Below are 69,862 nucleotides of genomic sequence, written 5' to 3'. Positions count from 1 at the left end.
GGACTGGCCTGGCCTGGTTGGTGAGTGGGTTTTGTGGCAGGGGGGTGGGGGGGTTAAGAATTTGGCCATCCTCAAGTCTTTTCATGGCAGACAACTCAAGAGGCTTTGTTTGGGGAACAAGCGGCCATTTGTGACTGGGGCCGGTGGAAAGTGGAACAGGCCGGTGCATTTTGGGACGGCTTCAGCAGCAGCCAGAAGGCCATCTGGGGCTCAAACGGTGGAGGCAGGCCACACACTCCAACTGTTCCAAACACACTCACAGACTTCAGACTCAAAGAGTCAATACTGCCTGAGCTGCTTTCTTTCTGTCGCTTTCTATCTGTACCTCTTTCTCTCTGATTGTATGCCTCTCTGTTTCTCTGCTGGTCTTTCTTTCTCTTTTTGTCTGTCAGGCTGTCTGCTTCTCTTTGTTCCTCTGTATTTGTTTATATCTCTTTTTCTTTCTCTCTGTCTCTCTCTTTCCCTCTGTCTCTTTCTTCTCTTTATATCTCCATTTCTTTCTGTCTGTCTCTTCCAGACTTTCTCTTTGTCTGTCTTTCTGCACATCTGTCCCTCTCCTCGATTTGTCTCTCTATCACTCTCTCCCTCTCCTTCTGTCACTCTATCCCTATCTGTTTCTCCTTCTCGCTGTTAGTTTCTTTCTCTCTCTTTCAGTTCTGTTCAGAATAACAGAATAACTGTTCAGAATTAGCATGACTGTATGATGTGCAGTATTGCCAAAGCATTATAACAGTAGTAATAACAATGAAAATGGCATTAAAAACTATAACAAATAATAACAATATAAATGACTATAAAATGATTATTAATTATAGCAATATCACACACATGCAAATAGATATAGAATACGCTCGAAAAGGAATTTAATTGATAGAAATCAGTGAAAAAAACTTGTGTTGTATTAAAACAGTGTTTGTGTCTCCATTTGTGTTTTTCTCTGCCTCCACCCGTCTCTCCTTCTCTGTTAGTGTTTCTTTCTTTTCTGTCTCATTTTGTCTCTCACTTTCTCTCACTATTTGTGTGTCTTTCTTTTTCTTCTGTAATGAAATACACATAACACTAGAAAAGAAGTTTATTGTTGGATACAAATCAATAGAAAAAACCGATGGAATTCTCTGTCTGTTCGTCTGTCAGTCTCTCTCTCTTTCTCTCTTGTTATCTGCCTTAGCTGAGGCTGTTTGGCTGTCGGCTGAGTTTTCTAAACTAGTTTGGATTCAGTGAAGGTCGTGGCCAGCCGTGCACTCAAGCTTGAAGATTTTAACTGCGGCTCTGCAGTGTTGACGGGAACAACTTCAAAGTTGCTGTCCACAGGGAGGGCAGAGCCAAACTTCTTTTGTGGTCAGCTTTAGGGCAGATGAGTTACCGCTGACTTTACTGTATAAATGTCAATTTAACAAAGCTTTCAGTAGAGCATCAAAGCACCAGCAATCTCTATCACACAACACATCCAGAAAGTGTGGCTTTACTTGTACTTTCAAAAGCTGTGCAATTAAATGGTATTATCTCTCGTCTGTCGTACTCACAATAGTAAAACGCTTCACTTTTTAGTCATCCATAAACTGACATTTTATCTTCTCTCAGTAAGAGTGATGGCAAACAAAAATAAGCTATTCTTCAGCATGTACTTATGACTCAGCAAACTATTAGGCACACTCACAGCAATGAAGAAAAACCCTAAATTCCTCAGAGCTCCTCTGAGATCCTTCTCAGCTTTAAACTGAACCAGATATTGCAGCCTTTGGCTCGAGGGTGAAAAGTGTCCACAAGGGGGCCCACACACACACCCACACACACCCTCACACACACACACACACACACACACACACACACCCACACACACACACACACACTCTCTGACAGAGAACTTGGAGTCACTCAGAGATAATTGATCCCAGATTTAACTGAAAGCATACCACTCAGTTCCCTCATATGCTGCAGAAATATGCTGAGCGGGCCACAGTTAAAAAAGCAGTGAGCTCACCTCCTCCTCTAGTTTGACTACTTTAGCCTGAGCATTTTTCAGTGCCTGGTCACGGATCTCGATGTGCCTGCGCTGGTCCTCGTTGGTGGAGCGCAGCGTGTTCAGCTCCATCTCAAGTTTCTCCTTTTCCCGCTGAGTCTCTTTGTCTGTGGAATGGCCCAACAGTGAAAGACAATCAGCTCAGTTCAGGTGGCTGAAAACAAACCACTGAGCTAGGGCTGTTGTGATTACTCAATTAAACTTGAGTCACTGAATTCAGTCATGATAATGCATGCTTTAGGCTGGCTTTACACAGTGAAACTTTCATGCACTTGGCTACATGCTGCAAGTTGCATACAAATTAATTTCTGTACAACCTGACAGTTACACAAGGCAATTCAACGTTGCATGCAACAGATTCAGTTACAGATAGTTTGTCAAATTAGCAGCCTGTATTTTTGATACACTGTATTATTCTTGCTATATAAAGTCTATGCTCTTTTTCAGGCTGTTTGGAGAAAATTCTGGAAGGAGAACTCACTCTGAGCCAGAAGCTGCGAGATGGTTTTGCGGTTGTCCTCTGTGCCCTCGCACTCTTTGGCTGCTAGCTGCTTGTTGGCTGTCTCCATACGTTCTATAATGGGACAAGATAAGGAAATGCTTCATGAAATAACTTTGCACTCTTCTCAACACTAATAATGATTAAGAAGTTGTAATGAAGTTCTTACATGTATTGGGAACTTTCTGTTATATCAAATGCAAATTAAGAACCGGTGCACAACCAGGTTATATTAAAAGCATATACATGTACAGAAGGTGATGACATTTCACTTCAATCGTGAAATCCTTTGTCACTATATTAATCATTATTATTACTATTATTTAAAAAACAGAGCTAGGCATAGTATATCCACAAATTATTACCAGCAGTAAAAATGCACTGAAAAAAGCAATGTATTGGATTTTGGAGTTTCAAATGAGTACATCATTTCCACATGAATAAAATATATTATATTGAGACAGTTACTTTTGCCAAAAGTAAATAAACTGAAAGACAAAACTGTGTTGATGTACTGAATTCACATGAAAATAATGTACACATTTCAGTCATGTAAATTCCATGCACTATTTCTTCAGTATGAACATATTTTTAAGCTGTTATAAAGTTCAGTGCTTCTTTGGCAGATTTCTCTAGACATCCACGCACACATAAAACGGCACTAGGGCTGGTTGCTCAGCAAAATGGAAAACAAAAATAAAACAAAACTTTACTTGAGTCTGATTCCCATAGAGCAGACCAAGTCATAATTCTCCAAATGCTGTTAAGTTAAAAAAAAAAAACTGCCTCAACAAAAGAGCTATTATACGCGGGGGTTGCTGTTTTTTTTCACAAGAGCAAAATGTTCATCAAGAAAGCAGGCCAAACGTTAAAACAATATTTCCCCATGTTAAGTCAACTAGGTTCTGTGACGAGTATTCCAGAACCAAATGCCTCGCTTCTTAACATCCCAGTTCCTTAATATGCAATGGAAATTTAGATTTGGTGTTCTGAAAATAAGTGTTTTTTTCCTTGTGTGTTGGGCTGCAGACCAGAAAGAATGAGAAACATAGGGAGTAAGAATGGAGGGCAAGAGAGAGGGAGAAGGAAAGGGGGTGGAGCCTCGGCGATTTTGCTGTAAAACTCTCGGGGCTCCCTGTGGATTTGGAGTCTGGGATCATTGCCATAAATCAAGGATTTCTCTGTTCTCTGCTGCTCCAAAGAACAACCATGAGGCAGAATGGTAGAGGTGGATATGCTCAGCCTGTTCACAGGCACTGAGCTAGCAAACAGTGGAGCCTTTGCTTTGGGTTAAGTGAACAAAAAACTTTTTTTGGAAAAGAAACTAGAGGAACTGAGCTGAAGAGAACTATTCAGCTGGGCTCCAAAGGTAGCTTATGACAAAAATAAATGTTCACTCAGCTTAGTCAAGACCAAATTTCATTATTCTAGGCTCTTCCTCTATTGTGCTATACCATCATTAATTAATCATGATGGCAAAGATCCATGAAGCCTCCTGCTGCAATTCATGCAAAAACAGACAATAACAAACTTTAACATAAGATTAATTTTCAGTTATTAATTAAGAGTTATTATAATGAGGTACTTATTATTTGGTAACTACTCTGAAACTAGTAAGCTATGTATTTTGTGACAGTGAGAACTGAAGTATGGACCCATATAGTCGCTCATGGTTCCAGGAGTTAAAACAGGTCTGTAATATTTCTTAGGGGGTATCTCTCTAGAGCCAGAGAGACCACAATGTTTATTAAAAAAATCTAAAAACTTGTTTATCACAAGTTGTGGTGAGAAGGATGAAGCACCACAAGGGAACATATTTTGGGAGAAGGTAACAGTGCAGCCACTCTGTGCTTTCTTATCAGACTTTGAAATCTCTGACAGTGGTGTAGTGTAGTTCTCCAAGCTGCCCTGTGAGATCAAGACCCCGCAGTGCCCTCTCAAACCCAGATTCAAACTCAGCTCACCTCTCAGATCCCTGTTGAAGTCGTGCAGCCTGCGCACCTCTAGCTCTAGCTTGTCCCTCATGGTTTTTTCCAGGGCCTCTCTCTTAGACGACGACTTAGCCAGGTTCTCATATGCCTCCGACACCCGCTGGATTTCAGACTCCATCTGCGGAGGAAAAGATGTTAGAAGTTACCTCCAATAGGTCTTACTCGCTTGTTCATTTAACCTTTATAACTCATAGCCTGCAATAACAAAAAGCATGTTGTTACATGAATTATTTATCATTAGTAGCTTGTTGAAACAAGCAGAAAAGAATCTCTCAAAAGTGTTTGAGTAGAAGAGAAGATTAATTTTGTTTTGAACCATCCTACAATCTTTAAGCTCAAGAAGGAAAAAATACCATTCTTTACATTTTTGCCATTATTTTCTAAACATTTGGAAAAAAACAGAAATAGAGACAGAACGTAAATCACATGTAATACATTGAATTAATTATACAACTATTTAATTATATGACCTTGCAACTACATTGAAATAGTATAGAAAATTATATAAATTCCTGTTTTTGAAGTATGAGCGATTTTTCACATATTTATGTGGGTTTTTTTGGCTGGAAACCATCACAGCAGTAGGAGCAGAACATAAGTGCGGAGGAATTATTCTTTCAGCATTTGAAATAGCGAACTGCAAATAAATAACAAGCTGCAAACATAGAAAACACTTTCATCAAAATAATAATGTATGCACTTGCATTTTGAAAACATGCATCCCTGTTAGTAATAACACAACAAAAATGTTTCCAGAGGCAATGGAGCCATTCAGACTTTAAATAGTCTAAACATTTACCAGTAAATATGAGTTAACTGTAATTGAAAAGATTACTAATGTCAGTGTATCATAATGACAATGTACAGCTTTATTGTATAAATGTAAAAGTCAAAATAACAATACCAGATGTAACTTATAACTACTGTAGTACAGCTATAACATATCAGAGAGCTAACTAGCCAGCACAGTTATCCATAAACTTTCTGGAATGTAAGTTTCTGTGGTCTTATCAACTTCTGATCAGTAATTATCCTTCACAGATATTTCATCCCCTCTGACAGTCTTCCAGAAACATTGCTGTTGTGTTGTGGATCATTTCCTTTGTGTTGTGATTGGCTATGGGACATTTCTGAAGTTGCATGTGTGTTCTGTATGTATAGCATTACAATGTCTGTGAAATGTAGTTCAAGTGCAGAAATGCCTATTGAAAGTGTTTTCTGTGTTTGCATCGCATTTAAGATTTTGCAATGCATTTTTAATTGTACTGTCTATAGGGTCTTGTCAGGCACTGTATTCTTTGCTTATTTTTGTACTTCACAGAACTGTTCTATGCAAACAGTAGAACACTTCAGATTATATTCTCCTGAATAACAACACAGCTGTGATGATCTGTGGCATGAGCTGGCGCAGCCGTGATGTTAACCATGATAACAACCTCCTTCTCTTGTTAATAACATTATAATAATGCTAGTCTTCAATGGATTAAAGTTGATGTAAATTGGGTAGAATCGACGTTAAAGGTCTTAAATTTTCTTACCTTGTGCAGCTTGGACACCTTCTCTCCACACACCTCCATCTCCTGCTTGAGGTGTCGGTTCTCCTCTGTAAGCATGTCTACCATCTGTTGGGCGCGGGCCAGCATGGCATAGGGGTCACCCTGGATGGAATGAGGGTGAGGGTAGTGCTGCCCAGGTCCCTGCTGCTGCTGCTGCTGTTGCTGCTGGGGCCCTTGTGGGTGAAACTGGTGCTGGTGCATATGGAGGCCCCTGGGGGCTGAGCCATAGGGATCATGTGGGAAGCCATGGCCACGCTGGTGTTGTGGGGGGTGACCTGGGCCGTAAGGATCTCCCTGGTGTGAGCCCGGTCCTTGTGGGCTCCGTGGACCCATAGGGAAGGGCAGCTCCCCCTGGTGGGTCATGGGTGGGGGAGGATGGGAGGAGGCCAAGATACTGCTGAGGGTGGAGGACTGGGCACGGGACAGCGAGCCCACTGAGGTGACAGAAGAGGTTGGGCTGTGGTGATGGATGGGCCTCTGAGAGTGGCCTGAGCTTTCCTTACTGGAGCTGAGGAGAACAGAGCAGCCAATTGGAAATAGGTTTGATTAACACATGCCCACTAAAGGTCACTATCCATGTGCCACAATAATAAAAGAGTACCATAGCATTCTGTGACTGACACAATACTGAAGAATGCATCAAGTTTCAGCTGACATATACATATGACAGGATTTACTGACTGTAGCAAGTGCAGGATAAATAACTGGCTGAAAACTGTGTGACCTATACCACACATATGACATTGCAGGTGTTTTGCAAAAAAAAAAAAAATTCACGTCACCATTCCTGTTTCTATGGAACACAATAGGGAAATAGTCATGCCATAACTTGTAGTGGTTGATTACTAAAATTCGGACTGCATTCTTCTGCAGTGTGCCACGCTTGTTGTGAGGTTAATGAATTAAAGGAAAACAGGCAAAACTGGCTCTTCCTATAACGCCTGACAACATGTTCCAGCATTTCAGGGAAAGGCCACTCAAAGGGGAATTTAATCTTTTCCCATCTACCGCCTGTACGTAGCACTTACCTGGTGATTTGTAGGTAATTCAGGTAATAATGCTTTTTCTCCAGTTCTCCAGAAGTACATTCTTTATTGTTTTTGACATTTTTTCATTTCTGACTACTCAAAATAAGCTCTTCATAAGTGAAATGGGTTTGTAAGATGTGGAGTACAATACAGGGACGGTAAAACAGTGGCTGAAAACAGTGGCTGAAAACAGTGTTTTCAGTTCCAGACCTGGGGAACCACTGAACTGTGTAGTTTCAACAATTCCCTACCTCTGCACACCTGATCCAGCTCATCACGTAGTTCTCAAGTCCAATATAATCTGGGTCAGGTGTGTTGGTGGAACATAATGGCTGAAAATATGCAAGGCAGTACAACCCAAGGACTGGAGTTAAAACCACTTAACCATCTAGCCTAAAATGTAACCAGAAATGAGTGAGGAAACAGAAATGCATTTTAAAAGGAATTTCCCTTTAAATCCCCTTCCTCAGCCAAGGTTTTTAATGACTGTATACTCCACTAATGATATGAAAATGCACTTTTGGGGAGCTTTACATTAGTCTGATTTTCCTTCTCATATCTCACTCATCTATCCCATATAACTACTGAGCAGTACTCAACCCATCCATGCTCCACTTACAAATACATCCTTGCCGTAAACTTTCAGCTTATCCTAATGCATATTATCTCAAATGAATGACACACTCTACATACACATACATCACACATATTCTTTTGCTAAATATACCTCTATGTTACAGATTCTCATTAGGTTGAATAAGAAGGTTGTCCAATTTCTCAACAGTAACTACAAAAGTTGATTTGTAGATGGGGCATGGACAAGCCAATTGGTTAACCCTATTGAATGGAGCATCTCACTGGAAATCCATTCTGAGAATTTGGTCAATGGCCCTTTAACTCATTTTACTCTGCTACCAGAGAAGTTATAGTGTGTGCATATCCAACTTGGCTACAGTGAAATGTGTCAGTGTGTAGTTTCAGTACTTTCTATGTGGTATTGTGTTCACTATCACTATGTAAGAGATGTATAAGACTTGAATGCACTGTGATTTTTTCCAAAAACGTGCACAAGCTCATTCAGCGCACAGTTCAGATTGGTAAGCGCTTATTGTTGTTTTGTTTATTAAGGGTAACATTAAAACGTCACTGGTGTGTGACATATTCCTATTCATGTGTTTTCTTGTTCAAAAAGGTAATTTGTGAGAAAACAACATAAAAATCTACACATATTTCTGCTTTGTTAGATCGGATTCCACATATCAAATAAATACACAACATCCTAGATAAAAGAGTTTTGTGTCTTGCTTTAAAGGGTTAATTCAAATTTTCCTTACTCCACTATAAGATACTCACCGGAAGGAGCCATACTCTGGTGGTGGCTGATATCGAACATGGGGCACCTCTGCTCTTCCCTGCTGGCCTGCAGCCCGATGCTCTGTGAAGTAGTGTCCCAGCTCCTGGTGCTGTGGTTGGTGGTGGTGGTGCTGCTGCTGTTTTTGTGGTGAGGGAATGCCCTTAAAAGGGTAGTCCGGTGGCGGGCCCCTGTGCTGTGGTCCTGCAGGCTTGTAGTAGTCTCCCGGGGGGCCAGGCGGGGGCAGCTGAGGTGAGAGTGGGGCACTGGTGACCGGTGCATGGGCTTTGACACCACTGGTGGCCAATGAGAGCTGCATGAGCCTCTCGCTTAGTGAGCGCACATGGCCCTGCTTCAGGTCTTTAAGCCCATCATCCTGATGCACCTTGCCTGCACTAACCCGCTGCACTGCAGGCCGGCCCTCCGGAGGCCGCACCTTTGGGTTAGAGACACCGGTCACATAGAAGGCAGCACCAAGCTGTGGCTGCTGTGGCTGTGGTGGCTGGTGGCCACGGAAATACTGTGACTGCACTTTGGCCTCTTCATAGGATGGCAGATCCTCAGGGTTTAGCCCTTGGCCGGTGATGCAGCCGCCACCTGATGTCCCACCACTACCTCCTCCAGCACGTGGGTTGAGCTGCTTCTCCATGCCACTGTCCGCCTGCAGTTCCTGGCCCTGCGGCTCCTGCCGTGCAATGTGGGGGACCATGGAGTGCTCGTCCCCTGGGCCTCCAGGACCTGGGTATCCACTCAAAGGACCTTGCTGCTGCTGCTGTTGTTGCTGCTGCTGTTGTTGTTGCTGCTGTTGTTGCAAGGCGAGGTAGTTCCGGCTTTCGCCATACCGCATCTGCTCCTGCAAGAGACGTTGCAGGACAGTGTGGCCTCCACCGCTGCCACCACTGGCCGAGGTATCTTCGGAAAAGGAGGCTGCCGCCCTCATCTCCGGCTCTCGCGCGCCACCCACCTCATGGAAAGAGGAGCTTCGCCCCCGGTCCACGCTCCCTAATGGCGCCAAAAGCAAAATATTGAATTGTCACTAAAGACCAAGTCAAAAGGAAAGGTACAGCAGCAAGACGGCAGCATGACGACAGTTTATGTTACATCTAGCCAACAATGATTGGAAATGAAAATGTAATAAATAGAATCAGAGGGTGTGCATTAATCCTGCGCCTTGACGAGTCTAATGCCCCACCAATAAATTCAAAACCCCACTGCCCCAAACTCCTAATGCATTGACCAGCTGGGTAATACCACGGTTTTAATTAATATGAATTCAGAGGCTGAAAGAAGACTCTATTCCTCATGGCTGGAATCAGTTCATGCAGTTTCTCTTTTGTAAATGACCTTAGTCATTGTGTAATCGGATTTCATTGTTCCTGATTGGACGTGATTATACCCAGAGCCAAGGCATGTCCACCCAGCAGGACCTTTATCCACCAAAACAACAAAGCAACTGTTTATTCTTTAAACATGCAGTGCAGATAGTTGATCATCAACATTGCCTCCAAATTCAAAGCTCTAAACTGGCCTAACCTTTAATTAGTGAGCTCAGGACAACAAAGACATAATTCCACATTGCATTTTGCCATTTAAAATTGTGATGAAGTGTTAAAGCATACAAAGCCATTAGGAGGAAACCCTTCTATCAGACTACATAGTGCCATCTCACTATTTAAAACTACTACTACTACTACTACTACTACTACATTAACTCAGACTATATCACAGCTAAGTAAAAATGAAGTAAAATATTAGACTACAAATGGTGCACTTCTGTATCTGTTTATGTTGTTGGTTAGGACAGAATGGTTTCATCTACTGGCCTTGCATACAGTTTGCAGTCTAGCGGTTAATGAGCCATCTATAAAGTAGTGAAAGGGAACTTATTACATCTATTGCTTTCTGAAATTCTCCGCATTCTCAAGGAGGATGAGGCTTTTTTCCGAAACATCTGTGGTAAATAAATAAATAAATGTACAGAAAGTCAGGAATGGGGGCCAACAGTGTACTGCTGTTTTCCAATAAGACAGGGAGAGAGAGGAAGGGAGGGAGAGAGTGACAGAAAGAGAAGAACAAAATGCAATTCACAATGAAGTACTCTGCCTCTGCCCCACCAACCCTTCAAAAAAAAAAAAAAAAAAAAAAAAACAACATACTGTAACTTCCACTTCCTGTTGCTCTTCCCACAACTCTTCACTCTCCCTCACTGCCTCCCCCTCCACAGAACCAACTACAGAGATGGCAACAGACAAAAGATGATGACAATGAAAAAGGTTAAAAGAACTGGTTAAAACAGAGACATTGATGACAATCTGTGATGGATATCTGGTATTATTAAAGAGCATGAATATGAAGATAAGCTGAATATGAAGACTGTAATGACTGTCAAACAGCTGGCCAACTGCCTCGTAAAGCAGCAAGAACACAACTGCACTGTAATACAAAACAATGGTTAGCAGATTCGTTAGTTACATTTGCGTAACAAAAACATGAGTGTTTGTTACATGCATTACAATGAGGTTAAAACCTCTGATTGGCTTACTGTACATTTATAGTACTGCTGTCTGTTTATAATCTCTTACTAGTGTAATTATTTACTGCAGTCTACACCTAGCTAGAACATATTGTTATAAATAGAGATAGCACCAATTTAATACTCAGTGTCAGCATTAAGCCGATACCAATAGAAAACCAAAGGAAAAAAATGATCAAAACCGCTGTAGTGTAATAAAGTAGCCACATGTAGTCCAATGTTAACATTGATGGAGCATACTCTGATGTACTAATGTATAAGCCAATAGGAAAAGAGCAGAAGCATATCGCTGTTGTCAATTCACATTCAGAGCTGTAAAATCCAGCTACAGACACAGTAGTGTAGCGACTGGCGTGATTTAAATTCATAGGTCTTTGCTTCCTTTTATTAAAAAGAGCAATGGTTTTTCCTTACAAGCTTTCATGTTTGAATAAGTTTCCCACTTGCATTGATCTCCACCCACAAAAACACACTCACAACAAAACAGAAATGCGGATTTTTAATTACATCAAAATTTCTTGTGAACGTTATCTTCACATTCCCTTCATGTTACATATCCCAGTTTTCACACATTTGCACTGTGAATTTTTTTTGTTTCCCAAAAAAAAAAGAAAAAAAAAGGTATATTCTTGAGCGTAAAAAAGAACAAGGAGACTCATGTCATCTTATAAGTGTTGACTTGTTACTGCGTCTAAAAGGAGCTGCTTTTCAACTCACCTAAAGACTAATGTGAAAACATGTGGCATACTGCAATGACACTTTGGACATTTTTTAATGCTCATTATACATAGTTGGATTTCTGAATCAGTCAGATGCTCTGACAAATGCACTTGTTGTATTTTTTACCATTAGCCAATCTAACAGCTGTTCTTCTACTTCACCACCTAGTTCACGTATCCCAAAGTGCTCCAATCTAGCGTCCCTAACCAAGTTACCTACCTGTGTAGCTGCTGTAGTTGGTGTCTCGGCTCACTGTAGGCCGCTCATGGTGCTGGCATTGGCCTGGCTCGCTTTCCAGAACCTCTTCGAGGCGCTCCAAAATGCACAGGCGATCCGTGAGCTCCTGAACGCCCAGCCACTCTACAACAGGAAGGCACTCTCACCAGCTAGAACAATGGGGGTGGGGACCACAGACAACCAGAGGGGCTTTTTCGAGAATATTGAAGCGGGTGGGGGGTCAGGAATGTGAAATACAAGGGGGTTACGTATGTTTCCTGGCCGTGACAAAACTGAAAAAGAAAATGCCCTTGTTTTTTACCCCCTTCATGGTCATGAGAGACCCCTGCAGCTGTGTGGTCAGGCCATGGCGGGACAGCACCCTCAACTTCTGAACTGAAGTCAGTCAGAGGAGTTAAGAGTTATTGTGGGTTAAGAATAAAGCATGACTTAGAAAGCCTGGTTCCAGATCAGTGGGTATGGGGGGGTGGTAGAGCCAGTGGGAGAAAGGGCTAAATTCAAACACAGGATGTGAGGATGTGCATAGTTTTAAAGGGGGATTACTCAAGGGGATTCAAACTGCTCTAAGCTAAATAATACAATCACTATGGGAACAGTGTTCTACTCAAGCTGGCGTCTAAAATTGTACAGGCATTTTAGCAGGAATCAGTGGAACAAAAGTCTTTTTGAAAGCATTTGGGCCACTGATATTTCACACATTAGGGAGAATTTGCTTCTCTCCATAAAACACAATTATTCCAGCAGATACATTGACATTCCGAGGGCAAGCCAACTCAGTGCCTGCCCCTAAACAAATAAACTCATTTTCTTTTAAAGACTTAGGACCACATGTGGAGAACGATCCAAGCTGTCTTGATTGTTTCCACCATTAACAAGCTCCTACAGTAAATCTCAGATGACATGGTGAAAGTACACAACTCTGTGTCGCCGTTCAACATCAACAGAAACAGATCCCTGAGCCTTTGAGACCTAACCACACAATCAGCTGGAGTGGGACAAGACAGCCCTCCCTTACTCAAGCACCACAACAGCTTGTTTAACTGCTTGCACAGACATACACATGCAAGTTTGTTTCTATACCTTGACAGGACATAGAGTCAGACATATATAGCACACATATTTTATACATGTGCGATAACATCAGAATCATATGAGCCTTGGTTGATCTTTGCTTAAAAAAAAATTGGCATCAGACAGATGTTTAGGGCGACTGACATTACTAACCATTATTTGATGTAGGTGGGCTACTGTGACTGCATTTTTGTCATTTACATTCTAAAATGTTAATACAGGTAGATTTACTCAGAATATATCCATTTTACAAATGTTTACGTATGGGCACCTGCAAGTATGTTCATGAAAATTAACAGATATCAGCACTGGCTCAGTTTCAAAATATGTTCTATGCCTACCCTTAGCTTAACCTCAGTAACCAAAAACAAATCCTTTCAGATTTACAAGAATGAAGTATGTAGCTTTTGTAAACAGCACTTCACAATATAAGCATCGTTTTATTAGTCCTGACATTGTAGGTTGGCCCTGTTTTTCTCTGTTTTTCCTACAAAGTGAGGACGTTAACACACACAAGAATGATTCAGGCAGTGTCACAACAACTAATCATCCACCAAAACTGATGAAAAATGACACCCAGATGGCTCATATCCCCACACCCCCGACGGCTGACGCTGGAACTCTAAGTTCCTTGACTGTTTCAGATAAACTGTTTATTCCGCAGCCAGAGCAGCCTGGAGTGAATTCATGGAATCCAGCATTCCGTGGAGTCCACAGATAGGTCTCCGTACGCACACTCCTGAAGTCTCTGACCCCGTAGTCTCATCACGGTTATGTCAGTGACACACTGCACTGACAGTTTAAGTACAGGCTGAGGCATGGAGTGTGTCAGGCCCAGCAGTGAGGACGACAAAAATGGGAGAATGTTTACCTTTCTGCCCGCTGGCTGTTTAGACAGAAACCCCACCAATCCACTGCCCATGGACGGGGAGATTTATTCCAGCGTTTTTACGCAGTTTTGAAATGTGTTTGCACAAGCCGTTTCGGTACCAGGATCAAAAGACTGCTATATGAGAATTTACAGTATAACTGCCACAGGCTTTGGTAAATCAGGGCTACGACATGTTTATGAAGCAAATCCTTGCTATATTTAGCCTTTTCCGCATTTCAGGTCAATTAACTTGGCTTAAGTGTTATTGAGAGGCATTCTTTCATCCTTTAACCACAAAGCAAATCACAAAGCAAAAAAAAAAAAAAAAAACACAAAAAGCCAGAAGCCAAACAGAGATATCACTCACAAATTCTCAATATTCCTCTTCCAAAGATGCTTTAAATCCTTAAGAACTCCACTTAGCAGTCAGACGTGTGCTTCACTCTTCCTTTCACACAGATGGGACTGCCGTTTGCTGCTCTACCTGCCACATTCCTCCAGGTGTGGCTGTGAGGACAGGTGAGCCTGGAGCGGAGCCAAGAACCTCTCCACGCCCTCATACCAACCTGCCACTGTAACTGCTGCTGCCGAAAAGTTCCTCAATCAATCCTCATTACGTATCGGGTGTGAAGTACGTATCTGAGATATGACCAATTTATGGCTTAAGATTTTCATCACCAAAAGGAGAAATACCGAAAGTGAACAACTGAGGTGTATTTAAAATAATTAGCAGGGCTATGAGAAGTAGGTTGTAACATACACAAAACTTTCACCCGCACAAAGTCTGCATCTAGTTTGTTGACACACACCAGATGTAAAAAGCAGCTCAAACACAATCCAATTAACTTTCTGCTGAAAAATAGATCTACGCCAAACACGTTTAAGTACTTTAGTCACCCTCTTTGTGATCCCAAGAAAATCTGTTTCCCCACCAAAGCTTTTACCATCATTTTGGTGTAGAATAGTCCTCCTGTTTAGGTTTGACTTTGACTCTCTAGTGTACTGATAAACGAGAACAAACAAGGGCTTAGGGAAATAAAATATAGGGAAAATATCTAATTGCAGCTTTCTGACCAATAATGTGACTGCAATTTAAATTAATTTCAATACAATAAAGTTTATTTTCCAAGAATGCCTGAATATCTTCTAGAGGCTTGAACGATATGTACTGTGCCAAACAGCCAGTTATTTATGGTTGTGTTGCCATGTAAAGTGCACAAGGGTGTTTGACTGCTTCTTATTGGTCTAATCCTTCTACAATCAGTTCACAAGCTCTGTGATATCAGGTTTAATTTCCCCACTGCAGTCATTTTTACTTTCAATTTATAATACATGTGATTTACATTACATTACATTATTATATTATATATATATTAAGTGTAACTACATACCTGCATAATTAATGGAATAGTTATAAAACATAGTATAAATCACAAGTAATTAATTAAGAATGTAAAGACTATTTGTCCTCCTACAAAACAAGACTGTACACACAGCAGTAGCTTATTATCCAAACTTCAAATGATAATCTACATAAATAAAATCTGCACTTCAGACTAAATTCCCCTGCTTATTTTAATGAGTTACAAGTGAGAAATAATTAATATAAGCAACATTCTTTTGGTATCTATGGGGATAATTGTTATGGTCATTATGCTGAGGCCATTATAGGCGATTATTGTAATGCTGGTGTATCTGAGACAAGACTTAAAACAGACAAGTCATGTTGCCCTGAACATATTGCCTTCCACCTGCTCTGAACGGTAAAGCAATCTGACGGCAGGTGACAGAGATACAGTTCTCAGATATGGGGTCCAAGCACCTGGCCTGCTTTTCAAACACCCAGTAGTCACTCCAGCTTCGTTTTCTCACTAATCGCCTTTGGTCTCTTGCAACAAAGAACCGCTGAAGGGAGTCAAGAACAACATGGGTGCTGGGCACAGGTGTAGACCAGCACTGGCCTCTGCTCAAGCTATCAAAAAGAGGAAGAATGAAAGAAAGAAGGAGAGAGAGGACAGAGAAGAAGGGCCACACAGGCCGAGAGAGTGACACCGAGCCAACAGCTCCGGAGGGATGCCAAAAAAGCCCAGGCTGCACTCTGCCAGACAAGTTCAAAAGGCGAAAAGAACAGAGGCAGAGCTACTTCCTCTGGAAATCCCATGACTTTAAAAGCAATAAATCAGCCTTGACAAGAGTTTTAAACACTTTTAGGCCGTAAAGAAAGAGTCTTTCTGTTTAAGTTAGATTGTGGCTCTATAATGTACTGATAACTGAGAACAAACAAGGACTATTCAAGCACTTCAGCATAGTCTGATATGAATTATGATAAAGGGTAATGATAATTACTCAGCAATGATCAGACTCTTCTACTTCGTATGGGCCTATTAATGTATTATGGCCACTTCAGAGCCAGGTATATGATTACTTCCTTGACATCAATAAAGCAGTCTAGCTATTTTAATTTCTAAGAGCACAACCTCAACTGTACACTCTAATTGCCTGGACTATAACCTGGATTTAGAGAATGTCCGGTACATTCTGAATGGAGCCCGAAGTTGTGTAAATATTTACCCTCCATGCACAAGTTTCCCAGGGCCCCCACGCAGACAGTGTTTATTCTAGTAATACAGCAGGAATGCAGCCCAGTGTAGGCTCAGCACAGTTTTGCAGCTGGCACTAAGTCAAACGGACCCTGAGTAACATCACCTGACAGTACAGTTCCCTCCTGACCTAATCACTTGAAGACAGTTCAGCTTCTCCATGTTTCAGTGATGCCGACTCCACTTCCTCAGCCATAATCAGAAGGCTTTCAGAAGGTTTTCTCCAACTGTGGCATAACATCAAATTTAAGGCTTCAAAACAGTGATGCAGCACTGCTCCTTCTCCACCAAATTCCATGGATACTGTTATCATGATGACACTGCAGCTGACTGTAAGCACATCACATGTTTGATTGGTCATTGAAACCACTTCCAAAAATATTCAACCTTACACTACATTCCACTGACTTTAATGTGGTTTTGCAATGTCTCGGCAGCTGATTGTTGTATGAGTCAACTTACTGAATACAAACAATGCTTTTGTGCACAAGGAAGAACTCAAAGGCCTGTTGTAAACAGCACTATAACAGCGGTTTTATACATTTACTGTAAATCGCACTGCATGAGATGCTTCACATAAAATCTTGGCCAAATTCTGCAGCAGGCAGTTATGCTCAAGAAAGCTGCAATTCAGATTATAAGTCTACTGGCAACAGGTCTATGATACAAGAAACTGATGACATTCTGTTTGGGTCATCCATTGTTACAGCCCTTAACATAATACTGGAAATCAAATTATGGCTAAAAGGGCAAGTTTTTGCAATCACTAATGACATCTATTTAAAATTTTCATGAGAACTGTGTCTAAATCCATATACAGATTTTTACTGATTACTGTTTAGACTTGCATCCCAGCAGCAACTACACTCCAAAACTTTGCTGTCAGGACTTTTTGTGTTTAACGTCTTTAGTCACAAAGACCTCTTATGTTAAGACACAAAGAAAGTGATGAGTTGCGATTTACTTACAGAGAAATATTCTAGAGTGTAAACATGTCTTTAAACTTGAAATACAACACACTTGCAATTAAATCACAATGGTTAGTGTTGACATTAAATATATGTTGTTCTTTTGTATACCTACTTTAACTGTCTCTAGATGTATTTGCTGTATTCCTGCCAAAAGACCAGGATTTGGTAAGAATCAACGTCCAACTGAGGCGTTGCCATCTTCTAAAGCAAACAACCAATGCCTATTGTCCCAAAAACTTTCCACTCATTCTGCACACGTAACTCAATGAGGGAGGTTTCAAGAACTCATCCCCCTAGTTCTATTTATCTCATTTTTCACTAGGATTTTCCGCTCCATTGTCCTGTTTCACCCGTTTTGCTTAACTGTAAAGTGCAACGATGCATCTTGCCTGGGGCACCAACGGTAAAAATGCCTAATGTTAACCAGCAGTAGGGGCGCATTCCAGAAGGCTTTGACTTCTGACATAGCAGCATAATTCTGAAACCGGAACACAAGGGGAAACGACTGGAAGACAAGTGTGACCTCACAGAGCCTCTGCTGAGGTGGAGAGAAACTTTCTGATAGATGAAACGCCACCCCCACCTTTCACAGGCACTGTTTACATAACAGTGGAGCTTCAGTGGGGCCTTCCAAATGTTTAATGAACTCCAGAGGGCTCTCTTACACATTCAGAATACTTTTATGATTTTTCTGGGGCATAATTACACTGACAATGTTGCTATGGGAGAGTTATGACAGATGTGTTGCAAAGGAGGGAAAGAAACTTAAGACTTAGTTATGCCAAAGAAGAAGAACCACTTTTTGGTCCCTAAATGACCTTTCAGATGTTGGTAGTTTTGAAAAACTCACTTGAAAACACTCAACTGAGAGATTCCTTATGGAACCAAAAGTGGTTCTTTTATGGCATCGCTCCAAAGAACTGTTCTGCCTCTCTTAATTTTAAGAGTATAATGTTTGAAAGATAGAAAAAGCAAAAGTGAGCAAAGAAAGAAAATAAACTGAAGTATGGCTTGAGAAAGCAGAAGCATAAAAAGAGAAAGAAAGAAAAATCTCTCATTAAAGTTTAGAATAACAGTGCGAGTGCTGGAGAAGGAAAGAGATGGGGATAGATAGTGGGGATAGAAGGGGAAACTGAGAAACACATGGCAGGAACAAAGCAGGAAATGCAGCATTCCGATCTGGAAAGGTCTGGCGCTGGGAGCGTGGAGAAAGTGTAAAGCACAGAATCCCTCGGTGTCCATTACGCCCAGCTCAGCTCAGGGAGATTCTCACACTGCCAGACTGGAAAAGAAGTAGGCCAAGAAAGTTTGACACATCTGCTCTCTCTCCTTCTCTCTTTCTCTCTCTCCATTTCCATGTTCATTGCTCTATGTCTTCTCCACCATAATCCACCTTCCAGCATTCGCCATGATTGATTTCAGGGGATTGTGTTCCATTAAACATGCAAAGGACTTGATGGAAAGTCTTTACTGGGAAAGAGCAGAGGACAACATTTGGGGCAGGAATACTTCAGCTAGCACTTGATTTAATGCCATGGCTTCAGTTACTTTGGGGCTGAATCTCCTATATTTATATGATGTGCTTCACATTCTTTGGTTGAGGTCAATCTCACACATACATCAACAGAGACATAATCTGCAATTATTTTTCAGTAAAATAATTCAACGGTCACTTTAAAGCTCTGAAATGTCGAGAAAAGGTTAAAAAAAATCAAAGACAAAGTATATAAGAGACGTAGCTCTATTAAAGAACTTTGGAATAATAAACTTCTAGAACCTGTGCGCGATTATGGTGGAGAGAAAAATCCAGCATGAGTAACCAAATGACTCCCTCTATTTCTCTTCTCCCTTCATTCCCTAACTCCAACAAACTCTCTATAATGTGGTTTTCTCCCCCCACAAGTCCCTGATACAAGCCCAAGTATTCGGAAACACGGCATTTTCCCCCCTCGCTGCCTCTCAGCCCCCCTCTCCTCCTCCTCCCACCCACTCCCACCATCCAAAGCCTTAATGGAAAGCATGTGGTGGAGAGATGAGATTGCTGCTTCATCTCTGTCACTGAAGCTGTGCGCCAATTTCTCTCTTTCTCTCAGCTCAGACCCTTTTCCCTCTTGCGTATTGCCAGAAAAAAAAAAAAAACTACGAAAGCAGAATTTACGACTAAAATGACAATTGACACAGTGATGACTGTGTATGACACAGATGCGCAATACAGTCATGGAGAAAAATGCTTCAGAACCCAAAGTGTTTACAGTGAGGCCTTGTTGATGTACTCAGCTTCACAATTGCACACTCCCACTCCAAGAACTACTCAAAACCACAAACAAGGAAAGGGGCAACTGAAACTGCTTTTGGATCACTCTGACAATGGGGAAGGTATGCTGTTTGACAAGATCTAGCCAATCTTAACTATGAAAAACAGTAGAAAAACATCACACATCTTCTACACAGTTTATGTTTTGGCTAGAGCTAGGAAGTATCACTGTAATTTAATTCCACGATATTTCCAAATACATCACACTGTTTAATAAACTCATGCTTCCTGAGTTCTTTGACTGTCTTCAGAAATGTCATACAACCCTCACATAGATTGTTTGGTTGACTGTTTCTCAAAATTAAATACTTAAGTAAAATTTACGTATTGAAAATGTTAACCACACAGAAATGACAATGGATATTTCATTTACATTTGATGTACTTTGAACTGTTCTTTTACAACGATCTGAAGTGCCCAACATATAACATACACTGCAGTTAAGTTTTTGTTATCCATCAGTGGCGGTAGGACTATGAAGAAAATAGTCTAAGTGGTGATTTAACTAAGACCTGCATGCTGTCCTGTTGTGTACCAAACTGACCCGTCTCTTGTTGAATGAATATGTGGAATATGTGGCTTACCTTATACAAAAAACTCAAAGAACCTGGTAAGTTAAGCTTAGTCCAAGACCACAGCACACTGACTTCCAGTTTTTAAAAAAAACTATGTAATCCACTATTAGGCTTAGTCTGTGTCTTGGAATCCTCCCCGTAGTGACACATCTCAGCCGAGACGTGATTAATGCTTTAGTGGAGCTACGTGAAAGATGCTGAACCTCGCCCGTGTGATTGTGTCTGAAACACGGTGACACATTCCACCACAGATGTGTCTGTCTGCGCTGTCCAGGGTTGAGCGGGTGCGTGCTGAGCCACATGGCTCTTCGGGAGGCGTTGGGTTACTCAAGCTCTTGGGCAAGTAGTGAGCACTCTATATAGTTCCTTTCTTTTTCACAAAACAATGCTTTTTGTCGGAAGACCACAACAAAGACTCGCCAAAGCTTACAGTATACGGGTGATTTCACTGTCAGCTAAGGCGCTAAGGTCAAAGAGGTCATCCTGGAAAGATTCAGAAGGACCAAGCCTCTGATTCTGTGGGCCTTAGTCAAGTAGATATGAGTAATGCATATTGGAAGAATGTGGCGTTATGTGTATGCAGGTCTACTTAGACAGATTCTCATTCAAACACTTTTAATTGGCTTTGACTATGGTCTACAGCTCTTCTCCCCTAGAACACAGGCTCATTGTAAAACTTCAATAGAGGGAGTACAGGCTTTTTGGAGTTGCAAAAGCTCAGTGGAAAAAAAAAGGCATTCGGGTGATTTCTAGGCTGAGTCAGCAGGCAGAACTTTGGCCTCGCGCAAGAGAGGGAGAGGGAGAGAGAGAGGGAGGGAGCAAAGGAAGAGAGATGGAAAGAGAGATGGGGAGAGAGATGGGGGGAGATGGGGAGAGAGAGAGAGAGAGAGAGAGAGAGAGAGAGAGAGAGAGAGAGAGAGAGAGAGAGAGCGCTGACATTCCTGCACTGTGAGTCAACGCCGCTAGGCACTTTTCTGGCGGACACTCACTACCTCTACAACTAAACAAAGCCCTAACTCACTTGGTGCACTGTTCCGACGACAGGAAGAAGGAAAAGAGCGTCCGGCTGCACCGTGTCCAGATTATAAAGCTGTGGGTTAACTTCTCATTGTGCCTCGAGCATTACTTTAAATGACGTCCATGGCAACCACACTGTTAAAAATAACAGGGCCAAACAAGGGTTCTTTGCAGCGATGGCACAGAAGTCTTCAATGGACGGTTCTCAGGAACTGACCTGTTATGTGATGTATGGACGGGAGTTCTAAAAAAAAAAAAAAAAACCTTGATTTGGTGTAAAAGCTTTAGATTAGATAGTTGAACATTTTAAAAGGGTCATCACACTTTAACATCTCACTTAAAGAACCACCCACTGAGTTTTCTCTATGGCACTGAATCCTATTTTTAAGACTACATGGAAACCGTTTAGAAAATCAAGTCAACAAAGCTTGTCGTTGATACGAAATGCAGCCATTAAACCCATCATAAAAGCAGCAGCAAGGCTTCACTGCTTGGAGCAGTTAAGAGGGCCCATTACTTTCACCTAATAAAGAGAAGCACCCAGGCCTGCTGCACATTCCTCATAACTTAATCTCTTGCTTTGATTTCCAATAACACATGACTGCATTCCTGCCCTATGTAACGGTGCGTATCTGTCTGCTTTGCCTTACACCCCCACCCACCCCAACAGCATTCCTCAGAGAGCATGGTGACATCCGTCAGAAGTAACTCCGCTGATTCCCTCTGCAGCCTGGTTAATTATTTAACAGTAATCCCTTCATCTGAGAAAGCAAACTGAGAACCTTCCATTAAACTGCTTATACAGTCTAACTCAGTCGCACTGATACAAGCTTAACAATCCATGGCTCAGCCACTTCCCCTATGAGGTACTGCTCTGAGCATCACTGTCAGAAGAGAAGAACCTCTGAGAAACTCATTCAGTGCTGTGCAGCAAGCTGGCTTCCAGATGCATAGCAAGTTCACTGAAAAGCAGCAAATCCACTCAAATCTTTTGTATGGTGCTGATCACACTAGTGATGGGCTACAGCAGCCTTGAAATGCTGTTGGTAGAATACAAGGAGTTAACATACTACCAAAGCAGTCAACTGAAGATGCTCAACCTAGTAACACCAGTATCACATTCATTCATAAGATTTAGGCTGGGATTTGTTGCGACCACTTTCAGGCCAAACAGTGGTCTCTTGAGGATAAGTTGGTCCAATATTAGCACAAAGTCAGTCCTGCACTGTTATTACAAGTTTTCGTTGGTGAAAGCCTTAAACATCAAGTCCACCATTTACATTAGTCTCAATCTTTCTAAACACGTTCTATTAAGAGATTCGTGTACACGACCTCGCAGCCATTTACCTTCTTCATACAGCCCAGCTCCTCTGCAGGCTCCTGTAGACTTCCATAGACTTGGACTTCATTAAAAGTCTATTCGTGTTGATCCCTATTGCTTAACTTTAAAGCAAAGTTAGGATAGAGACGCGAGCGAGATCGCCGGCAACGTGGGCAACTTTTCTGTCTTCTTTCAGCCAACATTTCATGCTCTGCTCGTCTAAAAACGACTTGTTTTCGCTCTAGAAAGCACCATGAGAGGAAATGCATGGAAGATTAGCCCGGGCATCTAGTTCTAGTAGGAGGCCCAGCCCCTTTCTCAGAAGCCGGGGATGTTCAGGGGGCTGGGAGAGAAATCCCTCCTCTCTTTTCCTCTGCTCTCCTCCTCCTGTGTGAGAGAGAGCGAGCGCCGCGTCTCCGTTTGGCTCCTGGCGACGTCGCTCAAGCGATAAATAGCAAAAGCGACAAAAGGCTTTTGTGTGTTTGAAGCAGGGCGCTCGCGCTGCTTTACTCCTCACACACACTCGCATAAAGAGCCCTGAGAGAGAGAGAGTGTGTGTGTGTACTCCCACCCGAGCTAAACCGGCAGGACTCCTGCTCACTCAGCGAACCCGTAGCCACAGCATTCCTCACAGAGCTGAACACTAACGCTTCTGGAGAAAGCAAACTAATAACATGACAGGGAGGTTCAGTCTACAGCCTGAAAACGTGACACAAAATCAGACAGGCTTTAAATTGAGGTTGGCATATTAATGTTAATAGCACTGCTGTTAAAAGACAGAGATGCCCACAAGTCATTTCATTTCCAGTTAAAACGGTCACTAAGTACAAGTTATTCATTTTTAGCAATGACAAAGCCTCAAGAACTACATTGTATTTAGTGCGTCCACTCAGCCTTTATTAGTCTTCATTGTCCTAAAAAATCTGCAGGGATGTTTTATACACCTCCTTTAGTCTTAGAGTTTGGTTGTATTTTCTGCTTCACAGCTACTCATCCTTGCACACCTGCAGCGTCGTCTTTGCACAGGGAAAGGATGGAGAAAAACACCTGTGGATTTCTTCCAGATCAGAAGTGAGAGTGGAGCTTGATTTTCTCCTCTCTCATCTCCTTAAAGATGAAAGCTTTGAATAATGTTTATCGGATTGTGATAGCTTTGGTGTTCTACCAGGCCTTGCATAGTTGTTGAGTCCCATTTTCTCTTTGTTTTAACTGTTTATTTTGAAACTCTTGCTTCCTTTTTACTTATTTTTCTCTGATTTTACTTTCCTTATGCAAGTGCTTATCCTATATCTAATCTCTTTGGAAATATCTCCTGACAAGCAGACCTTGTACCTAATGGCCTTTTGACTGTAAATTAATAAATGGTCTCTGACTTTTGCACAGCACTATATAAAATGTTTTTACATTAAATAATACTGATATTAACTAAGACACAGCTTTCCTAATACTGAGATAATACAGGTATAATCTAAGTATATTATCTAAGGCAGGAAAGATGCCCTGACATTTGTATATATACACTGTATGTTAAACAGCATTAATATTAACATGTTTATTCACAGACATATTCCTATTGCTGTCATGCAATAGTTGATCCAGGCCTCTTGTATTTGGGTCTTTAGGCTTTTTAAAGGCTTGTTCATGATTCCTCTGATCGTCTCCATCCATCGTACTGCGATGTAACCAACTGTTACAAACATCAAGTCTTCTCTAATGAACTGGTTCTTCCTATGGGTGGGTGATATGACGATATTTTATCATCATGCATCAACTTACAGTATGCTTTTCTGAGCATAGCATGGATATCGTCAGCACTTAAAGAACGTTGACCACCATCGTGTTTTATTTCAAAGACAGCTTAAGTTGTCTTGTTTAACTGGGAAACATTGAATAACAGTTAATGTGACTACATAAATATTAGAGTGTTCTTAGATAACTCTAATGCCTGTTATTTTGAACATGTAATATTAACAACAGAGCACTTCTACTGCCTTAGATCATATTTTTCTAAAGCAGGAAGGTTTACCCTACGTCATATATTCATATGAACTTGCACTGACTTTGCTAATATCACAATATGACAAGAGTTTATTCATCAAGCCTTTTCTGAGAGCCTATGACCTGCCCAAGGAAGTACAGTATGATATTATCTGTGCTCAGTGGACAATTTTTCTCTAATCTGCTGACGTCTGCAGTCTTGAAACACAACAGCACATGACTGCATTTCTGAAAAATATGATACTGACATTAAATCAATAGTATGTGCTCATAAAATGACTCTCCCCTCCTCCCTCTGTGTGAACATTACTGAGACACAAACATGAAAGGTTTAGTCTTCAAGCCAGGCCAGCAGCTTTAAGCACAACTGTTATGACTGTCAATGGCAGTATAATAAAACCAAAACCACACAAGAAGATAAAAAGCAGAGCAGTGACAACCTTACAAATATATCTTTAGAAAAGACAAGCACTAAAGGCCGTTCTGTAAAGAAAGGCAGTGGCCCGGATGAGCAGCCATACAGTGGTCCCAAAGAGTATTTGCACACTTTAACACTTGGTCCATTGGCCAACTTTAAGATCTTAAGGTCAACAAAATGTTATTACTTTCAGAGAAAAAGACTTTTAGCATCAAAGTGATGGAAGAGAAAGCCTGGAGGAGATTTCTAACCAGACCGAACTGTAAAGCACCAAGGTCAAGTGTCAAGGACTGGGGCTTTTACAGGTTTACATTACATTACTATTACAGGTCTGACTTATAGTTTACTGACACAATGAGATTAAAGCATTTTGAATATGGCACATATGTAACTACCAAAAAGCTCAAGAGCTAAAAGCATAAACCAAGTCTTCTCAGCCTGTTTTGAATCCTTGGTGGATAGATGTACAAACTACATATCACATAAAACTTTTATACAACGAAAAAAAAAAATCACCTAAGAGTGAATCAGTGATTTCCAAAAGCTCCAGTCCAGAAACTCCATTTTCTGTGAAGAAAGAAAAGGACAGATTTTAGAGTCATCTTGCACAATGTAGACCACTCACACTGTTACTGTTCGTGTTGTGCTTAGGTACAGTGGTCGAGAGCCCCCTTGTGTTTAAAGGTGGAACACTTGGAAGCACTTTTGTCAGTAAAACAGTCGAAACCACTGCGTGTTCATTCGCTACTACTGTTTCTGCTTCACAGAAAAGTCACCAAACTTTACCTAAAAAGCTCTGCGCGTAATGAGGAAAGCCAATCTTCTTCATCCACGCAGAAACCTGGTCTGGTTTCCAGTCCTCGACTGAAATCATGGCTTCATTCGCGACCTCGCTCTCTCGACATCCCTTTTCTTAGAGACAAAAACAAGATCCTTTTTTCAGTTTGTCGCGTTTGCAGCCACATTTCATTCAAAGCTCACATCAAACACACACCCACTCCAAGTATGGTGGCCGAAAACAGCCACCCTCGGCTCTCCTGTGAGATTTCACTGAACGTGGCTCGTGTTTCTCGACACAGCGGCACAGTGAGCGGACGCTGCCGAGCCCAGCACAACACAGAAACCCTGGGCGACTCGCTCACACCGCGGCGCCTCGGCAGACACGAACAGCCAGGGTTTGCTTTCCACACTAATGTGCCCTTCTTAACCCCAACTAAAGACACCACGGAGAGAAAAACACCCCTCTATCCCTCTTTCTCTCTGCCGGCGCTTATTCAGCACAGCACGAGCCTTTCGTGGCACGCGCCCGGTGGTTCTCTCGATAAAAGGAAACTCAATTCAGAAAGTTTAGAAATGAAGGACTTACACGTTTTACACTTTACAGGCCTGTTATTATCATCTTTATTTCAGTCGTATTTCAGTACGCAGCTTACCTTTCTCCTTTTTTTCTGCGAAAACCCGCCTTCTTTTCTCTTCCCCAGCTGTTTAGTGTGTACTGGCGTCACAGCAGCTCACCTCAGCAGGTGAGGGCGGACCTTACCGGCGAGTGTTGCATTATTGGACATGTAGTCCGGTGAAAAGAACATTCGACGAAAGGCATCAGCCAACATCCCACAGGGAGAATGAATGACTGGAGGCTGTGAATTTAAACTCTATTACTGACTGACAAACAGTCACCAGTGCTGAGGACTAACAGGTGTTTTCCCCTCCTCTGTTGTCTGTTGATTATTGATTGTGTGTTTTTTTGTAGTTTGTCTGTATTATTTGTATTTATTGTTCATCTGTAATGATGCCGATACTTTGTGTTAAAAGTGAACTCCACTGATTTTTCCAAAGTTCTGCATGCGTTTAGTAGTTAGGACTTAGTCATTCAGTGTTTTGGTGTAAAATGCTCTGTTCTAGAGAAACTTACTGAGTTAGAACTGTTCAAAGTGGTGGTGATAGGAGCCAGATGTCTTAAGTTTAATGCTTCTATAAGTTCCCTCATAGTTTTTTTTCATGTAAAAACATTACAAATGCATTACCTGAGGCCAGGGATGTTTTTATGTTTGGTTTGAGCCAAGTTATTTTTAAATACATGCAAAGCAGTATAAGGCAATATATTACACAAAAACATCTTTTCAGATTTTTCGCTGGTCATTCTGGAGAGGAAGAGATATAAAACACATGTATGCACGCACACACACACACACACACACACACACACACACACTTGACAATGCCTGATGTCCTTTATATTATGTGCAGGTTTCATAGTGAATGGACCAAAAGAAATGGCTCGAAATTACTTGTGGGTGTGGCGGTGTGGCGTTATATCAGCTGTACAAGATGAACATATCCAAGCATGACAGTTTTTTTTTTTCCACTCCTTTATTTGTATTCCATGACAGACTACCTGGGTCTTCTGGTCAGTCCATCTGTATGACCCCACTGGTGAACAATCTACCATACAAGCCATAGGATCAGGATGACAAGTGCAATATGAGGGGAGGAAAGTGTCTACAGTTTTCATGTAGTTTAAACATCTGCGAAGAGGCGACAAATATAAAATATAAACTCTATGGTAACATCACACGCACCACATTTACATCTTAATACACTATTCTGTATATACTTTTACTAGTAATACAAGGATGATGCACACAGACAAAAACTAATATTTCAGCAGGTGAAACAAAGCAGAAGGACCCAGTATGCTGTTGCTGTCTGCATGAGTGAGGCCTCCCTTTAGGCAATACGGTAATAACACAAATGGTGGAGTAACTGAAGGTAGTGGAGAACCAGTGAGAGAATCCAGCGCAGAACACTGCTGGCCGTTGATGCAGCAGAGAGATGGGGGATCGCCATTTGCGGCCCTGAAAGGTGATCGCGTCGAACAAGTGCTGAGTGAGTGAATAAGAGCAGCAGCCTCTTCAGGGTAGAGCACCCCAACATCGGCAGACGACGTGCCACAGGCTTATACGCTGCTGAGGGCATCGACACCAGGCAACACTTTACCTGTGAATGGTCACAACAAATGTTATTATTATTAACAACTATTCAATTGTTATTAGTATCTTAATAGCAACAGCTAGGGTGCCAAAGTACAGCTGTACCACATGTGTCTGAGCTCATTTCTGGAATAGTTTTTGGATAAGTATGAGTAATGCTTTTGTTTCTGTACAGACTCCTGGGCACACAGCCTTTACCCATGGAGTTAAATATCAAGCTACATGTGGTTTCATTTTTTCCATATAGTAGAGGTGGTGAAGACATTTCTACAAGCTGGTGTGTATGATATTTAATAATTATAATATTTCTATATAATTATGTTAGAAAAGAAAAACAGAGGAACATGAAATCACGAAGAGAGCTGTTTAAAGAACCTAGCATTTAAAAAGAAACCACATACTGCTGAGTATATGAGGAAATGCACACAAATACAGGAAAGCAGCACACTTGATCTGTTTAACTCTAAACTAGGGATGCACCGACAAGGGAACTGTAGGATAAAGCTGATATCTGTAATAAACGTGGGGTAGGAAATCTTCTGTAGATCAGTCTGAAGAGGCCACACACTCGAGTGGATCCACATTTATGGCAAAATCACCATAAACAATGAGGTCTACTCATTCAGGGTTTTTTTTTCTTCTCTTCAACTGATTTCAGTCTACAGCATACAATGCATGCCAAAAATGCAGCCAATGCACGGAGATGCAGTGTAGTCTTTAATACTGGGTGTGCAAGGCAAGCAGTACAAGAAGCATTTTTTTTTTTTTTTTTTACATGCGAGTGAGGTGACAAGGAGGATCTTGCTTATTTCAGCAAAACAGCCCCGTATCAGTCAAAGCTGACTCCAATTATCACAACGCTTCCTTCTCAGGCACCAACTCATGAGACAGTACAGGCAGCAAGGAATAGAGAAAGTCATCTTCAGTTTTGGACACAGCTTAAATAAATCTCCCGCCCTAAAATCCTCCAAAACAGGAAATTAAATAATGCTCACCCTCTAGAAGCTCCAGACTGGCTCCACCTCCTGTGCTCACGTGGCTGACCTTGTCCTCAGTGTCCCACTTGGCACAGCAGGTAGCCGTGTCTCCGCCACCTGAAAACATCAGCCACAGAGAGAAGAGAGATTACCTCCACATCCAGAACAACGTTGAACAAGAGCGTGGAATAATGAAGAAAAACGTTTAGTATAGACATAATGAGAAGTTACTCTTTGAAGCAAAAAAGAATGTTTGTCAGTTATGTTTCTCATAATGAACATAATGACAGCCATCAATTAATATTATGCAAAAGACCGCCTGCTAAAGGGAGTACAACCTTCCATTGTTAGCAATATTTACCATGTTTGGTTAAGCAGTTCCTTTAAAAACTCTAGTAGGTAATGATACTCTGGTGCCACCTAGTGGTTACCATGACACAACACATCAGTCAAAATCGAAGGCAATAGCATGACATTAGTACGTCACATTACTTTCAATTGCATTACGTTTTTTAAAAGTATATTTTGAAGCTTATTTGAGGTACTTGTAACCTCCATAAGGAGCATCTTGACTCTTGCTGCACTTACCGATGATGGTGATGCAGCCATTTTTGGTCACTTCCACAACTTTGTCCATCAGATTTTTGGTTCCCTTGGCAAAATTGTCCCACTCAAACACACCAACAGGTCCATTCCACACAATCTGCTTGGCTCTGCTCACAGCCTCTGCATAGAGCTTAGAGCTCTCCGGTCCACAGTCCAGACCCTGGACACAAAGAGAAAGGGAGAGTAAATTTAAAAACAGTATGAACATTTGTGGTACCGTGCACCGGGTAGTCTGGAGGTACCTCATAAAATAGCAGCTTTTTACCTGAAAAAGCACATCCACCAACAGGTAAGAGCTCAAACCCTTTTTTTAAAAAAAATAATAAATAGTACGTATGGTGTAACTTGAAAACAAAAAAACATATATAGACAGATAATCTCACGCTGAATTTTAAAGTGATAAATATCTACCACCCTTTAGGCTTGGAGGTTCTCTCAACCTCAGTCCCCAACAGTCATGTAGTGTGTTGCCGTTCAGTCAACGCAACATTGATGTCTACCTCTGTTCAGCCTCCCCTTGAAAATAAAAAACTGCCCCTTTTATACCCACTCACTAACATGGACTGCACCACCTGGGCATCCCCATAATTTAGGGTGAATTCAAAACAAACATACACACAACATTACATACATAACCGGTTTGTTTAAAACATACTCTGCAGCTTTACATCAAGTAAATATTATTTGTTATTTATATACTAAAGAGATATACATCTTTCGCCACAGATAAACTGGATCCCCCTGCACCAGCAATTTCCCCCAGTCCACTGAAGGATTTAAAAGCTGGGTGACCTGCACGCTGCCACTCCCAAGAGATACAAGTAAGTGCCCAGTCTATCTGTGAAGGTCTCTGTTAAAATTGCCCTTGCATTAAGCCTGGTGATAGGTAAGGGTGACTTACCTTATCACAACATTAAAAGCGTATTGGTCAATAAATCACATATTTAGTACCTGCCTGTTCTTTTCTAAGTACAGTGAAAGATGTTCAAATTATCGTCCATGATAAATCAACCCTGTGCTACAGATGCGGCAGACAGAGATTCTGTCAAAAAACATTTGAGTATTATTCAGTCCGATAAAGACTGCGTTGAACAAACTGGTCATCCTACCATCCAGTCTGCTGGAATGCCAGCTTCCACTGTAGCTGTGCCTGTCGCAGCTTTCTCATCAAACTTGTCTGCAATGACAAAGTCGACAGGGAGAGAGATCTTGACACCATTCTTCTCTGCCTTGGCCATCAGGTCCTTTACAATTTTGGATCCCTCCTCATCAAACAGTGAAGTGCCGATCTGTCCCAATACACAAAAGAAGAGCATTCACAGCTGTGTATACAATTAATGTTAAATTAATAGTTATAATAAATGTATTTTATTAGTTATTAAATGTATTAAATGTTAAAAAATAAATAAATAAATATACAAATTACAACTGATTCACAAACTCAAAACATTGCATTGTGTCAGTTGTGGGGGAAAAAAAGAAATGAAAAAGATACATTAGGAGATTATATGCAGTCTAAACTTTTTTTTTCAAATTTTTTGTAACAATTATCAATATTTATATTAAAAAATGAATGCACACATTTTTGAGTGCTTATCAGTATTTTCGGAGTCTCATGCATTCTTTACTGTTGTCCGCAGACCATTCATAGCGACTAGACTTTTGTTCTGTGCACATATTTCCCAGTGTCCTCAATTACACTGAGGAGTTCTCATTGTAATTTAAATCTGGTAAATTTGCTGGCTTATCATCCGACTTTCCTCCTTAAACTCCTTTTTTATGGTTTCCCTCTTTTAAATGAACAGAAGGGATATATAACTGTAAATTGTAAAAGGAATAAGCAGAATTTGTGCACCTCTGTTCAGCTTCTGCACATTTTAAAGTGCCATTTAACATATTAAGAAAAGATAAAACGATGTGTCTGGCATTATTTATGGCACTTTTTTTCTTCCAATATGCAAACAAATAGAAACTGTGCATTAACATTTGCAGAAAAGGGGCATATTTTAATTGTATTCTATGTAGAGGATGTTTAACTTTTCACTTAGAAAACCAAAAAAATACATAATTTTTGTATTTGGGTGTTCAAACGCTTGCAGAAGACCGCAGCTGCATGTTTTTGACTGCCAGTGTATATTTATCTCTGTATGTTTCATCCCAACAGCGAGCCACTCACCTCCATGTTCTTGAGGACCTTGAGGAAGGTGAATGCCATGCCGCCCCCAATGATCATCTCATCTACTTTGTCCAGCATGTTGTTGATCAGCTGGATCTTATCTTTGACTTTGGCCCTACAATAAGCAAAGAAGCACTTAGGAAAACAGGCAAAAATCCACTCATATTAGTACCATAATTTACTAGTTACTACAGTCTATTGGGACTAGGATGGGTGTGAAAATCAAAATAAACAGTTTTAAGAATTCTGCAGCACCTGGAGAAACTTTAGTTATTTACATTGTTTGCACAACTTATCAATAGGCCATTCCTATCAGTGAACTCTGTCACTGATGAGACAGATATACAAAATACTTCCATTATCATCACCAATGAGCATGCAGGGACGTTTGCCTCAAAATGAGTATCTAGTTGGAAAGTAAGTCCCTTGCACAACTATCTAAGATTCCTAGATGCTATGCCCCATCCTCCTGTAGCCCCACAGTTTAAAATAAAAAACACAATTAGGCATTAAAATGTGATCCACTTAAACATGGAGCATTCATTGAGATAGTAATGAAGTCAAATACATACAAATTCATTTATAAGGTGCTTACTATTAGGCATGGTCTATTAGGAATGTTGTATATATTATAGATTTTTATATAAGGAATATTTCAAAGTGTTTTTTAAAAGATCTTTGATTTCTTTTAAAGTTTTTTGTCACTACCAAAACATTCATACTGAGTCATATGGTTAAGTTTCAGAGACATTATCGGTAGCAACAAAATGGGAAACTCAGTCCTTTATTTTAATAAAATTAACATAATTAAGGTATAGGATCACTATTTTAGTCTACATCTGTTAAAAGTCAGACTTTGAACCAGTTCAGTAGAATGATCCATATAGAAGTGCATGTGTGGTCCAATCACACATACCTTTATGTAAATATAAAACCACAATAATATAAAACTATTCTTTCAGAAAATCTGCTCTTGCTATGAGATTTGCATGATTAACACTCAAATGGTTCAGTGAAAAATTAACTGACTACCCAAACAGCCTTATTCATCACTTCTTGATCCAAGGTTGGCAGGTTCAGGTTAAAAATCAGAATCTTTGTGTTAAAGGGTAATTGCACAATAGACTAGCATTGTTCTAGACTTTGACCTGTGCATGAAGCCAGAGTGTCTGACACGCTAAGTAGGGCACTGTCACATACGTGTCTATATTGCATAAGAACATAAACCTGTGTGTTGCTGGATTGCCATTGATGCTCCTTTAAGTTTAAGCGGGGGCAGGAGGTGCAGAGAACATTTATCCACGTAAACCCATTATTATAGGGCTTATATCACAGAAAACTAAAATAATGCCACTTTTTAATAAGAAGATTGATGTAATATGTAAACACTGCTAAAGTTTTAAGTCCTGTCACTCACTCTCCACTCCATACAGTTCATATATGGAAACTAAACCCATTTTGAATTCATTGTGTTTGTGATGTTAAACATCGGTCAACAGTTAAGCCCCGCCCATTCACACTGAGGTTATAATGAGTGCTTCTACCCCAGACTGATTTTTTGAATGAACAACGATATAGCACAGCCAATCATCTCTTTGAGACACTAAAGCACAGCTGGCATTTTCAAATTCTGTAAAATGAAGATACAACATTCTGTTCTGACCATCAAAACCAAAAACACCCCATACACAAAACTGCGGAACCACTTGGTTTATCTGAATAAATTCCCCCACATGTTTCCTAACCCTCACCCTCCAAGGATGGCCAAGAAAGGTCTCTGTGGTTTCTCCAAAGCCATGGCAAAGTAGTCCAGCTCCTTCTTCATCAGGAAGCCTGCAGCCTTCTGAGGCAGATCTACTCCCACCATGGAGCTGAAAGAAAGGGGACAGTTAGTTTAGCAGAGGAAACTCTTTTGAAGATCCTTCCAGTTAAAGGAACTGCTCAACCAAACCAACCTAACAAATCACAAAACGAAGTTAGTTGCCTCAAATTACCACAATATCATTAGCATACTGCCACTTCCTTGCTAACAGTTAGCTACTTTAGCATTCGGGGCTGAACTATTTTATTTAAATCTCATGTGTCACAGCATGTTTTTGCTTATCATCACATTTACTGTGCTACTCGTATCCGTCAGGATACACTCTTGGGAAACGTAGGATGCCATTCAAGATGGAAGAGTGGCTATGTTGAAACAATTTAAAGCGAGCTGAAGGTATACCTGTGGGCTCTGTGTGCTGTTCCGAAGGCATCATTAACGTAGACGTCACCCAGCTTGGACAAGGAGGACCTGAATGCGTTAATCTCTTCCTGTGATGCTTTGGTCTGGAGGAAAGTGCCAGAAAATCTTATGAGCCCAAACGTGTTCAGCAGACAAGTGAGGAAACCTTAACCTTTAATAGTAAAACATGCCCAACATAATTCCCTTGACTTTGAAACTGTCAGAGATCCATATGTGGCCCCACACTTTAATTCCTCACCGTGTAAACTAGACACCTTCGGTTTTCATAGTATATAATCATTTTAATATTAAATTACAGAATACTTCATAGTAGATACTGAATAATAAAGCATAAGATTAATGATACACTGCAAGATTTGGAGATCTCCATTTGGGAATGTGTAATTGTATGTAACATGAAGAAGAACATTGTGTTAATTTGGTTGACGTTCGGATCCTCACAAGCGGATGAGTATGCTGACTGTGAGCGTGTGAGTATTCATAGAGAACTTTGTCAAAATTTGGAAAAGGACGCATCTTCCAATGATGTTCGTCAACAGTGAACTGTTTGTCATCTCCATTAGCATATACTGATTTTATATGCGAGACCTCCACATCGAGTCTTTTTGAGCCGGTACATTTGAAAAACTCCCATGAAACCCTACCCGATGCTTCTGACTTAAATTATTATCATAGGCTTTACAAGGGTGGCTCACAGCAAAGCATGGTGATTTTTTTACCTTCATATATTGAAGCTTTAAGAACTGGACAATAAGCATGTAGTTATTTGAATTATATGGGAATACTCCATTTGTGTTTGTAAATTTCATATCTTCACTTAAATCTCTTACGGATAGGAATAAATGGCCAATTACTCGTGAATATAAGGGTTTCTAAATGGTTCTTGGTTATGGTTCTGAGACAAAAATCTAACTGGCTTTACATTATGCAAAGATTCTTCAAACTTAAAATGGTTCTTCACAACCAAACATCTACAAAGGAGATTCTTTACAAGAGCCCTCCACAGAAAGAGTCATTAAAGAGTAGTTCTTCTATTGCACAGCTCCAAAGAACCTTTTTGTCACATCTTTTGAAAAGCATATTTCAGAATGGTGGTCTATAAGGAATTTAGTTCGTTTTAGTATCTCAACAAAAAGATTATCTGGGAAAATCAACTATCATCAAACAGCCAGCGGGTCTGAAATCTGGCATCACTCAGATCAGCTTTCAGCTGCCCTTAAGCACTCAAAAGTTTGCGACTCTTGAACTCCGCTGAGAGAAAGGTCATGAACGTGCCTGTGTCCAAGGCCCACCAAAGCCATCATCTACTGCTGTACCATCAAGAGAACCTTGGAAAGGTCAGCAGGGCGTTTGTGCTTCCTCCCCCTCCCTCCTCATCTCTCCTTCCCTACACTGCATTCCAGCCAGGGCTCCGCAGACCAGAAAAGCAACACGCTCACACAAGACCACCTCAGTGCCCTTCCTGTAAATGTCAAAAGGCCAACCATACACTAGAGCAGCCCACCAGGCAGCAGCCTCTGCCCTTTGAGAATGAGAGGTAGGTAAACGCTCAGTTTATCATGTTCCTGTTAAACTGTTCTGTACATTGATAAACCTGACTGGACAACTGTAGCCTAGTAGTAGTATTATGAGGGTGGCAGCACGTGTGCAACTGTTCTGCAAGCTTTAAGAAACCTAAACACTGAGCTTTACAATTAATATGCAATACAACTGACTACTAGGAGAAAATCTACCAAAGATACAATTTGATTATGATTATTCTGGAAATCTCAAATTGCACCACAATCAAATTATTAAATAAATAAATTAAAATGGACTATTTGCACAGTAAAGGAATACTGACAGTGTAAACCAGGGTTGCCTAAATGTTTTGTTCTGGGGGGACATTTTGTCTGTGAAGGACTGAGGTCCAACAGACAAAATAATATACAAATAAATTAGGGATGTTTTAAATTGAGTTTTATAATATTTGTAATACTACACAATATTTTTAAATCACCCCGGGTCCTTATACTCTTTATATATTACTTCAGAACTATTTACTTCATTATGTTTAACAACTACATCTTTGAATATTATCATAATAAATCAGCTACAATATGTTCCAACATTGCAAAATCAATGCATCTGAACAACTAAGAATCAGTGCATTTTACCTCCTACTGCCATAATGAGAAGGAATGGGCCACATGTTAAACAGATATTAAATGCAAAGATTCATTCACCGCTCTAAAAATTGCAAGCCCATCTAGGATTAACCGGATAATCCGGTATGATATTCAATTAAAGAAACAACAATGCTAGTTTGTTTCATAAATGACCCTACTCTTCCAGACGTTTCACATATTTCAGCAGACTGCCTGTATGCAGACAATGACTAAGCATTTTTCCCCCTGTTTATCGTCTACAGCTGTTAGCCTGACACTCGCCTTGTTTCCTGCGGCATCTTTGCCCTTGCCCTCCTCTGCAACATGGAAGCGCAGGTTCTCCAGGAGAATAACGGATCCTGCAGGAGGGTCAGCACAGGCACTCTCCACGTCTGGACCGACACAGTCCTTAAGGAACTTAACATCTCTAGAACAGGAAAAACAATATCAAATGTGGTCAAAAATGGAACTCTGACAGTGAAATATAAGAATTGCTTGGGGCAGGTGCACGTACACTGTTGAGTAACTTCTTAAATAAGCCATTTAAGAAAACTGATCTATTTTTTTGCATATCATGATACAGTGGTGAGAATGTGTTAGAATATCATAAAATAATCTGGGCTCATGTTGTCCACTCCCCCTTATAGAGAAGCTCAGGTTTCTTGAAGTGCATTGCTGTGCATCACACTTCCATATAAAATCTCAGGCCCAAATTACACTACTCTGCAAAGACTGCCCAATGGAGGACAGCGCCACTGTGGTCATTCCTTCCCAACATGCCAACATTTTCTTGGTTGTGTATTTTCACCTTTAATCATAAATGTTATTTCTGTAACTGTAATACTTGTAAAATTAAGTGATGAATAGGGTTAGGGTTACATAAGTAACAATGCAATGTATCTACTGAAAGTAATAACAATATAAAACACAGTACAGCACTGCAATAAGATTTCAGGTCTTAAAAGGATCAAACTTGAATTTCTGCAATGTGTGAGAAGGTTGTGTCAGACAGCATGGCTCACTTACTTCCCCAGCAGGTTCTTGAGTTCTGCAGCCACAGGCTCCAGAGAGTACTTATTGGGCATGGGGACGCCATCGGGCCTGCCCAAGTGGCTCATCAGCACCACAGCTTTAGCCCCGTTGTTTAAACAGTACTGGATGGATGGGACTGCAGCCTTGATTCTGTGTGGAGAGAGATGTTTTGGATGGAGTTAACTGAGTATACTGATTAATATCAGTTTAGAAACATTTATTGAATAAGTACACTACAAGACATTTAGACGAAACCAAGGAAAAGCAACACTTTATAATAGTTTTACCTCTGGTTGTTTGTGATGGTCTTGTCCTTCATGGGCACATTGAAATCAACCCTGTGTGAAAAAAAAAAGTTATTTTAAGCGGAAGACATGCTGCATATTCGCTATACTAACATTACGTTTCTACCAGCCAAAATATTAGTAATGAGTGAAAATTTGTTGAAATGACTTTCTCTATGATGTGATACTAAACATGTTGGCGTAGGCTAAGTTTGCATGTTCAAACACTGCAATTGTATTAGGCAGCATAATGAACAGAACACAGAGGATTGTGCTCATCTTCACAATAGACAGTTCTGCAGCCCATCGTAGGGCATCACGACGTATTGTTACACCTCAAATGACTAGCCATATGACTGAATGAAGCGTTTACCCCCCCTACATTCCAGTTCAATGGTGGTGAATTTAATTATACAAATTTGTCTTTTACTGCAGTCTCACCCTGATCAACTTCCCAACAGCACAATTTATTGAATTCTTCTTTTCCCAACATTACCACCATCTTTACCATACTCCACAGCAAAATCCATCCACATCTTTCTCTTATGCACCTGGGTCCAGTGTGCTTACGATAATGTTTCTCTTTCTATAAGACAGTGGTAAGGATTTTGAAGGAATTTGCTGTTGATCATGATAAACGGTGTCAATGCTGGTATAAGAAAGAAAAGAGTGAGTACTTCTCAGGGATCAGACAATACAAAGCAAAATATAAGATAAAAAAAATATAATTCTTAAGGGTCTCAAAAAGCTGCATTAGAGGGGGGCAATGTGACCATACACTTGAGTTATGATAAATTGTCATGATGCTTTTCTGAGTATAATGTGAATCATCTGTACTCAAAGAACACAGAGTTACTGCATATTTGGTTAAAAAGAGACCAGAATTGGTCCTGTTTAACTGGATTTAATGCAGGATACGACATAAATTGCCTTTTTAATGCCATTTTTTTCTTTTCTTTTTTTGTGTGACACTACTAGGACATTGTATCTGTGTGTCAAAACACCTTGACACGCACCACATACTGTGAAAATGTGTATCACAATACTTAAAAACATACACACACACACACACACACACACAATGTATGTGTGTGTAGTGTTTGTAGATTACATACAAAATATATATAAAAAGTATCAAATGTATGAGAAACAAACATGTACATATCATGTTCTAAATGTCATCTTTAATACCAGTATTATTTTGGTGATTATCTAGGACATTTTTCGATTTCCATGATGGCAATTGGTATAATAACACAGTCTCCATTTTTTTTTGGAAACTTATTTATTTTGACAGTCTTGGTGGGCATCACATATTTGGTTTCCCCAAAGACATGCGGCTGGGTGGTAGAGCTTTGGTAGTCTATCTAGCACACAGACTATGAAAGGATAGCAACCGTCACGGTCAGCTGTGAGTGTTCAGGCCAGTAACACAAAAAGCTGTATAAACACCAAATAAATTAAGGGATCAAGACATGACTTTGTACACCTTGTGAAACCAGAGCTGCTCCACATATCTTAAAATCTCAGGTTAAACTGCAACTTGTTTGACCAAAAAGACTAAAATTGTGTGGTGAGGGTTGCAGTACAGCTTACTGAATATCAGCAGAGCCTCGCTGATCTATATGAAGCCCACTGGCCTAGCTCTCAGAAGCAAAGACATACTGGTGTAAACTGACACTAATAAGTCAATACAGACTATTCAGGTTTGCTCCTATGGTGATCCATTCCTGCTATATTTGTACTTTCGTGCTCTCATAGTAACACAGCAAAGCTTTTTAAAACCTAATAGATTTTCTACAAAGCATTTCAATATACTACAACAGTCTGGACAGAGATGAAAGGCAAGAAGACACTGTCTGAAAGCCCTGCCCATCGCTCACTCACAGGTAGTTATTAGTTAATAAGTGACATTAATAGGCCTTTCATAATGGATCAGATATTACCAATGGAAACATGTGAGGATCACAAAAGGTGGTAGTGATCTCACTCACAGTTTCTGCAGTACAGACCAGGTGTTATGTGCTACTTAAGTGACTCACTGATGCTTCAACACAGAAACCACCAATTGGATTTTACTGTAATTCAGTTTTGAGACATTATTTCCACAACGCATTTGCACAGTATGAAGGAACTGCAAACAGGACTCTAGTAAAGAGCCGGTGCCCCACTGAGAGGCTCACAGCTCATCAGCATGCGGAAAGTTTCTCTACCCTTATTATGTGTCACCGGGAGCTCCCGCAAAACACACAGGAGCACGCACACTGTGGCACGTTCACACACACTCCCCACCACTACACGAATTACGTAACACCTAAGCCCCCCTTTCTCTATTCCTCCATCGGTCTGGTGCAAGGAGGCGGAAGAATGGACGATCAGCCCAGTCTGTAATTCTATTGATGTCCAGGCTCACAGACATACACCAAAAGCAACAGGAGTACATGGGGATGGTGATGATGACAAAGGCCACTGCAGCCATCTAGAAGGTGAATGGATTTCTACAAGAAAATCAAACTGAATTTTGCATACAGATCATGCTATTGACTTCTCACATCATTTAGAGGCCTTTCTGCAAAAAAATCATCAAAGCAAAAAAGGAGGAGCCCCTCACGAGAGACCGAAAGGAACAGCCCAAGGGCATGATGACGTCACACTCATGGTTACAAGTCGATGTTCAGGGTGAAATTGGACACCAGTGTTTTTGCGCCACATCTCGTTTTAGAAACATTAACTTTACAAAGCGAACATGTTCTCTTAAAACTCTCTGACAACCTAAAGAAATGTGGTTTTGAGGAAAAATGATGGACTAGTCCTTTAAAGGGTGGTCCATGTTGCCTACGCGACGCTGAACACCGCTCGGTGAGAGGCTGCTTTTGGCAGCACTAGTGGGCTTTTTCACCACCCACCTCCACATAAACTCGCTATTCTGTATTATTATTATGCCCTGGGCGACTTTATTTTTACGTATAGTGAACGCGTTTAAGTACAGGGTCTAACACGCCTCACACGACTTCCTACCCCGCCAGCTTCTTGTTCGAATTTTTCCGGTCCACCTTAAACGGTGCAACAGTTACATTCAGGTGCCTTGGAGCGAATAAGAAAATAGACCTGCCGCACTATTTAAGGTGGAATGGGGAAATCCGAACAAGAAGTTGACGAATTTCAGCTTTCTTCACATGAAAGGCGCTTTGCTAAACCTACCTAAACTGCTGATCTTCCAAACGCTGCTAAAATCTAAGAGTGATGTCTTGCCAGGAATTCTGCAGATACTCCATCTCTACAATTGATATCGAACAGTTGCGATGGATTAAGGATGAAATGTGATGCAGCTAAATCTGTTGTAGTTTTCCTCTCCGCCGGTAGAGGGAGCAAGTGGGTTTAACTCGGCCTGAAAATCCATGTGTGAAGCCAAATCAGCCACCAACTACATTTATGAGTGAATGAACAGACGCGGAAAGACGCGCAGCACGTTAGGAAATCCTGAACTGCTCAGTTCAGACCACACGTGGTGTTCTTAAACGGAAACTGCTAAAACTTGAAACGTGACATGCCCACTTCCTGTGCAAGACGCCAACTGAGCCGTTACCGTTAATTCATTCTGATGCTGTAACACTGATCACCAGCACACCGGCGCATTACAGCCCGACTCCGGCGAGCGGAGTCCGAGGGCCACGAGCAGCTGGCCTTATTTACCATCACGGCAATAAAAGCCTTCAGACAGGCCGCCGCTGTCGAAGCTCACCTCATGATGACACGCTTTCCCTTCACATCCACCTTGTCCAGGGTGAGTTTATTGGACAGAGACATCTCGGATGTTGGCTGCTCGGCGTTTCTCCCTGGCGGCTGTGGTCTGCAGAGCTGGGTAGTTCCCGAATGAAAATGACCTTAGCTTCATGCGCACGCACCCCGGGTGGGCGGGGCGGGCTGGAGCAGCTTGTTGTTTATTGGTTATGTTAAACACGACGTGGGCGGGGCAACCGGGCCCTGTGACCAGTTATTGGACGAATCTGCTGTCCATCAACTGCGTCATCTTGCGTTTGACTAAAGCCTCGGCATGCGACTTCTATAGTCAGTTCCAGCTTATGATAGTTCACTGAATGCGTTAGTATGCGTTTATTTAGATTTCTCCTAGTATGATTAAAGCTAGTCTGGGAGATAACCGATATTTAATTAGGCAGTATTTTTAACTAATGCTTAAAATGACCTCAGACTTGAGACAGCAATGTTAACTCTTGATACCCAAATACTGTTTTTATGGTTTAATTTATACTTAATTTTTTTTTTAAAGAAATAGCTGAAATTTTTTTTTTTTTGTGAATTTGGTGTCAAAGCGTGAACTTTCAGGCTGCACGTACTCAATGGCTCTGACGGTGATGCGCCCTCAATGTAAGACACAACACCGCCATCTCGTGGAGGTCCGCCTACTTAACAGGAAAAAGACGAATTGTTCTGCAATGTAGGTACCTGCCTCCATAATGTGTGGCGTGCATATTCACAGACATTAACACAAATGCATACGATCTACCATCATTTTAAAGTATGGACTTTCAATTTAAATGTGATTCTGACTATTGACTAAATTTAACTTATTATGCAACATCAAACAGAATCAGAGTTGCTCATTTCTTTTGCACAAACGAAACCTGATGTTGCCTCACACCAAACATTTACCATAATCAACTTCAAAGAAAGTTCATATTGTTATTAGACCACAAACATTCTCACCGGGCCATCACAATAAGGTCACAACAAAACGCTATATTTATTATTTAATTTATTACATTTTTACAGACATGCCAGGCCAACAGTACAGCTTAGGTATAGACCGTATCCATTAAGAAAAATGGAAAAAGTTCAGAATGTTTGGGATGTTCCTTCGCACCATGTCCCCGTGAGGAGGAAACCTGAAGGTGGTGCATCCGTTACTCTTTCCATTCCTTGGGCTGCACCTTGCCTACAGGAGACAGATTCCATACGATGCCGGTGGACGTGATCACCTAGAAACGTGACAAACAACATTACACAAAGCCAACGTCAAAAACATGAACCTATGAAATGGTACAGATTAGCTGGATCAAGTAGATCTAGTTAGTGTGACTAACTCTGGTGGACCATAGACACAAACCGTGCACTTACATAGCCCCAGACTGCGGTGCAAAATGTGGCTCCAGCAATCAGCAGCGGTGTGCCGTACTTCGCGTGGAACTCTGGGGATAAATCTGACGAGGCATGTCGCACAGCAACCTGACGGGAAGCTCGACCTAGAGGGAAGAAAACACACTGCGGTGATCACAAAGTACACAAGGCACATTTGTGTCATTTACGGTAAGGTAACGTGATTTACACTGTTAGAACAGCCGTCTGTGCATTTACAGCGCAATGTTATCACTGCCATCTACCTCACTCTTCACAGTCACCTGCACGGTTTGGTGCATTTTTTCCAGTAACTGCTGTTGTTGGTGTAGCTAGCTACTTGTCTGGTATGTGCAACAACCCCCACCCCACTCCCTTCCCATGTGTACTTATATTTTATAGCTATGCAGGGACATGCTGCGGTAGTACAAGCACTCTGAACATATATGACAATACTGCTTGAATGCTAGCTAACCTAACTAGCTTAGCCCGCTCGGCTGACTTCTGCTGTCAGCTAAGGTTACCGGAACAAATCAGAACACAACAAAAAACGACGTCAAACTACCGAAAAGCCACGAAACGCCCAGTGATAAGGAATAAAAGCTAAATGAACGCTCTCGGTGGTTAAAGCCAGTTAGAGGCCGCTCTATCCAACCCCCCGTTAGCCGCCTCGGAGCCAGCCGAACTGTCAGCGCCAGCGGGAGCCGCACTCTGTAGACACGCTGGCAAGACGGACATTAAAGTCCAAGTGTCGTTCACGGCAAATGAGACTAAAAGAACAGCGCGTGTTTAAACTCACCGGTGAGGTTCAGAGCAGCTTTAGCGAAGCGGTACATGTTTATTTAGTCTGTTTCGGGGGTCTCTCTCAATACCCTTGAACGGTCTAAAACAAAATGGCAGATCACACACGCCGGATATCCGCGCGCGTCTTAAAACGCATGCGCCGTCGTTGTGCCGAATTCCGACTCCCCGGCAGAATCCGACTCCCCCTCGTAAACATGTGGACGTTACGGACTGCACTCCAGATTTCTTTGGCTATTCCTCTGTGTAAATAACGGTTTATCTTTAAATTCCCTTCACAGCAAACAACACAACAGGATCTAAAGCCAAATAAAGACCTGACGTTGCAGCATTAGCTGACTTTTTTTTCTCGTCATTATTCAGCAACAAGACGTTCATTGCTTTCATAGCCAGGACAAATGAACAGATTAGTATTCATTACTGCATTAAAGAGTTGCCTATAATTAAAAATTGTAGTAATAACAATAGTTGTAATTGTAGTAATTTAAGATTAATTTTGGTTGAAAAGTCAGAAAGTGTATTGTGAACCTGTCAAAATGACAGCCCTCTTATCTCGGGATGCATTATGACTGGAATAATTAACTTATTCTGCTGACTTCTGGTTCATAGATTGCAGCATATTAATCATATGTCTCTAAATTCAGCAGGGGGGGTGGGGGTTTACTGGGGGAGTAGAATTTTGGCAGCATTATTTTAACACCTGCCGAAATTATACTCCCCCTCTCATCTCAGCACTGCAAGGTCTGAATGACATCTTCTTTTATTTTGCTATATGTCCTGTTTATGTTGTCATGTTTTATTAGATGACCTGAGTGATTTGTGCTACTAAGAAGACCTGAACTGGGTAATTACTTTATCATAAAATTGTACTGTTTCATTTACAGTCAAATTCAGCTCTGACAGATTATTAAACGATAGTTAGATTTATTACCAACAATGCTGATGAATATGTCTGTATTCAAACATTTAGATTGACTGTGAGCATTGTCCGCAGTGGTTTTATTACAGCTGTGTTAAAAAGGCTGTGTTAGTAGGACTAACTAGTAGAAGTAGGAAAAATGCAGTAACAGCTGTAAAATACACTGTAAATATAGTTTAAATATTAAGTATTATACAAACACATGTAAGATAATGGTACATAAAAGAGATGCTATAACGTCAATATAGACATACAGAGAGACAGCGTAATAGATCAGTATTCAATGTCGACTTTTTTAAAAATGTTACACTTTTAACATATCATTCATGATCATGATGTTTCAAAGCGCTGTGTGAATCTAAACAATATGAAAACACTGAAAGAGTACGCAAAGTAAACTTATAAATATATATTAGGCTAAGACATTACAGAATTATATTTTTAGGCATATGTAAGTATATTTATAATAACAATAATAAATAATGAAATAAAATTCTTCACCTAGAACCTAGAGCAAAATACATTTCAGGACACATTCTACAGGACATATAGCAAAATAAAAGAAGATGTCATTCAGACCTTGCAGTGCTGAGATGAGAGGGGGAGTATAATTTCGGCAGGTGTTAAAATAATGCTGCCAAAATTCTACTCCCCCAGTAAACGCCCACCCCCCCTGCTGAATTTAGAGACATATGATTAATATGCTGCAATCTATGAACCAGAAGTCAGCAGAATAAGTTAATCATTCCAGTCATAATGCATCCCGAGATAAGAGGGCTGTCATTTTGACAGGTTCACAATACACTTTCTGACATTTCAACCAAAATTAATCTTAAATTACTACCATTACAACTATTGTTATTACTACAATTTTTAATTATAGGCAACTCTTTAATGCAGTAATGAATACTAATCTGTTCATTTGTCCTGGCTATGAAAGCAATGAACGTCTTGTTGCTGAATAATGACGAGAAAAAAAAGTCAGCTAATGCTGCAACGTCAGGTGATCAGATGTGAGCTTCATTGCTCCAGACAGAGGTTTAAAGCTGTGTTTAATATACTTATCGTTACAACTCAAAGCCATTCAGTCCCACCAGTTCTCAGGTCCTCCAACAGTAACAGTCGTTTCTAAACCATCGCGGTGAGAGTCTTATTTGGCTTTAGATCCTGTTGTGTTGTTTGCTGTGAAGGGAAATTGAAGATAAAGCGTTATTTACACATACGAATAGCCAAAGGAATCTGGAGTGCAGTCCGTAACGTCCATATGTTTACGGGGGGAGTCGGATTCTGCCAGAGTCGGATTCTTCGCACAACACCGGTTGGGGGCGCTAAAAGCGGAGCAGTGCGATTCACAGATCTCCAAATCATAGCAACCTGAATTTATTCACAGCTATGACATGCGTATCGGAGGTTATTCACGCAGCTCTTCGGGTTTGTAAATCATTTAATTAAAATAAAAATGGCTAAAGTACACCATAACATATTTGAGCCTGGTCTTAAAAATAATGTCAGGACCAAAAAACACCGACTTTGGTATTTAACCCTAGCTTTAGCTAAGAAGCTAACGCTAGCTATAGCGACCAGGTATTAAACAGCAAACTGAGAATACCGGCCACCACTGAGGCGCCAGTTAACTACAGCTGATAACGCTTCATCTTCAGACGAGTACACAAGACCGAAATCAGGTCTGTAAGGGTGGAGCTGAGCTCATACTGAAGGACGGCGCTGTAAGTCGTGTTTGCAGTCGTGTCAGGATGGCCGAGTGGTCTAAGGCGCCAGACTCAAGGTTCAGTCCTTCCGTATGAGCGGGGTTTCTGGTCTCCGAATGGAGGCGTGGGTTCGAATCCCACTTCTGACACAAACCTTTTGTAGTTTCACTGCTTGGGTGTTTCTGTGTTTCTCTACTTCAACAGTGTTTTTAATTATGCGCGCATTACGTTGTGGCTAACAAGCCCAATATAGCTTTATTTGTTCGACATACCTGACTCTGAAAAGGAGTATTCGACTATTAATCGTCAAAGCCTTGAGTGATCTGTGACCTACAGCACAGTTTACAGATCAAATTGGCTTCAGAAATGCAAGCTGAATTAAAATATAACTGATTTGGCACAGGTGGGCAAACTATCCCAGCAACTGTCTATACCTAAGTCCTGTGAACATGTGACTGAACTAAAATTCGCCTACAGGGGATATTGGTAGTTTTATGCTTGATGGATTTGGTGAGTCCAGAAAGACTAAAACAATTAGGGTCAGTTTCCCAGACACAGGTTTGACCTACATCTAGACTAAATATGATTTTCAATAGGAAATTACCACCAGCACGGCAATTTACCCCCACTGATTTTCCAAAAATTCAACACAGTTAAATGCCTGTGATGCAAAATCAGTCAGTGGTTTGGTGTGAAATTCTCCGCCTAGACAAACTTTCCGAGTCAGAACTGAGCACAGTGGTGGCGACAGGAACCCACGCCCGCCTCGAAAAGCTCGCTCACAGACTTTAACACATGCAGTGATTAGATAAATGCTGCCAGACACCACTGAGATGTCTGAGACATTGTTTTATGATAAAGGTTTGGCTTAAAATATATTTTAATCTATATATTTTAATTAATTCATGACAGAGTGGTACACGCAAAGCGCTGTGAGGGGAAACGAGTCCCCAAAGAAAACTTATTTTTCAGTTTTATGACTATTTTATGCATTCCACCCAGTGACTGCTGGGATAGACCCAGGAGGATAAGCGGCTGAGAGGATGCGCGTGACTATTTTACCGTCATCAACGTTACGTGTAAAAACTCCCAAGACTCTCGTAGGCTCGCTGGTGGTTTTGGATAGTAAATAAAATGGTGATGTTTTTGTAAGTTTCTCTAAAAAAATTCCATTTCACATCAAACCACTCTGAATGACTCCGTTTACATCTCAAGGACCGAATTATTCAGAAATTTTGAAAATTTTGTGTACTTCCCCTTTTATCCTTGCACGGGAAGCTGCTTTTAAAAATAATTTGATCAAGTCATGATTAAGCTTGAATAGTGTGACAGAACTTTTAAAGGGCCATATTCTAACTTTTAATTTTATGTCTGTGGTTTTGTGTAACAAAAACATGATGAATCTTACATGACCATTTTCCAGCCTCTCTTTACCCCTTAGAATTCAACAGGTTGCTTTTTTGTTACTCTGCCTTTAAGACCGATAAATATATCCAATATATATCGCGACTCACTCCGAAAGCAGGCCAGGCTGAAATGTCTATAACGTCACTGCGAGTGGGCGGGGCTACATGCTGTGGATTTATGAAAATATGTTGGTTTTCAAGACAACACAAAAGCAATGAACTCCAATCCGGCTGTCTGAGAACAAGAAGCTCCCAAACTAATAATGTGTACATACGATATCACCCCTTTATTACAAAGTGGGAAAAAAGTTTTTCCATATATGGGCCCTTTAACGTTCATGTATAGATTGTTCAGCACAAAAAGTAGACAAAGGCAATTCAACACCAATTTTGTTCAGATCACATCTCAGTTCAATAACAACTGCTGAAAACCGCTGCGTTTCCAGATCTATTCTTTAAGACCTCCTGCATGGCATATTTTAGCATGTCCCCTATTCACAACACACCTACCTCATCTCAAGTAGCTAACAATTAGGTCAGGCCAGTGGTAATCCAGGACCAGGACTGAAAAGCACTAGCTTGATCAGGGCCAGATGCAGATCTTATGTTATATTCATATGATCTTTTCCTAAAAATAGAATAGCTGAGCTTCACATTACTCTCTATGAGCACTGCCATTTTAGATGGACAACAATTATGCAAAGTACAAAAGACACACAATGGAGACTGTATTCAATCGTCCAGTGCTTAAAACAGAAAAGCCGACCCAGCAATAGTCTATTACAGCAAGTACTTGGTGTTCGGCGTTTGTAATTGATTTTATGAGGAATGGCACATACTGATAAATTAGCATACGTGTTACTTAAAAATAGCATATTTACAGCCTACAGGAGAAAACCTGAAATTGGCATTTGAAATTATAAACAGGGCCAAGTTAATACAACATCTCCTTTAATGATGAGTATTCTCCAGGTACAACTGCTTCATCTTCATCTGTCCCAATCATGGAATGTTACGTTTCATCTACAACTGTTGAATAAAACAGCACATCACTACGTCTCGTGTCCTATTCTGAAATTACATATGAAATTTTTGTAGTGTATAACCTTTGTGTTCCGAGCATTTCTTTAAGATAAAATGCCAAACAAACCATCAGAATATAAAACAGTGGGTCCCGTATCATTTGTCACAGTACACTACTCAGGCATCCTATCTGTACTACAGATCATAACATTGGCTGCCACGGTCAAATACACTACAGCATTCTTTAGGAAAATCTGACCGAAACCTTCTTGACAATTTTAAGACAGGTTAGTTAAGATCACAGAGAGGCAAACTGAACCTTGAAGACATTGTCATTCAAAGCAAATAGTCAAAAATGAACCAGAATTACAGGCGCATATTGATCACTGCAAGAGAACTAAGGGCAATGTGGGCATGGCTGAGAGGAACTGAGGTGTTTGGCTGCCTCCTGTGCTCCTGAGCGTTCTAATCCTTCTTTTTGTCCTTCACTTCTTCATCGTCCGTGTACTCTGTTGGCTCTTCTCCAGGCTTCAGAAGCTTGCCGATGTAATCATATTTGTCTGCGGAGCAAAGATATGCAGCATTATTCCCTCCAATAGTACTTTAGCACAAGGATCATTACAAAGTAGGGTGGACCTTCATAACTAACCTACAATTCACCAAATAAAAGTGAACTGAACATCAGGGAGTGAAGAAAAGTTGTGTTTGGACTCACGGGTGAACTGCGTCTCCCACTCGCTCAGGCTCTCCTGCTGCATGGCATTGAGGTCTGAAAGATCATCATGTGCGTCTTTCAAGGCCTCCTTATCTAGGCAAAATGTAGCCAATCCCCTGGAAGCATCCCTGCCTGCAAAGACACCATAAGGGCCATCTGGGGGGAAAAAAAAAACACAGCACAGGTATTACAACAGTGTGTTCATGGTACATATTCTCTACTAAAGCCAAGGACTGTTATCATTACGTCTAAGGCGAAGGTTGCTGTCTTTGCAACTGCTCCTGGAGAACATGGGTTTGGTTAACCTGGCTCAGTGCACTTTTACCCAACTTACATCACAGGCAGGTAGGAGTCGACATTTCCCCTTCATTGAGTACTGAATCCTAAAATACGTGGTCAGACCCTGACCTTTGGCCTTGCCTCAATCTCATTACTCATTTACAAACTACAAACACCCTCAGTACTGTCCAGTGGCACTTTGTGTGCAAAAGACACATGAAATTAGTTCATAAGAGTTTAGTTAGTAAGCTAGTAAGGTGTTAACCTTCTTTTAAAAAGGTATATTCAATATATGATATATTTTTAAAAAATTAAGCCTGTATTGCTGATACAGTCTCTTCTCAGCGACTCATTTACGTTTAGTGTTCGATTCAGTGTAGATTCTGCATGTACTTTTAAGTAAAGAGCTTTTGTAATATGGTAACTCAGTATTGTGCAAAAGTCACAGCAAACCTTGCATTTCTTTAATCTCCAAAGATCTTGATTCATTTTTCAGCTCCAGAAAAAAGAAGAAAATATGTATTTAAGGGAAAAATGACACAAGAGCCTCAACCACTAAATATAACACTGAATTGTTCAGTATTTAGTGTGCCCACTTTTTATTGCCTTTATTTCAGATTCATTTCTTTTCAAAGAAATCTGCAGGGATGTTTTTCACATCTCCAAAGTTCAGTTTTAGTAGTTGGTTGTATTTTCTGCTTCTCATGCTCAAAATAATCCCAAACACATTCAGTGGCATTGAGATCTAGTCCACTGTACTGAGTCCTCTTCTTTTATTTGTCCATTTTCGTCTGTTTCTTCTATTTTTTCTTCCTCAGTAACAGCTTCTTGACAGCTACACATCCTTTCAGACTCACAGTGCCGAGCTGTCTTCTCGCAGTGGAAGGACGGACAGAAACACCTGAAGATTTTTGAAGAGTGGAGCTTGATTTTCTCCTCTCTCTTAAAGTTGAAACCTTTTAAAATGTTGTTGATCTGATGGTGATAGTTTTGCTGGTCTACCAGGTTTGCATGTCTGTCAGAAGTCCCATTTTCTCTACGTCCGTTAATATTTTTTAACCTTCAGCTCTGAAAACTCCTGTATTTTTCCCATTTAGACTTTCCCCTTCCTAATGCAAGAGTACCTTGTATCTAATCCCTTCAGAAATATCTTCTGAAAAATAAAGAACTTTTACTTATTGGTCATTTTGACTGGGAAATCAGTAGCTAAACGGGGTGATGTCCGACTTTAGCACAGTACTGTCTTATAACAGCATCAACACTTTGTTAAGAGACAAAACATCAAAAACTGACCTCAGAATCGAAAATCGTATCAGAGCTAAATGTTTTGTACGCTTGGTTAGGCAGACTTTCACGAGCGCTACCTGAAGCACAAGCTGCTAAGTACTAGGTTAAGGGTTAAAGTTGCTTAATGTTTCAGGAGGTGCCACTGGACAAGGAAGGAAACAAGGGGTGTGGTCGAAATTACATGGAGAAATGTGTGCTGGGCATAGAAGAAGTGCACGAAAACGACGAAGCCTGTGCAGAACTAACGTAACTCAGACGCATGCAGCTAAAGCACGGCCCGCCTTTTCCCTGAACCTAGTCCTATTATCCCTCCGTCACCGGGACAAACCTATTACACCGAATCATTCACAGTCCAGCAGATGACTTTAAAGCCCACGACTCAGGGGACGCGTCTGAACAGAGCAGTTTGGGCTGCTTCACCTGGTCCGTAGAACTTCTTCCCTCTCGTCACATCGAACACTTTTCCGTTGACAGCCATGAGGATCCTGGGGTTCGTCAGTCCATCGTACGGTTTCAGCTCCTCCAGAGTGAAGTCCCTCTTCTTCAGTTTGGGTAACGGCTCCTCGACCTCGCCCACGTCCGCGGGTTTATCTCCTCGAAATATCTTGTACAAGAGAAACAGACAGAGGCACAGCAAGCTCAGGTTCAGAGGCGAAGTGAAAATTTCTTGAAGGATTCCGGGAGAAGTTTGCTCGCTCTCCTCTTCAGCCATTTTCGTGTCTGACTCTGCGTGAGAGAGAAAAAAACAAAAAGCCGTCGGAGCTTATCGAGGAGCGAGTCGCTCCACCAATCAGCGGAGCCCAAAACACTCGATTATTCTGCCTCGCCCAATCAGCTTCTTAGGCGAAGCGAGGGGCGTGTCCCGCTTCATATTTGCTTTTTAACTTGGTTAAAGTGTGCAGGTTCGTGAGCGAGGCTGCTTGTTTTTGCCAAAAAGAGTATTTAACAACTAAAGGGGAACTCCGCTGCTTTTTCAAATTTCAAATGGTTCAAAAATCTGCATAATTACATCGTTGAGATGCAAACAAATTCATTCAAAGTAGTCTGGGGTGAAATGCTCTGTTCTAGAGAAACTCGCCGAGTCTGAATTATTATGATCTTTTAGATTTGGTTGTCTGGTACCTGGTGGTGACAGGAACCGGGCATCCACCTATTAGATGAAATAGTTAGATAAATGCTGCTTGATGTCTGAGACATTGTTTTATGATAGTTTTGCAATAAAGAGTTTCTAAAAGGTTTATAAAAGCGTTCTACACATAAAGACTGAGCCGGCAGTACGCTTCCACTGTTAGGCTTAATCGTACACTGCTTGTAAATGCTTCCAAGAACGACTCACGCGAGCACAAAGACGAGCTTTTTTCGGTTTCCCCAAATAAAAAGCATTTCAATTTAAAAGCAACAGCGAGTTGCTTGTTCATTTTTTCTTTATCGGGAAAAAAACGTGAACATCCGCTTCAGTGAACTGTGATCGTTCTGTACTCGTGGGCTTCTGCGGTACACCAGACCAGCAGGTGGCGCACTGCGGATCCCGGCGGGCGTCGCTTCTTACAGTGGAAGAAAAGGTGAACTAGGAAAAACAAATCGCCTCAGTCGCATCGGGACAGAGAGTCCAGTGACGTGGCTCGAGAGGATCGCCCGACTGTGGACAAACAGGGACTAATAGGTTTGATTTTAGACTTATCTTTACTCTTTGGCTGGTCTCAGTGTATCTGTGCGGTTACTGCTACATTTAAACAGACGAAGAACCCTTCGGTCCACGAATAAAGTCCGTTCAGCGGTGTTGACGGTTGGTTTGGCAGCAGTTTCATAAGATGGACCCATGTTTATTATTATGTGTATAACCTCATGTTGCTGAGTGACTAGTGTCATATCACCGAGCGGCCTGCTCTGCTGAGCATCCAGCCACAAAAACCGCATTTGGCAAGCGATCCTAGGCAGCTGTAACCAGATGTGGCCTTATAACTGTATGTCCGCGCTGTGATAACGTTACTGGACTGTGTCTCCAGCTGATCACATCCAGATCCGCAGCTTATGTAGTTAGACATGTGCTCAGACTCCTGACTGCCCTCTACTCGCCGCTCCGCACACTCTTTCAGACATTTCAACACAAACGAACGGCATCGAAGCTCCTTTGCAATCTGAATCTGAGAGTGATGCACCAAATAATCAGGTTAAGTGTAACGCTGTGCTTGGTGGACTGTACCCTTAAACTCTGATTCTTCGGGGGTTCTTTAGTAAAGGGAATGGTTCTATTAAGAACCCAGAGTTCTAACTGTATAGCACCATTTTAGGCTTAAATGGTCATTTGCATGATGAAATGGTTCTATGTAGCACCAAAAAGAGTTCTTCAATTATTACAAGCTTGACATTGTAACAATAAAAGAACCCTTTTTGGTGCTATATAGAAGCATTTTCAAAAAGATTCTATATAGAACCTTAAACGAAACATATTCCATTAATCTGAAGAACCATTTCATCATGCAAAAGGGCATTTAAGCATGGAATGGTTCCATATAGAACCTATAGTCCTAAATAGAACCACTCCCTTTACTAAAGAACCCTTGAAGAACCTTTTTTGAAAGTGTAAGAACTGAACCAAGTGCCAGTGAATTTATAACTGATGTTGCAAGTCAATGAATCACTACAGTAATGAAGCACAGGGTAGTCTGTCTCTGTACTGAGTATGTACTGTATACTACATGTACTGTGTATGTACTGTGAGTTTGGGGTATCCAAACCTTTTTTCTTGGGCAGCCAAAGTGCAATGTTTGTGTTGGGCTGAGGGCCAAAAAGTCTAAACATTTTAAAACATTTTGCCATATTTTGTTATTGAAACACTTAAAATACATTTTAAAAGGAAACTTTAAGAATTGCAAAAGTTATATATAGTATAGAGTGTTTGTTTTTTCATTGGCTGAGGGGGATGGGGGTTTTGGTCATTTTCCGGGGGACCAAAATAAACACCCACCCAGCTTTTGCCTGCAAGCCACAATTTGGGCAGCCCTGCATGAGCATATAGTATATACTATACTTAGTACATATCACAGTATAATACATGCTATGTACACATAATACATGCTGTGCTGTACAATATTTACAAATATTTAGTAGATATTATATTTATTGCAATTTCTTTTGGATTAATAAAGTACATTGTGCTTTCTTTCTCCTTTAGAGGTTGGTATGTTCTAAGATGTCAGACAACAAAAGCCCAGTAAATGACCCAGAAGAGGGTCAGGTCCCCAAAGCATCGTCACAGGGTGATTCCTCTGTTGACTCTCGGACCGACAGCTCAACAGATGTAGTTCCTACCCACAAAACAAGGAGGAGACCAGAGAACAAACCCAAACCTGAAGAAACTCCAGAGACACTGGAGACGCCAGAAGATGATGCAGCAAAGGCAAGCCTCTTTCTTCTGATATTCATATTATGCAAGTTTAGCTTTAGACTAAGCCAAAAGGCCAAAGGATATGCCTGCAACATTTTGATTCAACACAGGGTTAATTAAGGTTTTGATCTTATATTGGTCACTAATGTTTTAAGTTCACTACTGGGAATGTCAGGTATCGAGAGAAAAAAAACGTAAGCAGCTTGGTGGTTCACTACTTCAATGTGGGAACTTGACAGTTTGAAAAGTTACAAGGGCTTTTATGATTTTTTGAAAAACAAAGAATCCATTAAAATGTGTCTTCTAAGTGAAACAGCAGTGATTACTAGGCTGTTTGCATGATGACAGTGCATATTTGAATAATGATGTTAATTTTTATTGTTTGGGACAATAAAAAAAAAACAACAGATTACTCAGTTGTAAAAATAATCAGCAGTTGTCTTGATTGAACCCTGGTTACAGCTGACATGTGATGTGTATAGTTTTAAAAACCAAAGGATGAGGCAATCACAGAATGTTGACTGTAAAAATTCTGTTTTGTATCTTCTGTTCAGGCCTCTGTGCAGACAACTGTTTCAGAAGGTGGCTGGGGTTACTGGGGAAGCTGGGGAAAGTCCATTTTATCTTCTGCCACAGCAACTGTGGCCACAGTAGGCAAGTTATTTCACAGCTGACCTGCACTTCAATTCATAAACACTCCACTTCTGTAGCCTGGAATGATTTTCTCACAAAAACATTTATTTGTGTTCTGACCCAGGCCAAGGATTGTCTCAGGTCATCGAGAAGGCTGAGACGTCATTAGGAATCCCCAGCCCCCAGGAGCTCTCAGCTGAAGTGGAACAGGAAGAGAAAACAGATGGTATTGTACCTTTTTACTGTTAGCTATGCATATACTGTGTACAACTATTGATACGTTACTGAGAATCTTTAAGTAAATGTCTGGAAAGTAAATCAGCAGGTTTTTGGAGGTTTTTAATTCTTAGCAGTCCAGAGTTATTATTTTGGTTTTGCATACATTTGATTTACATAATAATTATTTATGTCTGATTTTTATATTCACACAGTTAATTACATATTTACATAATGAATTGCATTTACATTTAATTTACTATCCGTATCAACAGATTCAAATCTGTACTTTTGTTTGTTATAATGTCAGCAGATGACAAACACACGGCAGAAGTGTAACTGTAGCTCTGTTTTCATCTGCAACACAAGACTCTGCACAGCAACTCGTAATAAAATATGTCCTCTTATACCTAAGAACACATGTGGTAATGATTGGAAATTTAGAATGTGTACTTACACAGAATTTTTCAGCTTGTTTCAGTGAGCTATGAGTAATAACATATTTACAAAAAAGTAATACAAATATAGATATAAAATAAAATCTTTTTTTTTTTATTATCGCCAATGATAAACTGTGAGTTTAAAGAGTTAAACCTTTTTGAGCTTAAGCTAAGTTTCTTACAGAAGATGCAATGTAAATGGGGAAACTCTGCTGTCTCACTTTAGCTCCATCCAGTGGGGAAGCAGAAAAGGTGGAGGAAGAGGGATATACGATGGGAATGCTGTCCTCTAGCAGTATGGGGATGCTCTCCTCCATCTCCAGTATGGTTCAGAATACGGTAAAAGTCCATTCATACATATACATATTGCTACACCAGCCTAATAACTTTTCTGTGCTTTTACTGTATTGGTTTGGTAGTAGAAGCTTTATAAGCTACTGCTGTCTTACCCATTTTGTCTACCTTTTTCTTTTGGCCAGGGTAAAACTGTAATAAGTGGTGGTCTGGATGCTTTAGAGTTTATTGGAAAGAAGACAATGGATGTGATCGCTGAGGGAGACCCTGGCTTCAAAAAAACTAAAGGACTGATGAACAGAACCTCCACACTCTCACAGGTGTGCTGTCAGTACTTGGTGGGACTTGGACTTTAATTGACTAGACTCACTATTGTTACCATAAGCATTATGGATGAATCTCGCTGATGCTGCAGCCACATAAATTCTGTTATTATCGGTGTTATTAGTGATATTCTAGCTGATACCAATAAACTCATGAGCCATCAATATCAACCCATATATGATCAGTCAGGCTGTAACATATACTTGCTTCATCAATAAAATTTGTCTTAACTTTGTTTTAGAGTATCAGATTAGTGCCTTATTGTGTGTTAGATTAATGATAAATGCTGGAAAATTATGAAAATATGAAAAGTTATTTAAACATTAGATTTTTTTTTGTGTGTGTATATGTGTTTCTTGCTCATCTCTCAAGGTTTTAAGGGAGGCAAAGGAACGAGAGGAACAACAGAAGACTGAGAATGTTACCTCGGAAACACAGAAGGTGGCCCATTATGGGATGTTGTTCGATGAGTTCCAGGGCCTGTCCCACCTGGAGGCTCTGGAGATCCTCTCCAAAGAAAGTGAAGCAAAGGTAGAGACCATTATGTTTTTACTGTATCTTTTCAAATGATGTTTGACTGAGCTGATATTCCACATGAATTTTAGCAATACATTCATAGTTGCAAATATGTTGTTTTTATACATAATAATGCTTAATAGCAAGCATTAAAGCTTATATAATAGCTTAAAGACTTATGCCCTGTAGGTTATATACTAAACAGATAATGGTAATAGCAAATTTATCATTCTAACATGATCGAAATATCCCCTGCTAAATTCCTTATTTTTCTAGTTCTATGCAGTGAAGGCCACTGACACATTTTCTGTTGTATCTGTGTGCAGGTGAAGTCTGTGCTTCTCACTCTGTCTGGTGATGACTTGGTCCAGCTGAGAGAAGAGCTGGAGCAGATCAAAGAGTCCTTCTCCCTCATGGAGTTTGATGATGAGGAGGTGGACGATACAAAAGGTAAAAGCTAAACAGGCACTGTGAGTATAAATGACAATATGTAATGTACTTTTACATTACATGCTAAAGTGATTGAATGATCCAACCAGCATCACAGTTTCACATTGCTTCTTATTTTTATTTTTGAACTGGGGGAAAATATGTTGAAATACCTTTGTCCTTTTAGAGGATGATGGTGAAAACTTTCGAAAGGAACTGACAGAAGCTCTAGAGAAGCTCCGCATATCGTCAACCGCCGAGAAGCTTTGCAAAGTACATTTGATAGATACTATTAAGTTATTTAACATTTGAAGCTGAAACATCTCACACTCACACTGTGTGTTTTTTTTTTTTTTTTTTTCTTTGTTTGTTTTTTCCCCTCAGGCTAGGAAGAACGCATTCAGCCGCGTCATAGACCTGAAGCTGCCAGCTGAAATCAAGAAGGAAGAAGAGGAGGGCAATGAGCAGGAGGAAGCAGTGACCAAATGCACAGTGGAGGTATAAGATGTAATGTTCAGACATCTCTAATTGGTCACCTTTTTTTTTTTTTTTTTTTTTTGCTTACGGGTATTTTTTGGTAGACTAGAGCAGTGGTTCCCAGCTCTCATCCTGGAACCTCACTGATCTGTATATTTAATTGTTTTCCCTGCTCCATACACACCTAATCTAACTAATCAGGGTTGAATTTACTAAAGGAAAAAGGATCTTAGCACAAAGATGAGTCTCTCTTATGTCTCAGTCTTTGTACCAGTTAAGATGGTGGAGAAACTGGGCCCAGATCATTAAAAACCCCTTGCTTGGTTTTTGGACGCCTTGGATGGTGCGTTAAAGAAGGAAAAGCACTAATATATGCATGACCATGGGCCTCCAGAACCAGGACTGTGGAAACACTGATGTAGACTGTTGAAACATTACCATTCTAGCAACTGTTCATGTCTTTGAAACTCTTAACACTTCTGAAAACATGGACATCCAAGGAATACCTATCCCACTTAGCAGAATACATAGTTTATTCATTATATCATTTTATATTAGTTCATTAGTTCTCTGAGGTGTGTTGGAAGCAAAGGGGAGCCCTAAAATATGCAGGCCTGTCAGGTGGTCATCAAGGACCTACAGCACACCAGTGGGGGATGGTGGTCAAGTTTGGGTATAAGGTATTATGACGGGGACTAAGTTGGTGAGAGGCCATGTAGGTCTGTCAAATATAGAGAAAATGTGAAATGTGCTTATTTTTTCTCAGTTTTATTTTTATTAACCACTGCTTAATTTTTTTAAATGGATGAGCCGCCCCTGCAGCAGGCTGATGCTCACTCTTAGTGGTCCGTTGCTTAAATTTGCATTCATTTCTTGTTGTGTGTCAGTGATCACTACAACAGTTGTTCAAGCCATTGTTCTGACTGCCTGCCAGTGTACTCTTATTTTGATTGCTTGATGTTTGTCAATTTAATGAGCTAACCATGTCTATTTTAGGAAAACCTCAACATTCCCAAAATATCAACAATGTGTTATACTAAATGGTAAAAAAAAAAAAAAAAATATATATATATATATATATATATATATATATATATATATATCTCTTTCCTCTACAGGCTGCTCACTCATCTGCTATCACAAGCCTGGCTGAGCTCACAGCCAGATCCATTGAGCAGTTCCACAAGGTGGCAGAGATGCTGCTTCACTCTAACACTATAGAGGTCACTGCCCTAGAACAAGCCAGAGTCCTTTCACAGTAAGTCCCTTCCAACAAACAACTACACCTTTTATTTAAGTTTAGTAATTACACAACTATAAGTGTTTTACGCTTCTTTTCAGAATCACAATTGTTCTCTGCAAGGAAATATCACTACTATCCAAAAGGTTCACAGCTTGTTTAACTACAATTGGGGTAAGAGAACCAAAACCCCTCTTGTGTTCCATGCATGTTTCATACATCTATATTCAGATATTTGTACATTCTTTTGTACCTCTTGTGTCAGTAAATGATGATGAATTTATTTTCTTGACTCAGCCTAAAATGTAAATAAAGAAATGATCTTTCCTTTGCAGTCAAATGAAAAGGGAGAGGTCCTTAATCCACTAATCACTGGAGTTTTCCTGGAGGTTTGTTCCACAAAGCTCAATTTTCCAAACTGGTTTTAAACTTTGTATAACAGTAATTTGTGACTGTTCACTTTCATACTGTATGAAGCAACATGGCAAACCAAGACATGCATCCTTAAACATTTGCACGTAAACATTGGCTGGTTTCCTGGACATGGATTAAGCCTAGTCTTGTAGAGGCCAGTGGTAAACTACCATTAAAAATTCATTTTAGTCTAGGCTTAAACTTATATTAGACTTATTATGTAGAGTCTGGGAAACTGACCATGTAAATTTAAAGGACAGATTTGCAGTTTAATTTTTAAACGATGGTGTTCAGGTTAAATGGTTAGTTTTTCTTTGTTTTTGTACCCTCAGGCTTCCAACAGTGCATCATATATCCAGGATGCTTTCCAGCTCTTAATGCCAGTACTAGAGGTGTCTCACATTCAGAGGACAGTTGACTCAGGCCACCACTAACGGCTCAGCACTCTTTACTGTGCCACGAAGGGATCTGAACAACAGTCAAGGACAATAAGAATAAAATGCTGCAGTATTTTGATTGTAATCAAAATGTTTATTAATGTGTATGGAGCTGAAGTAAATACAACAAATACGTTTGATGTACTATATGTAATAGATAAGAATTGGCTTTTTATTGTTAACTCTGCCAATGAAGCGTCATAGGGGGTTTTATATCATTTTAAAAATGTAAGTTATGTAATGCTGTTGTGCATAAAAGGGCATAGATATTTTCTCTTATGCAGATTTTGACCACTTATAAGCTTTACACAGCATCACTTAACACTTTGGTAATCTGTTTTTGAAAGTGTGCAAACAAATAGAATTGTATTCATAAAGCATATCATAACTGTGTTGTTTTGATCTTCACTCCTTTAAAGGAAAAATGCTGCCACAAAGGGTTCTTTGTTTGATGCCATAGAAAGACCATTGTTGGTTCCTTAAAGGACATATTAATAAATGACTCTTTGCAGAACCATTGTTAAGGAGATGTGTTCTTTAATGTTTCCAAGAAACTCCACATAATGTAAAGGTTTTTTAAACTTTTAAAAGTCGTTCTTCTGTGGTGGGGATGGTGGTGATCAGATTGTTTTTCAGGGACCCCCAAGTGGTCCACTATTATGCTCTGCATGTTGGGTTGAGCAAAAATTGGACCATCGGGGGTCCCTGAGGACCAGTTTGAGAACCACTGTTCTGTGGTATCACTCTGAAAACCATTTGAGGCACTTTTTTTTTTTTTTTTGAGCAAGCGTTAATATGATTGCATCTGACAATTGCATAAAGTTTTTGAGGAATATAAAGTATACCATTTCCTTTAGCTCTGCCTGAATACTAAATATTATTGATGTACATTGTAATCTAAGGATAAGATGGTTTAGGTTCTATACTGTTAGGTTGTTTCATCAAAGAGACTGTTACAGTAGTTTTTGAATGTTAGTAATTTTGACAGAAAGTGACTAGTTTTGTTTGATGTCAATTGAACATACTCATAAAAGTAAAGGTAGGTTGAATGCAAGACAGACAGTTGTTGAGTCTGTATGTGTGTGTAGTATAAGGAGTACCTCCCATTGGGGTGAACTGGACTCTCCTTGACTTGACATGATCCTCTTTCATCAAATCATGCTGCTTTGCTTCTTAATTCTCATGACATCTGTTTTTAAAGACTTAAAGCTTGCATTTATATGAATATACAGTTTTATTCCTCTAGCCCAGTGGTTACCAACCTTCCTGGAGCTCTGCCTCCTAGCAATGAGTTCCAGAGTTTGAACATGCTAATCCAGCCAAGTTAATTAGCCGGAGCAGGTTGGGTGTATGGAACTCAATGTCCAGAACGAGGGTTTGTGACCACTACTTTAGCCTAACACTCGTTAGACTGAAGAGCTAACTATAACAGCTATGATCAGAAATATGTAACATGAAATATGAAATGCCCTCTTTAAATTCTATAAAGAGGGCATGGAGGAAACATTTATTGCTATGTTAGGTAAGTCAGATTATAATTTCGGGTATAGCCCAGTGGTTCTCTGAACAATGTCATAATATTATGTAACGCAAGATACTCCATTAAAGAAACATCTATGAACAAGCTCATCTTACCACACACAAGAGTAATGGACTTCATTTTTATCTGCATGACAACAAGAATATACAGGTACATTCGTACATTAATACAAAAAAAACAAGACTACGCAGAAGCTGGAGATGAAGGAGACGCAGAGGCTGAAAACGAAAGAGAGGGTGAAGGAGATGCAGAAATGTTCAGCTGTTCTAACTTTTCTGTTAAGGATGCCTCTGTGTTTTCTGTGGACTCTGTAAGGGGCTCCAGAAAGAGCCCTCCGGCAACCTTTTTGCCAGTCAGGGGGTCAACCACTGCCCCGACTTTGAACACTATCTCAGCCAGTTCATGCTTGACATGTTTAGATCTCCTCTCTGGTAAAGCCTTCAACAACACGATGTCCCCAACAGTGCACTGCTGCAAGGCATCATGTGCAAAGTATGTCTTCCTTTTGTTGTAGTACTAAGGAAAGTAAGAAAAAGATCGAGAACATATTATAGCTCGGTGATGCATTTCAACTATATTACTATGCAAGCATTAATACAAAGCTTCCTGAATCTAAAGCATGCATAGGAATGTCTTATTTTAGAAGCACTGTAAATATATTAAGTATAGTAAATAAACAAACCCAATTATCCAGGTATTATTCTACAGTCTACAGCAGGCCTGACCAAAGTGTGGCCCACAGTTCAAAGCTGCCCTGTGAAGATATTTGATTTAGCCCTCCAGAAAGCTACACCAACCCAACAAGTTCTTATTTTCTTTTTAAAAATTTGAATTTTAAATATTTCAATAACAAAATATAGTATAATTACATAAATTAACAAAAACTCTTATTTGCATATTGTTTTGCCTTTTAGGCCCTCCTGCCTACCACAAACATTGAACTTTGGTCCCTCAAGCCAAATAGTTTTGCCACTCCAATGTAGATAATTTAGCTAGTAATTGAGTAATTCTGAAAACACCACAAAATGGTTCAAATCCACATTTAAATACTGTTTGCTAATACAAGACCCCATCTTGGTAGTAGATTCACCTGGAGCAAGTTTCCCAACATCACTGTAGCTTAATAATCACCTTATACAGAATGCATATCGATCTGAATTTTTACTCCATTATTTCAGGTAAGATGAACTTACGATATCTGCTTCTGGGACAGATAATTTGGGCGTGTTTTCAGGTGCAACTGCAACACACTTCCCCAGTACATTCTCACTTTGCAAATCTTATACATACCTTAAGTAGATATGGATCCAGGACAAGTCTAGTGACTCGAACTTTCGCCGTCTTCCTCATCTTGGTTCCAATCACACGACCAATAACCCATTTTGCATGGACCGATGCTTGTTTCAAAGACATGTTTAAGACTTCCAATGCCCTGAAATTCATAGATTCATGCATAAATATAACAGGTTTACACCAAATGTAGGTAATAACTAGATATATGTCCTTGGTTATGTGTATTACAGTAAAAATGTGATGTATTTGTACTTTGTTGAGTATTTTCTATTTATAGTCAAGTATACTTTCCTAATTAATTAGCTTTTAAGCCAGTTCCACTTTAGTCAGTCGTTCACATTCAGTTACTGATCTTCTTTTTGCAGTTAATGTCTTTCTTCGTTCTGTTCTTTTCAGCACATGGTCTGCTTTACTGATCACACCTCTCATCCCAAGGCATTTTAGACCAGTCTCTGACAGTCGTCTACGGTGACAGATGTTGGCTGTGTGCATTAATACGTTGACTGCAGTCAGAGGGAACTCAGTATTTAGGTAGGTAGGGTGAGACACTCTGTCTGCTTCAAGCTGGTTTTTCTTATCTACTCTTACTCTGCATCCGTCAATATTAGCCAGTAATCATCTATTTGTGCTGGTTTACAGGTGTAAAGATGCAGCGAGTGTTTGCATGTGGTTTACACACAGAGAAATGTGCGCATAAGATCGAGTCCTCTGCCCGACTCCTCTGCTCGGACTCGGAGTGACTAACCCGAGAAATCTGACAGAGCTCGGTCAACAGCGCGGCCTCGGCGCTGCTCTGGACCAGCGAACAAACTCCGCTGGTACAGAAGTATATGGGCTCGTAAACGCTTAAAACCGGACAGGCCTACCTCGCTGTTCACTGTAAAGTCGGTAAGATCTGCAAAAGGACATGAACGAAAACATCCAGCATGGAGGCTGCGAATGTCAAGACGAGATGCGCGTGTTGATGACGTTGTGTACGGCGCGCCGAGTAGCGCAAACTAAACCGCCTTTCAAAAGCGCAAAAACGTGTTATTGTTCATCACACAGCGGAAAGTAGTTTGTGTGTTTATGAGTTTATTGTGGAAGCGCTTTAATTCGTCTTCTGGACATTCACAGAGATAAATGGTCAGATGTATACAGACTTTTAACGGCTAGGTTTTATGTTCTGAAGTGTAAATTCACAGGAAAAAAGTCAGTGACCGTTGGAAACCTGTAACGGTTAAAGCACCCACTTCAGTATTTGTGTGTAGTTTTGTGTTCCCCTAGCAAATTTATATATATATATATATATATATATATATATATATATATATATATATATATATATATATATACACACACACACTGTTCTAGGAATATTTTATATGTATCTGGTGTTCTGTACTATGATTTACTTTCAATTAAAAAAAAAAAAAACAATGATGAACTGCCAATGAGGAGTTTGTTACGAATTTATTGTTATTTTGTGCAAATTTCTATATACGTAACTGAGAATTTTCAAAAAGAACCATTAAATTTTAGGTCATCAAAAAGGACCTTGAAATGTATATGTACTCTTTAAATATTCTAAAAAGAAACCTCTTTAGCAATTAATACTCTTGTTGTAATACTCTTGTAATACTCTAATTGAGATGTACCATTATACACAATACAGAATAAAAATATAGTGAAATGCAATTCAACCTCAAAAAAGACATAAGCTCAGAGCAATACACAATTACGCAAAAAAATACATCACAGATTCACATACAGATGAATGTACATCAGTGAATTCTCTCTCCAAGACATTAGGAGCTGCCACAGCCAATGGAATAAATTCATTTTGTAACCATTTTCTCAAGCAGAATCAGGAATGCTGAAAGATTATCGCCTATGATTTTTTACTAGCCTGGTTCGTGACCCACAACAGTTTATTACCTTATAAGTCTCCATACATGATGCAATTTTAAATATCAGAATAATCCCAATTAATGACTTAGACCAGGTCAAAGTAGGTCAAAGTATGTTTACTGGTCTTGAAACTCTAACTTTCTGAAAACAGCCAATGCTGTCTTAACAGCACATATAGCTTGTTAGCTTTCTGCCTCTGATTCAATATGTACATGTACACATACTAAGTGATTTGAAGTTGACAAATAAATTTAAAATGTTACTTTAAAAGATTTAAAGATACTTATTTACACAATTTAATGAATCTAATTTCACTGATTATCTACTTTCTGAATTTTCTGTGATGGTAATCAAATTTCATTATGAAATTTGAAATTATTATTATATGATTATTATAGAACAATAAAAACAATAAACAGATAGAACTACAAATAGAACATACAAAGAATAAATCCAACACAAGCATATAACAGGAGTATGTGTTACATATACTACCTTTTAAAAGTTTAGAGGAGTGCAATAAACTGGACACCATATAAATTGATGATTTTTTCATAGTTTGAAGGATTTTTTGGGGAAAAAAGTATGGCATGATTAAAAATAGTAAATTTGATCAGATAATGAATTCTATTTACTATAATATGCCAGCAGTTACCAGTCATGTCAGTGAAGGGCCAGTGTAGCTACAGGTTTCCTTTCCAATCAAGCAGAAGCTTCCTGATTCCACCAGTTTGGAAACAGCTGATTTTGTGAGGTGTTTTCCTTCTTGGTGGGAATGAAACTCTGCAGCCATGCTGACCCTATGTGGATAAGATTGGTAAGACCTGCTTATTGCTACACAACTTTCTTAATCATTATGGAATCAACTACAATTCCGTTCTTCATTAAAAAATGCTTAATTTTGCAACATCCTACAAACTGGACGAATCTAGTGGTTCTACACTAGGCAAAAAGAGAAGAGGGGCCCCCTTGAGGGGCATTATAAATGAGTTGAGGCTCTGGGCTACCGCATGACGCACCCATCTACACTGCAAAAAAAAAAAAAAAAGACGATATCTGGGCAAATGAACTCACTGAGATTACTTTCAAGTAAGTAGTTTAATCCCACTCAGTTTTGAGAGGCGTAGTTAGTTACTTGAATGGATTAATTTTTGAGTAACTATTCCAATACCGGAGCTATGTCATCTAACATTACTGCTAGTGTAATGCTAGTACAGCGACAACATTTTTGCTTTCCTTCTAGGGGCACTGGAACCATGGGGGCCAATCGACATTTGGCCCACCACTTTTCAAAGTAATGGGGGTGATGGCCCACCATTTTCATGATGCTTACATTCTAAAGTAATTAAGCTACACGGAGCATTAAACAATAGACATAAACAGAGTGAGTCAAACTGAACAGCAGAACCAATCAAAATCTCCTTTTCAGCTGGGGGGCGGGACATTTGTCAAACAGCAAAATCTTTGTTAGTTTGTGTTCAGTGAGAGGACCTGGAGCTCACTGATCTGATAAAAATGTTATTATTGAGATACATGGACTAAGTGCAGTGGGTCACAGTCTGAATTTCAGTTTTAACATCTCTTACTGCATCCTGCCTTCCGCCCAATGACAGCTGGGATAGGCTCCAGCACCCCCTACGACCCAGAAGGAGAAGCGGCATAGAAGATGTGTGTTCATGTGTGTGTATTTCTTTCTGCTACTAAAATGAGATGGCTGTCACACTTAACTTATTTGATGTTTATCAAACCTTTTCTTTAGTTCAATTCGTTTTAACATGTGAACACTGCACCTGTTATCAGGTGTGCACCAAACAACTAAATGGACCGAAGACCCTTGCCTGAGTTCACTGCTGGTGGAAAATAACAATGGTCCACACCACACGAGAGAACTCAACACCAGAGGCTGCTTTCATAATGCACATCAGCGCTGTACTTACTGGATAAATTTGATTAACTGTTTTTATGATACCATTTTAACCTTATTTGTATTTGGTTACTAATGGTTCATAATACTTGAATCCACCCTTTTTATCAAAAAAGCACCGCAAAACAGTTTGACTATATGTCCAAAAGTAATGCTCACAGTAATGTTCTGGCATCCAGAAGAGTAGAGGCCTTTTGCGCATCAAAGTGGGAGTTAAGTCCAAATTTGTCTTCATGGCTCAAAGTGGGTAATCTAAATTAGCTAACTTAAGATTCAAAGCGAAAGACACTTGTTTCTGAATGTTGAATGAATTTAGTTAACCACAAATGTAGCTTAAGAGGCAATCATTCAAAAGAAAATTATTTAGATAACTGTTTGGTGTGAAGTGGTTAATTTGTAAAAGCTCTTCATGAATCCTGCCTAAAGTTAAACCATAGGACAAAGTTCTATATAAGCAAAGCACTTTCGTCTGTGCACGTTCCAATTCTCTCGTAGACTTTTTGGCTTGGAGTTCTAACTGGCGTAGACTCAAGAGGGATTTGGCCTTTGTTAAACAGAGAGATGTGTCTAAAATAAGGTAACAGGTCATACCATGCTCTAATGTGTGTTCAACGTGGCAAGAATAAGTAATCCCTGGATGGGAATTGGACAAACGCCAATGCAACACAATCTGGTATTAATCAGAAGAACACAGAAAACATAGCCTGTTGCTATGTGATTCCCATTTAAGGCAGTGCAGTGGGGATAGTTAGCAAAGGGTTAGATCTCCATCACTCTTTACTGGTTTTTGCATACTGGAATATATCACATATAACCAATAAACAGTGAACAAATTACATTTTAGACATATTTGAGCTGGGAGTTGAAACAGCACATTATTCAAAAGCCAGAGATCACCCTTTTGTTTATTCAATTCCCAGTCAAAATGGCAATTAAAGACAAGCTATTCATTTCTGGATATCAGAAAATAGTAGAAAACATATATCATGCAAAGATACACTAAACCTCCTTTAACACTAAGTATAATATCAGCTATTTTTTATGCACCTTACTGCCTCTTTCACGCTTCCATCCTTCAAATACTAAAACTGAGTTACAGCTGCGTCCTCCCAACAAGCACTGTTCCCAAGGGTGTCACTGACATTATATTCCCTTCAAAGAGACACTAACATTCACATAAGCTACTACCCAGAAACACCTTGGCTGCCCTGCGAATTTCTATTCTGGTGTTCATCTAAAACAGCTAAAGGATTTAAAGTAACTGTCTTTGACTTGCACAGGACTGTATATAACAAACTATACACTTCTATCGACTTTCCATGGTAGACTAAAACCTATTTTAGGACTACAGACATGGCTGTATTAGTAGAAATACACTTTTGTGTCTCAAGCACGTAAAGCATTTTCTAACACAGACACATAAAAAAAGTTTTACTACAGTTGACTAAACTAGCATTGAGCAGACTATTTATGGAAAAGCTGTAGAAGCTCTTGACAGCTCATGGCCAACAAAGACTTTATTGCATTTGTCTTGCTTGTTAATTCTCTTCAGGTAACAGCTTCAAAAATTCATAATCCCAAGAGTCTGTGAGTGTTAAATGAGACCAGACTGTTGTTCTTTTTGAAAGAGTGGAGTAATGGAGTAAGTCTGTGATAAGACTGGAGAGGTAAATATCACAGAAGCTTAACATATATGCTGGTGTGAAAAGAACAGATACAAATAGCTTAGCTTGTTTTACTAGAAGACCATGGCTGACCAATATTTTGTCCAATGTAATGGAAACCCAGTTGTAATAGGAATCAATGATTGCTGCAATTGCTGTCTTGTTTCTTGTGCGTTATGTTGTGGACACTGTTTGTTCAGGCTCAATTTCAGAACATGGCAAAAACAATGACTTGGTGGAGAGGGAATGTCATGGTCCCATGTTTGTTAGACCTCAAGAAGTGACCAGTGGTTTCATGTAAAGGCCACTTTACTTCTTAAAGCAGAATCTTTTGGAATCAGTTTAAAAATCACTTGAATGTATTTTGATTGCTTACCATTCTTCTTCTTTCGGCTGCTCCCTTTAGGGGTCGCCACAGCGGATCATCTGCCTCCATCTTGCCCTATCCATTGCCTCCTCTACTTTCACACCAACCATCTCCATGTCCACCTTCACTACATCCATAAACCTTCTCTGAGGTTTACCTCTTCTCCTTCTACCCGGCAGCTCCATCTCCAACATTCTTTGTCCAATATATCCACTTTTCCTCCTCAACACATGTCCAAACCATCTCAACCAGGCCTCTCTGGCTTTATCTCCACACTGCTCCACCTTCACCGTCCCTCTGATCTGCTCATTTCTAATCTTGTCCAGCCTTGTCACTCCCAACGAAAATCTCAGCATCTTCATCTCCGCCACCTCCAGCTCAGCCTCCTGTCTTTTAGACAGAGCCACAGTCTCCAAACCATACATCATAGCAGGACGCACTACTGTCTTGTAAACCTTCCCTTTCACTCTTGCTGCTATCCTCCTGTCACACATCAGCCCTGACATCCGTCTCCACCCACTCCATCCTGCCTGCACCCTCTTCTTCACCTCTTTTCTACAATGTCCATTGCTCTGGATGGTTGACCCAAGATATTTGAAGTCATCCACCTTTACGACCTCTACTCCTTGCATCTTCAGCTTTCCAGCTGCCTCCCTCTCATTCACACATATGTATTCCGTCTTGTCTCTACTGACCTTCATTCCTCTCCTCTCCAGTGCAAACCTCCACATCTCCAGATTCTCTTCCACCTGCTCTCTACTCTCACCACAGATTACAATGTCATCTGCAAACATCATGGTCCATGGAGCCTCCTGCCTGACCTCATCTGTCAACCTGTCCATCACCATTGCAAACAAGAAGGGGCTCAAAGCTGATCCCTGATGTAACCCTACCTTCAACTTGAAACCATTTTGATTGCTTATGTTTACATACTCAAAATAATGAATATTAAATATGATTAGAACAAAAACTGATTACTTCTATGTGCTTAGAGCCAGACTGACACCGATGCTACAGAGTCTGAGGTAGAATGGATGGTTCAGTCAAATGTTTTTGCAATTTTCCCCCTTACGCTGAATGTAGTCAATTATCCATGGCGTGTTTGGTGTCTGGAGTTTGCTTCTTTCATGTTGCACTGGGGTTACACTAATGTGAGCACGAAGCCTCATGAGCTACAAGGCTAGTAACAAGTAAGAAGCTTTTTAGCAACCAATTAGCATGGTGCAAACTCCACCGAACTACCATTCTCATCTCAAACCATGCTGAGTTGTTAAGTAACCCCACAAGACTTCTTTATGCGGTTTCTGACCCTACACGACATACTGTTATGAATTAACAAAATTAGGGCTTCAAGGCTGCTGCTTCTACTGTTTTAGCTGTGCAAGAAAGCAAACTTCAGACACCAAACATGTCTGGCTAAATGACTATATTTTCTTTGCAGTAAGGGGAAATTGGAGGTAGTAGTTGTAACAACCCCAGTTTGACCAATCAGAAATAAGCTACAGTGGTGATATAACTATCATACCATATAACTACACTGCTCAAAAAAATAAAGGGAA

At 40.3% G+C, this 69,862-nt stretch overlaps 6 protein-coding genes, 1 long non-coding RNA gene and 1 other non-coding gene across 16 annotated transcripts in view; 3 read left to right on the top strand and 5 right to left on the bottom strand.

Annotated features, from left to right (window-relative positions):
- The window catches only part of LOC108431297, a 5,869-nt gene extending 3,267 nt beyond the window's left edge, over nucleotides 1-2,602 (top strand). Inside the window, exon 4 of the long non-coding RNA XR_001858143.2 lies at nucleotides 2,468-2,602. This is a non-coding gene — a long non-coding RNA (uncharacterized LOC108431297). The remainder of the gene's footprint in view (nucleotides 1-2,467) is intronic.
- amot (angiomotin) overlaps nucleotides 1-26,635 on the bottom strand; it is a 34,019-nt gene extending 7,384 nt beyond the window's left edge. Inside the window, exons 1-11 of one of the 9 annotated variants that reach the window (XM_017704341.2) lie at nucleotides 26,525-26,635; nucleotides 25,878-26,003; nucleotides 25,608-25,658; nucleotides 11,918-12,058; nucleotides 10,602-10,675; nucleotides 10,336-10,396; nucleotides 8,448-9,447; nucleotides 6,049-6,574; nucleotides 4,484-4,628; nucleotides 2,502-2,594; nucleotides 1,982-2,127 (exon numbers count right to left, since the gene is read on the bottom strand). In XM_017704341.2, the coding sequence (XP_017559830.1) occupies nucleotides 1,982-2,127; nucleotides 2,502-2,594; nucleotides 4,484-4,628; nucleotides 6,049-6,574; nucleotides 8,448-9,447; nucleotides 10,336-10,396; nucleotides 10,602-10,675; nucleotides 11,918-12,058; nucleotides 25,608-25,658; nucleotides 25,878-25,965 (2,325 nt within the window). In that variant the 5' untranslated portion in view covers nucleotides 25,966-26,003; nucleotides 26,525-26,635. Of the gene's footprint in view, nucleotides 1-1,981; nucleotides 2,128-2,501; nucleotides 2,595-4,483; nucleotides 4,629-6,048; nucleotides 6,575-8,447; nucleotides 9,448-10,335; nucleotides 10,397-10,601; nucleotides 10,678-11,917; nucleotides 12,074-14,244; nucleotides 15,112-21,358; nucleotides 21,551-21,571; nucleotides 21,599-22,701; nucleotides 23,092-25,607; nucleotides 25,659-25,877; nucleotides 26,004-26,524 lie in introns of those variants that run through there. The other 8 variants (XM_017704345.2, XM_037545844.1, XM_037545845.1 and 5 more) reach the window with 8 other exon arrangements.
- An 806-nt stretch (nucleotides 26,636-27,441) lies between these two features.
- pgk1 (phosphoglycerate kinase 1) lies at nucleotides 27,442-41,442 on the bottom strand. The gene is made up of 11 exons (XM_017704346.2): nucleotides 41,288-41,442; nucleotides 37,549-37,599; nucleotides 37,256-37,411; nucleotides 36,512-36,656; nucleotides 34,062-34,165; nucleotides 33,592-33,711; nucleotides 31,841-31,955; nucleotides 30,774-30,953; nucleotides 29,647-29,824; nucleotides 29,077-29,175; nucleotides 27,442-28,088 (listed from the first exon to the last, which is right to left on the bottom strand). Exons 1-11 carry the CDS (start codon nucleotides 41,350-41,352, stop codon nucleotides 28,048-28,050), a joined length of 1,254 nt encoding a protein of 417 aa, XP_017559835.1. The 5' UTR covers nucleotides 41,353-41,442; the 3' UTR covers nucleotides 27,442-28,047.
- An 860-nt stretch (nucleotides 41,443-42,302) lies between these two features.
- On the bottom strand, nucleotides 42,303-43,630 carry LOC108431246 (cytochrome c oxidase subunit 7B, mitochondrial). Its single transcript, XM_017704266.2, has 3 exons — nucleotides 43,478-43,630; nucleotides 42,682-42,806; nucleotides 42,303-42,542 (listed from the first exon to the last, which is right to left on the bottom strand). Exons 1-3 carry the CDS (start codon nucleotides 43,512-43,514, stop codon nucleotides 42,468-42,470), a joined length of 237 nt encoding a protein of 78 aa, XP_017559755.1. The 5' UTR covers nucleotides 43,515-43,630; the 3' UTR covers nucleotides 42,303-42,467.
- Nucleotides 43,631-46,146: 2,516 nt separating this feature from the next.
- Nucleotides 46,147-46,256, top strand: trnal-caa. Its single transcript has 2 exons — nucleotides 46,147-46,184; nucleotides 46,211-46,256. It is a non-coding gene; the product is annotated as a tRNA-Leu (tRNA).
- A 2,191-nt stretch (nucleotides 46,257-48,447) lies between these two features.
- Nucleotides 48,448-51,560, bottom strand: pgrmc1 (progesterone receptor membrane component 1). Its single transcript, XM_017704348.2, has 3 exons — nucleotides 51,238-51,560; nucleotides 49,252-49,407; nucleotides 48,448-49,096 (listed from the first exon to the last, which is right to left on the bottom strand). The coding sequence occupies exons 1-3, from the start codon at nucleotides 51,527-51,529 to the stop codon at nucleotides 49,002-49,004; spliced, it is 543 nt and encodes a 180-aa protein (XP_017559837.1). The 5' UTR covers nucleotides 51,530-51,560; the 3' UTR covers nucleotides 48,448-49,001.
- Nucleotides 51,561-52,367: 807 nt separating this feature from the next.
- On the top strand, nucleotides 52,368-60,144 carry fam114a2 (family with sequence similarity 114 member A2). The gene is made up of 14 exons (XM_017704349.2): nucleotides 52,368-52,480; nucleotides 53,993-54,217; nucleotides 54,760-54,859; nucleotides 54,963-55,064; nucleotides 55,721-55,833; nucleotides 55,974-56,108; nucleotides 56,485-56,643; nucleotides 56,955-57,078; nucleotides 57,245-57,330; nucleotides 57,442-57,555; nucleotides 58,653-58,792; nucleotides 58,876-58,948; nucleotides 59,110-59,163; nucleotides 59,521-60,144. The coding sequence occupies exons 2-14, from the start codon at nucleotides 54,011-54,013 to the stop codon at nucleotides 59,620-59,622; spliced, it is 1,509 nt and encodes a 502-aa protein (XP_017559838.1). The 5' UTR covers nucleotides 52,368-52,480; nucleotides 53,993-54,010; the 3' UTR covers nucleotides 59,623-60,144.
- A 1,112-nt stretch (nucleotides 60,145-61,256) lies between these two features.
- Nucleotides 61,257-63,451, bottom strand: mrps17 (mitochondrial ribosomal protein S17). Its single transcript, XM_017704350.2, has 3 exons — nucleotides 63,325-63,451; nucleotides 62,456-62,597; nucleotides 61,257-61,681 (listed from the first exon to the last, which is right to left on the bottom strand). Exons 2-3 carry the CDS (start codon nucleotides 62,576-62,578, stop codon nucleotides 61,349-61,351), a joined length of 456 nt encoding a protein of 151 aa, XP_017559839.1. The 5' UTR covers nucleotides 62,579-62,597; nucleotides 63,325-63,451; the 3' UTR covers nucleotides 61,257-61,348.
- Nucleotides 63,452-69,862: the final 6,411 nt, after the last annotated feature.

Source organism: Pygocentrus nattereri, chromosome 16 (genome assembly GCF_015220715.1).
Source record: "Pygocentrus nattereri isolate fPygNat1 chromosome 16, fPygNat1.pri, whole genome shotgun sequence".
NCBI classification, from domain to species: Eukaryota; Metazoa; Chordata; class Actinopteri; order Characiformes; family Serrasalmidae; genus Pygocentrus; species Pygocentrus nattereri.
This window is presented reverse-complemented; position numbering and strand designations above follow the sequence as displayed.

What these genes read in the sequence shown, in the direction of transcription:
- fam114a2 (XM_017704349.2), top strand. Translation starts at nt 54,011, where the DNA reads ATGTCAGACAACAAAAGCCCAGTAAATGACCCAGAAGAGGGTCAGGTC. An exon ending in TGACCAAATGCACAGTGGAG is followed by an intron (nt 57,556 to 58,652) that starts GTATAAGATGTA and finishes TTTCCTCTACAG; the next exon opens with GCTGCTCACTCATCTGCTAT. An exon ending in CTTGTTTAACTACAATTGGG is followed by an intron (nt 58,949 to 59,109) that starts GTAAGAGAACCA and finishes TTTCCTTTGCAG; the next exon opens with TCAAATGAAAAGGGAGAGGT.
- pgk1 (XM_017704346.2), bottom strand. Translation starts at nt 41,352, where the DNA reads ATGTCTCTGTCCAATAAACTCACCCTGGACAAGGTGGATGTGAAGGGA. An exon ending in TTCTTGGCCATCCTTGGAGG is followed by an intron (nt 31,956 to 33,591) that starts GTGAGGGTTAGG and finishes TGCTTATTGTAG; the next exon opens with GGCCAAAGTCAAAGATAAGA. An exon ending in CAGTCTGGAGCTTCTAGAGG is followed by an intron (nt 28,089 to 29,076) that starts GTGAGCATTATT and finishes GACCATTCACAG; the next exon opens with GTAAAGTGTTGCCTGGTGTC.
- LOC108431246 (XM_017704266.2), bottom strand. Translation starts at nt 43,514, where the DNA reads ATGTACCGCTTCGCTAAAGCTGCTCTGAACCTCACCG. An exon ending in AGCTGCTCTGAACCTCACCG is followed by an intron (nt 42,807 to 43,477) that starts GTGAGTTTAAAC and finishes TCTTCCCTCTAG; the next exon opens with GTCGAGCTTCCCGTCAGGTT. An exon ending in GCACCGCAGTCTGGGGCTAT is followed by an intron (nt 42,543 to 42,681) that starts GTAAGTGCACGG and finishes TCACGTTTCTAG; the next exon opens with GTGATCACGTCCACCGGCAT.
- pgrmc1 (XM_017704348.2), bottom strand. Translation starts at nt 51,529, where the DNA reads ATGGCTGAAGAGGAGAGCGAGCAAACTTCTCCCGGAATCCTTCAAGAA. An exon ending in GAAGAAGTTCTACGGACCAG is followed by an intron (nt 49,408 to 51,237) that starts GTGAAGCAGCCC and finishes TTTTCCCCCCAG; the next exon opens with ATGGCCCTTATGGTGTCTTT. An exon ending in GTGGGAGACGCAGTTCACCC is followed by an intron (nt 49,097 to 49,251) that starts GTGAGTCCAAAC and finishes TTTGCTCCGCAG; the next exon opens with ACAAATATGATTACATCGGC.
- mrps17 (XM_017704350.2), bottom strand. Translation starts at nt 62,578, where the DNA reads ATGTCTTTGAAACAAGCATCGGTCCATGCAAAATGGGTTATTGGTCGT. An exon ending in TGGATCCATATCTACTTAAG is followed by an intron (nt 61,682 to 62,455) that starts GTATGTATAAGA and finishes TACTTTCCTTAG; the next exon opens with TACTACAACAAAAGGAAGAC.